The following is a 72089-nucleotide window of genomic DNA, read 5'->3' as shown; positions in this document are numbered from 1 at the left end:
CTTTATTTAATCATCAAATGTCAATTACATTTATCTATTATATGTTTCTAAAACTATCTAATCTGAACTAATATCATCCTTCAGCCCAATGCTCCTAGCATGTTGCAAATGCTTAAGCCAACTCAATCCCTTCGTAAGCGGATCTGCAGGGTTATCTTCTAATGATATCCTCTTAACCACGAGATGTCCTTCTTCTAGTCAATGTCTAATAAAATTATATTTTCTATCGATATGCCGAGATCTACAATGATCCCTTGGTTCCTTGGTCAAGACAACCACTCCTTCATTATCACAGAAAATTTCCATAGGCTCCTTTATGGCAGGCACAACTCCAAGGTCACCAATGAAGTTCTTCAACCATATAACCTCCATTGACGCTTCACTCAATGCAATATACTCTTATTCGCACGTTGAATCAGCTACAGTTTCCTGCTTGGAACTTTTCCATGTCACTGCTCCTCCATTTAGGGTAAAGACCCAACCCTACTGCGAACATTAGTTGTCTCTGTCCGTCTGGAAACCTGCACCACTATACGCTCGCACCATTAAGTCATCACTCCCTCCGAGGACTAGAAACCATTCCTTGGTTCTCCGAAGGTACCTAAGGATATTCTTAACCACAATCCTATGAGCTCTGCCAGGGTTCCCTAGTTATCTACTGACCTTGCTCAAAGAGAAGGCCACATCAGGGCGAGTACAACTCATAACGTACATGTTTGAGCCAATTGCGGAAGCGTAAGGTACTCGGCTATCTCAGCTTCAGTACTCGGACTTTGAGTATTACTCAACTTGGCATTACTTTGTATCGGTAGTTCTCCCTTATTCGAGTTTTTCATACTAAAACGTTTTAGTACTTTATCTAAGTAAGTATTCTGACTAAGTCATATTAGTCTTTTACTTCGTTCTCTCACTATCCTTATTCCCAAAATATAGGAAGCCTCGTCGAGGTCCTTCGTAGCGAAACACTTGCAGAGCCAGGACTTAACCTCCTACAGAGTCGGGATGTCGTTTCCCATGAGTAGTATGTCATCGACATAAAAAACAAGAAAGCTAACTATACTCCCACTGGCTTTGACATATACACACGATTCATCTTCGCTTCGTACAAATACAAAATCTTTGACTTTATAATCAAAGCAAAGATTCCATCTGCGAGATGCTTGCTTAAGTCCATAAATGGACTTCTCAAGCTAGCACACTCTATTGGGATGCTTCTTATCGGCAAAACCTTCTGGATGAGCCATGTAAATATCCTCAGTCAGCTTCCCATTAAGGAAAGTGGTCTTGACATCCATCTTCCATATCTCATAATCATGAAATGCAGTAATGGCTAACATCACCCTAATGGATTTTATCTTGGCAACTGGTGAGAAGGTCTCATCGTAGTCAACTTCGGCAGTTTGAGTAGAGCCCTTCGCCACCAGTCGTGCCTTATACGTGTGTACATTCCCATCCACGTCAGTCTTATTCTTGAAGATACATTTTCAACCAACCATCTTACGTCCGGGCACATTCTCAATCAAAATCCAAACTTGGTTGTCATACATGGACTGAATATCGCTGTCTATCGCCTCTTTCCATTTAGCAGACTCCGGGCCTACCATGGCTTCCTTGTAGCCGTTAGGTTCATATAGATTTACTAGTGTACTGTAACTAATATACGTGTCCCCTTCGGTAGTAATATGAAAACCATACAACTGGGGTTGAACACTAACTCTTTCGGAATGTCTAAGAGTTAAGGATTGGTTAATCGGTTTAACTGGAGTTTCCTCCTCGGGTTGAGCACCAGCGGTCGAGGGTCCTTCATCACTCGACTCTTGAATCTCATCAAGATCGATTTTCCTCCCACTGTCTCCTTGGCTTATGAGTTCTCGCTCTCGGAAAACCCCTCTTCTCACAACGAAGACGACATTGTCATTCGGTCTATAGAAGAGATATCCAAAGGAATTCTGCGGGTAGCCGATGAAAATACATCACTCACAACGAGGTTCGAGCTTGTCGTGAGTATCTCGTCTTACGAAAACTTCACAACCCCAAACCTTTATATGTGACAACGAGGGAGCTTTCCCTATCCACATCTTGTGAGGTGTTTTGGCAACCTTCTTTATCGGGACTCAGTTAAGGATATGGCCGGCAGTCTCTAAGGCATACCCCCAGAATGAGATAGATAGTGAAGCACGACTCATCATAGAACGGGCCATGTCTAACAAGGTTCGATTACGTCTTTCTGCTACACCCTTCAATTGTGGTGTCCTAGGTGGCGTCAATTGCGAAACTATTCTGCATTCCTTGAGATAGTCGTGGAATTCAAGACTTAGGTACTCTCCTGCTCTACCGGATCGAAGCATCTTGATTTTCCTGCCCAATTGATTCTCGACTTCATGCTTGAATTCTCGACTTTAACCTTGGTCCCACGAGAAGAGGAACCATCTTGGGACTTTCGCTTGCGGTGGTTTTGTGACGGAGCCTTCCTCTTCTTGCCCCTTCCCTGCCCAATAGCCAAAACAGGAGCAATGGGTGGATTGGGAGTTGGTGCAACAGACTTATCCTTGAGGTTGATCTCAGCAGTCATTAGGAGCCCTTGGAGTTTGCTTAGGGTGAACTCTTCCGTGTTCATGTGGTAGGTCATCCTAATTTGGTTGTAGCATGAGGGCTAGGAGTGAAGAATAATGTCGATAGCCGTAAAATCATGGGCCGTAAACCCGTGGCCGCAAACACTTGGGCCGTAAATCTTGTTGGGGCGCAAACCCATGACCATACATAATTGATTATGGTCACAAACTCCCCATTTTAAATCATATGTGATTCAAACACTTAGTTTCAAGTGTTTCCTAGCCCCTAAGGTGCTTTCCTTCTATAACAAATAATGGTATGTCCTCATCTAATACATATATGTGCTTTATATGTTAAATAGGATCCGTTTGTGTCCGAGGCATTGTCTGACACCCAACAAATCTTATTGATCTACACTCAAATCCTATGTTAAATAGTGAGTTCATACCCCTACGCTTTTACATTGTTAAAAAATGATGCAATTTCTAATGGTTTACACCAAACATTACGATACATTATCCCTTTTGTAATATGCGGAGCATAAGGGATGTTTTCTAAATAAAATTGCATAGTTTTCAAAACAGTACATGAACAGAACTTACCAGTCAAACTATAATAGGTATAGTTTGGGGAATTCATTACCAGTTTTACAGATTCTAACTTCGTACAAAGTCAAACACATAAACTATGACTGATTTAGTTTATCCATTACTACGTATAGAAAACTAGAGTTTCTTGCTAAATAATTAATTTGCATATAATTATTTATACTCTACACTGTCATAAACGATTTCGAACTCGAGAACAACCAAACCATACGTAAACAAGTTAATACATGATTGTAAGACCTATCTTCATTATGCCCCTCGGGGTACCAGTAAATCCTCACCTTTAGGATAACCAGAGTCTCCTAGAGGGAGAGCGTGAAATTTGTGAATAGATCTATTCAGGACCGATAATCCCACACCTGAACTGTTGGATACAGTTAGGCAGGCACGCCTGGGGTGACAAATTTTGTAATTGTACAATGCCTGAAGAAACATCAATGAGGTCACCGGTCATATTAGCATGGTTATGTGACTCACAATAAGTATAAACTAACCTTTGTTTATGGGATTTCTTTCTTCCATAGTTTTATTTTAATTAATAAAACTACCTATCTACTTACTGGAGGGTATTCCAGGTATACAACATTTGGTTTTATTTTAAGTAATAAAACTACTATACATACTGGTAATAGCTAGGGTTTTCGAACAGAACATCCGCTACATACTGGTGATGGCCAAGGTTTTCGAACAGAACGTACATTGCATATTGGTGATAGCCAGGGTTTTCCAACAGAACATGCACTACATACTGGTGGTAGCCATGGTTTTCAAACATAAAATAATTTTCATATAGTAATTAACAAACATGTTAGCAAAATATTGGATTTTCTGGGAAAGAATGCATACACATTTCAGAACTTGATTGCAATGGTTTTCGATTCAAATGACATTTTACTTATAATGAAAACAAAACATTTGTACAAAGTCAGTTACTAGTTTTCAATACAAAGCATGCTTATGAACTCACCAGCTTTATGCTGATATGTTTTCAAAACCGCTTGTATTCTCATGACCATGATAACACGTACCATTGTCAGCTTTTGGAGAAGACAGAGCATTTTTGAGTCTCGTCTTTATCCTTTGCTTATATCGATGTACACAAACTATGTTTTCAAACATATGTAAATATACATATTGTAATGTAATGGTTGAGTTTACTTTGATTGCTATGATACGATTGTTGTGATACTACGCATGACGTCGTCGCCCCCGGACGTTTCCGCCATTGTTTTCTGACGGTTCGGAAGTGTGACAGATTGGTATCAGAGCTATTGTTTATAATGAACTAAGTATACCGAACCTTACATGGTATACAACTATAAACACTAAGGGGCTGAAGTGCTCTGAACTAAAAGTATACTTTTAAAATAAAAGTATATTACAAAGAAGTACACAAGTACACCTACATACCAGAAAAAATATCATTAGTAGAACAAAAAAAAAGTATTTGGGACACTATGGTTAAACCTGGGCAATTATGTAATCATGTATAGGGTCAATATAGCCTGATAAACTATATTCATTCGAGACATGACCAATATGTGCATGGGAGTGACTGTGGTGCTGCAACAAGCCTAAAACTTACCAAGTATTCCTACCACAAGATATCGATAGAACAAAGCATTCAACATAAAATACTATAGGAGTATTTTATCCAGAGTCAATTACATTGTAGAGATTCACTTAAAGTGTAACTACTCATTCTTTCTTAGCAATAGATTGCTTGTGTTAGTAATCCTTCCTTGTTTATCGCTTAGTAGAACACTTTATCTATCAGATAGAGATATACCTTATTTCATATCTCTTGATTCTAAAGTGAAAGGAACTTATCATCTTCTTCTTCCTGATATAGAACAAGATGCCTCCAAAGAAAAAACCCAACAAAAAGAACAACAATTCCTCGTTGGATCCAACGCCACCACCACCTCCTCAGTTCAATCTCGCTATGTTCTAGGCAACTGTTACTGTCGTTGTGACTGCCGCTTTGTCACAAATAAATGCTACTGGTTCTGGTGGTTCTGGGAGTGGTATTCATTCCCAAAATCATGAAGGTAGTCAAGGGCACCAGAAGGAGTGCTCCTATAAGGATTTCATGAATGTAAAATCCACTTCTTTCGACGACACTGGAGGTATTATTGCCTTGACTCGATGGTTCGAGAAGATCAAGTGTATCTTCGAAATTTGCTTTTGTTCTGAAGCCAACAAGGTGAAATTCGCCGCTTGCACTTTCACCAACAGAGCTCTGACCTGGTGGAATAGTCGGGTCAAATCCCTAACCGTGTTGGTAGCAAATGCTATGGGTTTGGAGAGCTTAAAGGAGCTCATGCTCGCTGAGTACTGCCCACGGGGTGAGATGCAGAAACTGGAACATGAATGTTGGAACCTAAAGATGATGGGTTCCGAAATTGCTGCTTACATTTCTAGGTTTGAAGACCTAGCACTTCTTTGCCCGGGAATGGTCACCCCGGAAAGCAAGAAGATAGAGAGATACATTTCGGGGTTGACGCCCCCAACTCAAGGAAATGTTTTGGCTGCTAGGCCAATTACTTTTTACAGTGCCAAGTGCCTGGCGTAGACTCTCATAGATCATAGGGTTGATCTGGATAAGGTGATAGCCGCTCCCGAACCAGCGAAAGGGAGTGGCTAGAAAAGAAAGTTTTGGAAGCGGCGAAATGGTTAGTCTTCGCAGGAGCCCTTCAAGAAACAAAATACGGTGGAAGTCCATGCTGCCACTACACCTGCTACTACTCCAACAACTCAAGCACCTACCAGGGGATACACTAGTACCCTCCATTGGTGCAACAAGTGCAGTTATCATCACCGCATCCCGGGTCCAATTCGTGAGATGCTCTGCAGCAACTGTGGCAAGAAGGGTCACATAGCTCGTTTCTGCAGAACATGAGTCTAACCAACCAATCATGCATCTGGAGCAGGTGTCAGTTAAGCCTGTTATGGCTGTGGAGAGGGCAGAGACTACAAGAGAAACTGCCCCAAGGAAGAAACAACTGGAAATACAGGGAGAGTACTAGCGATGGGGCAAGAGGATGCAGTTTCTGACCCTACAGTTATTAAAGGTACGTTCCTCCTCAACAACTCTTATGTATGCATTCTTTTCGATTCTGGTGCGGAGAGAAGTTTTGTTAGTCATGCATTCAAGAGTCTTCTCAAACATAAACCTCAATATTTGACCGAAACATTTACCATTGAGATGGATAACGGTGAGAAAGAGAGCACTAACGACATATTCATCATTTGTACCCTTACCCTAAATGATCATTCCTTTCCCATCGACCTTATGCCAGTTTCTATCAAAAGCTTTGATGTTATCATCGGCATGGATTCGTTGAGCCCCAATCGTGCTGATATCCTTTGTTACGAAAAAGCTATTCGTCTTAATCTTCCCTTTGGAGAAACCCTCATGATTTATGGTGATAAACTCAATTCAAACCTTCGCATCATTTCATGTATCAAAGACTAAAAGCTTCTGCGAATGGAGTTTCATGCATTCGTAGTCCATGTTATTAATGAGAAAAAGGATGTTAAGGACCTCGAGAGCATCCCCGAAGTCTACAACTTTCCTGACGTCTTTCTTGAAGAGTTTCTGCGAATCCCTCCTGAGCGCCAAGTCAAGTTCCGCATCAACTTAATCCCTGGAGCTACCCCCATAGCTAAATTTACGTACCACCTAGCACCAGCCGAAATGCAGGAGTTATCCAGTCAGCTCAATGAGTTGATTGGCAAAGGATTCATTAGACCGAGTTCCTCACCCTGGGGAGCCCTGGTTTTATTTGTGAAAAAGAAGGATGGATCTTTTCGGATGTGCATTGACTACCGCGAACTGAACAAGTTCACTATAAAAACCCATTACCCTCTTCCTCGAATCGATGACCTTTTTGATCAACTTCAAGGAGCCAGCTACTTCTCGAAAATAGAACTAAGGTCAGGGTACCATCAGCTGCGAGTCCACGAGATGATGTTCGTAAAACAACATTTCGGACTCGATACGGTCACTACAAGTTCGTAGTAATGCCTTTCGACCTAACCAACGCACCAGCGGTATTCATGGACCTGATGAATCGGGTGTGCCACCCTTTCTTGGACAAGTATGTTATTGTGTTCATCAATGATATACTTGTTTATTCAATAAGCGAGGAAGATCACAAGCAGCACTTGAGATTAGTGCTGGAAACTCTAAAAACATAACAGATATACACGAAATTCTCCAAGTGCGAATTCTGGATTCGAAAACTAACTTTCCTAGGTCACATGGTAAGCGAGGAAGGCATACATGTGGACCCTTCTAAATCAAAGTGATAGAGAGTTGGTCAGCACCGAAGACGCCCACAGAAATCCATCAATTCTTGGGTCTCACTGGCTATTATTGTAGATTTATCTAGAATTTCTCCTGAATTGCCAAACCCTTAAGCACTCTGACTCAAAAAGGTGTACCCTTTTGTTGGAGTGGAAAACAAGACATTGTGTTCCAAACGTTAAGGCATGCCCTATGTAGCGCACCTATCCTGTCTCTGCCTGAAGGGACAGAGGACTTCGTTGTCTATTGTGATGCATCCAATCAGGGCTTAGGATGTGTGCTTATGTAGCGAGGAAAAGTTATTGCTTATGCCTCAAGGTAAATGAAGGCAAACGAAGTCAATTATACCACCCACGATCTAGAGTTGTGAGCAGTGGTGTTTGCATTGAATATACGGAGACATTACCTCTATGGAACTAAGTGCACCATGTTCACTGACCATAAAATCCTGCAACACATCTTCAACCAGAAGGAGTTGAACAAGAGACAACGGCAATGGGTAGAACTACTCAGCGATTACGAGTCGGAAATACGCTACCATCCCGGCTAGGCCAATGTGGTAGTAGATGCCCTCAGCCGGAAGGATTACTTAGGTTATAAAGTGAAGGCACTGACAATGACCATCCATTCCCACTTATCCTCACAAATCATAGAGGCTCAGTTGGAAGCCTTAAAACCAGAAAACGTGTTGGATGAAGCCTTGAGAGGAATGGAAAAGAACTTAGAGATCAAGGGAGACGGAGTCTACTATTTCATGAATCGGATCTGGACCCCAAATTTTGGTGGTTATAGAGAGGTTGTTATGAACGAAGCTCATAGGACTAGATACTTCGTTCACCCAGGTTCGGACAAGATGTACCTTGATCTCAAGAAACTATATTGGTGACCAAACTTGAAAACAAAGATCGCTACCTTCGTGGGCAACATTCTGACTTATGCGAAGGTGAAGGTCGAATATCAAAAGCCCTCAGGGTTGCTTCAGAATCTAGAGATACCTGATTGGAAGTGGGAAAGGATTACCATGAATTTCATTACCAAATTATCCAAATCTCCGAGTGGGTACGATGCCATCTGGGTAATAGTCGATCGACTGAGTAAATCCGCCCACTTCCTGCCGAAAAAAAGAAACTTTCAAAATAGAGAGACTCGCACAAATATACATCCAAGAAATAGTTCAACTACATGGTGTACATGCCTCTGTTATGTTCGATCGAGATAGCCGGTTCACCTCGAGATTTTGACGTTCCCTACAGAAAGCTCTTGGATCTCAGCTAGATATGAGTACAACTTAGCATCCTCAGACAAATGGGTAGAGTGAGAGGACCATCCATATCTTGGAAGACATGTTGCGAGCATGTGTCATCTACTTCGGTAAGTTGTAGGACACTCATTTGTCGTTGGTTGAATTCTCCTACAACAGTAGTTATCATACCAGTATCAAGGTTGCGCCTTTCGAAGCCCTCTATGGCCGTAAATACAAATCCCATTTGTGATGGGATGAGGTGGTCGACACACAGCTAGCCAAGGGGCAAGTCCCTGATAGCACTCTCACTGGACCAGAAATCATCCGCAAAACCACTGAAAAGATCACACAAATCAGGGAGCGACTAAAAGCTTCACGAGATCGACAAAAGAGCTACATCGATAAACGACGAAAACCCTTGGAGTTCCAGGTCGGAGACCGTGTTCTGCTAAAGGTCTCACCCTTGAAAGGCATGATACGATTTGGAAAGCGTGGAAAGCTAAATCCGAGGTACATAGGACCATTCGAAATCGTTGATAGGATTGGTCCCGTACCTACAAACTTCGTCTACCGCATGAACTTACTAACATTCACCCTGTATTCCACATTTCAAATCTTCAGAAGTGCTTATCTGACTAAACCCTTGTAATACCTCTCAATGAGATGGAAATCAATGAGAACCTCAACTTTGTGGAGGAACTGGTCAAAATCATGGATAGAGAAATCAAACGAACGAAACAAAGTCGCATCCCAATAGTGAAGGTTCGTTGGAATGACAAGCGGGGAGCCGAATTCACTTGGGAGCACGAAGATCAGATGCAACAGAAGCATCCACATCTCTTTCCAAATCCATGATTTGTATTCTATGTTCGAATTTTGGGATGAAATTCCCTCTAACGGGGGGATGATCTGACAACCCGAAATTTATCCAGTTATTAAAACCTGTTTCTATTCATAAATTTAAATTTTATTAAATTTTCCCGTTAACTTCTCGGGTCTAATTAGATATTCTAAACTCAATGCGATTGAGTTTTGGGTCTAAGAATGAACTTTTTTGAGTCAAAGCATAAAAATCCGGATCAAACTCCCCTTCGAAAGGAGTGTACAGCCGCAAACTGGAGTTTATGGCCGTACACCCCCACCGTACCCCTTGGCCGTAGACTCACCCTATATAAGGGATGAGTGTCCTTCATTTCATCCGTTACAGACTCTAAGAACTTGCTCTCTATACTCTCTTTCTACAATTTTCGAGTTTTGCTCAAGGACCCTCAAGAATGTAGGTGATTCATCACTTTGATAGTGTTTGTATCTCATTTCTAGTGCTGAATCAATGTTCATCCCATTGAATTTCATCTTTTTCTAGATTTTCTCTCTCTCCAAGAACACCAAGAACACACACTAGTGTTTGGTGGCTAAAAACCTCATTTCAAGCCTCTTATAGTAAGTAACTACCATCTATGCTTGATAACTGGTAGAAATCAGTGGTTTTTCACCTAGAAATCGACCCAAATCATAAACACGAAATGGGTTTACGCCCGTAAACCCATGTGTACGGCCGTACACCCATCAATGTCCGTAAACTCCATTTTTGGTCGATTATTGGCCTTTAAACCCTACTTTGAGCTATGCACAAGGCTTAGAAAAATTCTAAGAGGCTAAAAAGGACCTTGAAACACCAAAAATCATACCTTTTACCAAGTGTTTATGGTCGTAAACTCATGGTCTGTAAACCCATGGCCGCAAACACTTGGGTCGTAAACCTTGCTGGGCCGCAAACCCATGACCGTACACTATTGATTATGGCCGCAAACTCCCCATTTTCAATCATGTATGATTCAAGCACTTAGTTTCAAGTGATTCCTAGCCCTTATGGTGGTTTCCTTCTATAAAAAATAGTGTTATGTCCTCATGTAATACATATATGCTCTTTATATGTTAAATAGTATCCGTTTGTGTCCGAGGCATTGTCTGACACCCAACAACTCTTATTGATATACACTTGAATCCTACGTTAAACAGTGAGTTCATACCCTTATGGTTTTATAGTTTTAAACGTTTTTAGGGGGGGATACAAGCTAAACATGAAGGTTTTTCATACATTAAAAACTGATGCAATTTCAAACGCTTTACACCAAACATTAAGATACACTATCCCTTTTGTAATCTGCAGAGCATAATTGATGTTTTATAAATAAAATTGCATAGTTTCAGAATAGTACACAAACACATCTTACTAGTCAAACTATAATAGGTATAGTTTGGGGAATTCAATACCGGTTTTACAGATTCAAACTTCGTACAAAGTCAAACACATAAACTATGATTGATTTAGTTTATCCATTACTACGTACATAAAACTAGAGTATCTTGCTAAATAATTACTTTGCATATAATTATTTATATTCTACACCGTTACAAACGATTTCAAACTCGAGAACAGCCGGACCCTACCTAAACTAGTTAATACATAATAGTGAGACCTATCTTCGTTATGCCCATCGGGGTACCAATAATTCCTCACCTTAAATATACCCAGAGTCTCCTGGAAGGAGAGCATGAAATTCATGAATAGATCTATTCGGGACCGACAATCCCACACCTGAACTGTTAGCTATAGTTAGGTGGGTACGCCTGGGGTGACAAATTTTGTAATCGTACGACGCCTGAAGCAATATCAAGGAGGTCACTGGTCATATTAGCATGGTTATACGACTCACAATAATTATAAACTAACCTTTGTTTATGGGATTTCTTTCTTCCATAGTTATATTTTAATTAATAAAAATACCTATCTATTTACTGGAGGGTATTCCAGGGATACAACATTTGTTTATATTTTAAGTAATAAAACTACTCTACATACTGGTGATAGCTAGGGTTTTCGAACAGAACATACACTACATACTGGTGATAGCCAGGTTTTTCGAACAGAACATACACTACATCCTGGTGATAGCCAGGGTTTTCGAACAGAACATACACTATATACTGGTGGTAGCCAGGGTTTTCAAACGGAACATACTTTTCATACAGTAATCAAGAAACATGTTAGAAAATATTGGATTTTCTTGGAAAGCATGCATACATATTTCAAAACTTGATAGCAATGGTTTTCGATACAAATGACATTTTACTTATAATGAAAAGAAACCATTTGTACAAATTCATTGACTAGTATTCAATACAAAACATGCTTATGAACTCACCAGCTTTATGCTGATACGTTTTCAAAACTGCTTGTATTCTCAGGACAACGATAGACAGGTACCATTGCCAACTTTTAGAGAAGACGGAGCATTTTAGAGTCTCATCTTTATCTTTTTCTTATATCGATGTATACAAACTATGTTTTCAAACAGATGTAAATATTCATATTGTAATGTAATGGTTGTGTTTACTTTGATTGCTATGATACAATTGTTGTGATACTACGCATGACGTTGCCGCCCCCAGACGTTTCCGCCATTGTTTTCTGACGGTTCGGGGGTGTGACATCAAGATTTTTTTCTAAATAATATACTTTTTCGTTGATATATTTTACTCTTTCTACAAAACATAATTTATTATGATTTTTTTACTTAATTCTATCTAGTTTGATAAATCTTTCTTTGATATTATTAGTAGTACAACAATCAGTTTTCTTGAAATTTTTCTATCTTGAACCTTCTTAAATCTAAGTTTATGTATTTTATGATTACAAAAGTATATAATCACTTATGATAAAACAAACCATATGAAGTCGTATTACATAATCATTTATGATTATACAAATATATATAATTAAGTAATTTGTTACGTGTTATTCAATACATGTAATCATGTATTTTTACATATAAACTGTTATTCAATACATCTAATCATTTATGATTACAGATAAATAACATCTAAGTTCTACTATAAATCTCATTACATATTACCATATACAACAACATTATTCATAAAAAATATACAACAAAACTATTCATAAAAAAATATAAACATAACCATATTCATCCAGAAAAGCAACTTCTAATCACTTACATCATCAAACATGATAAAATCTTTAATAACAATTAATTTCACAAGCTTCAAATATCACGTTCCCCATTTTCCAATATTCTTGTTCTTCATATTCATAGCTAGATTTTTCATACAGATTGTAGCTGACTCCAAGAACACTTTCACAATTACTTAGATAGATTATCTCCATTAAACATACAACATCTTTTCTACATATCTTATGTACAGAAATGTTGTTCATTAAAAAGAAATTTTCTTTAAATGAACAACATTTCTCTACTTCAAAGACATCTAGTAAATATCTGATATGTTCAATGAAAATAAACTTTTTAAATAATGGTGGAAGTGGCGTTCTCGGAGTGAGCTACAATATCTATGAAAATCTAGCAACAAATAAAAAAATAAGAATCTTGAAAAAATGGGGAACATGTTATTAGATACAACAAAATTAGTTCTTTTGTACTTATAGTGTCCATAATTTACCTGATATGAAAAGGAAGTTGTTTACATCAGAAATAAGTAATGGTAATATATATAAAAAATAAATTAAAAATTGAAGAAATTAATATAAAAAACTAATCATCGTAGAAGTATAATCACTCATATCTAAGAGGTAGCATGAGGCCACCTCCTTGATATAAACAAATTCACAACTCAATGAAAAAACCTGATTTATTTTGATTTATAACGCCAAGATTCTTACTAAAAATACTACAAAACAAAAATAAAATCTAAAAAAGATAAGATTATGCACGATGATGTATTCAATGCAATCAAGATAAACTCAATTATCATGAAAAAATATAATAAATAATAATGTGCTATTCAACATATGTAATCATTTATGATTACAAAAATAGAGAAAAAATTGATTGATACAATCATTAATGATTACATATAAACAACATATAATTAGTACTAAAAACATAATTACATATAAAAATATAATATAATCACTTATGATTAACATTGAATAACATAATTCATAGAAACAAATTTACATAATAAAATCCGTCAAACTATATATAAATTTGTTTTCCATCAGCAAAAAAGAGACATTCTTCAAAATACCCATAACATAAAGACAACATAAACCAACATAAACAAACTTGTTTAAAACATTATCCATTTACTTCTAAAATCTTCAACCCAAAAAAAAAACTTAACAACCTTGTTTCTATATTCCATTGAGCATGATATGAATCCTTACAATGAATCATTAGATCAACTTTTTGATACTCATATGCAACTATCAACACATCATCACGCTTCGTATTAATCTCAGAAGTTAAAATTATTGCTGCATATTTCATTCTCAACTTCTCCGGATTTCTTGAGAAGGACCTTCTTTTGAAAGACCACATTTCCATTTAGAACATTTTTATCCAAAATAACTTTTCATATGTCTCATAGCAAAAACACGACAATCCACTTTGTTGTAAACTATCCTCCATGGCATTATCAATCTTACTGGTGTATGATTTTTATCATCCATTTCATTTGCTATAAGATGATTGATCTCTTTTAGATACTTCAAAAGAAACTTTTTCTAAAAATCATATATCATTTGAAATTGGAACAATATAAGTACAATAATTATAAAACATATCATATATGATTTGAAATCTAAAGATTAAATATGGTTTAAAACTTACAAGAGGTTTAAAACTGGACCACACTTATCATCGAAATCAGCATCCTCTCCACCATTATCAATAACCTCAAAAGTAGGTTTCCTTAGATTGATAACAATAAGATATATGTGTTTTTGCGTCAAAATAGGGAAAAATACGTAACATCAACATGTATAATATTAGAAAGAAAACATTAATATCTATATATATATATATATATATATATATATATATATATATATATATATATATATATGTGTGTGTGTGTGTGTGTGTGTGTGTGTGTGTGCAAAAACTAAATATACCATATCAACATCCTTCAAAACTTTAAAGTCTCTATAACTAGAGACACTGAGAGAGAAGTTGTCCTTGAAAACTTTATATTTTCTAGTTTCCTTAAAATAATTATATTCAAATGACAAAGTCTGTAATATAATTAAAATCAAAGATGTTTAAATAATAAAATGTAAATATTTAATAAAAAAAATATTAATGATTATCAAATTTTGAAAAGAAAAACAAAAAATAAAATCTTACAGTATCAATATTCATGAACCATCTAAGTGGAGAATTAACAACAAATCTAAATTTCTCTTCATGATTTAGTATACGAAACCATGAATCAAGAACACTTACATGTAAATTGGTTTTCTTATAAAGACTTTCATAATAAGCTCTAAAACCTATAATATCTTATTCCATAAGCAAGACCATATCCCTATAGATATTTATTTAAATGTTATTAAAAATAAAAAATTATAATTATAAAAATAAAAAATTACATTTAAAAAAATTACCCTAGATTTCCTTGAAGACTAAAAAGCCATTCACAAAAAAACATTTTCTACTTGTGTCAAACGTGGTTTAAATTCAATTAACCTTCCTTAAAAGTTGACTTATAAACATAAGAAAACTTCATTTCTCTCTTTCCTTTGACATCTACTTATGATGTTCCTTCTTCATTTATATCTTTAGGTTTGCCAGACTTTGATTGTAATACTCGATCCCTGGTATGCTTCCTTTCAAGTATTTGTTATGTTTTTCTCTGGGACTCGACAAGTTGGTGGCCCAACTCATCGAGTAGAGTCGTGATCCGCGGGGAGTTTAAATGACCTACTTGACGAGTTGGGAGACTAACACAACGAGTTGGTGTTGTTTGGGTGAAACCCCAATTTTGAGGGTTTGTGCCCTATTTAAACAACTTATCTCAACCTCGACGGTCCCTATTTATACCAGAAAGCATTATCTCGAAAGCCTAGCCTTGTGTGAGTTTCCTAAGGCTGTTTTGGTGCATTTTAGTGGATTGTGAAGCTTGAAAAGAGAAAGGAAGCTTAAGAGTTTGAGTTAGGGCTTGGAGATCTATAGATTTTGTTCCATTTCTAGCTCATTCAAGGTAAAATGCCCCTGTCTTGGTCTTCCATGTGTTTATTCATCGTTAGGGTTTGGATTTTGAGTATCTTTAGGGCTTTCTAAGCCATTTTCGGATTTGTGAAGGGTTAAATAGAGTTTTGACTTTAGATCTGGGTCATTAGAAGGGTCTCATGGCATAAAGGTGCCAACTCTATTGCCATAAGAGCCCCATGCACTTTGTAGAACATCTTTTATGGCTTTTAGCCAAAGACCCCTTGCATGTGCACCAAGCTTGGAACTTTACGTGTAAAATAGATATTATGAGGCCAGATCTATGGTTTTGATATGCTAAGACCCATTTAAATTGACTGTATAGTAATGATCAAGGATGGAATCAGCGAGTCGGGGTGTAATGACCACCAAATTCTTTCTGTCGATGGACCAGTTGATAGTGTGCAAGGTCCCATAGTTGTTTAAGCTCATAAGAGACCTAGGAATCATGCGACTCGATGAGTGTTTGAGAAAAATCGGCGAGTCCAAGGCAATCTCCCAATTTTTGAAGATGAACTCGATGAATTGTTTATACAGATTGGCGAGTCATAGATTGGATGCATTCATATGCTGAAGATGAACTCGAAGAGTTCAAGGATGAACTCGCTGAGTTAGTTGAAGATTGACTGAAGTGTTGTTGAAGGTGAACTCGTCGAGCTCTTGCTAGACTCGACAAGTAGGGATGGGTTTGTAGTATTATGTGACAAAGGGACTCGGCGAGTTGGCAGACTAACTCGGCGAGTCTGGTCAACCAAAGAGTTGACTTGACTAGGGTTTGACTTTGACTTGGATTCAAGTTAACCTTGTAGGGGTTGTGAGTACAAATTGATAACTTAGAAGGGCTTTCGTGTAGGGATTGAAGAGTCGAGGAGAGCCGACTATCACACCAAGGACAGTACAGACATTACACGACATTGAGGTAAGTTACCTTCTAGTAGGGGTAGGTCTAAGGCCACAATGCCGGCCCACCAACAAGAGTAACTGATAGATAATTGTCTTTGTGATAATTATATTGGTTGCTTATGTGATATGCTTATGATGCTTATGTGATATGCTTATGAGACATGCTTATGTGATATGTTTTATAAGTTAGTGGTAGTAATATGGAGTAGTTATTCCCTGACTCGGTCGTTAGGACCAAAGGGTAGCTCAGTACCCCATATATGCGTGACTGTATGATTATATTTGTTTTTGTATGACAGAGGTAGGGGTCAAATAGTCCACGTTGCCGGTTGAGACAGACTGGAGGGTAGTCAGCACCCTAGAACGGCCCGACATGGGTAGGTCAACACCCCATAATGGCTTGACATGGGTAGGTTAGCACCCCAGAATGGCTTGACATGGGTAGGTTGGGCACCCCATAATTGCCCGACAGTATGCATGCTATGTGATTGTATGGTATGTGGTATGATGGGGGAACTCACCAAGCTTCGTGCTTACAGTTTCAATTTTGGTTTTAGGTACCTCTTCGTCTAAAGGAAAAGAGTCGGTGGTGTAGCAGAGCATGACACACACATATAGTTTCCGCATGGAGTTTTTAGGGATTGTACTCTAATTTTCATTACTTTTGATGATATGGTTTTCAGACACGTTATGTTTTTTTATAAATTGTTATGACATTGGCAATGTTTGGTAAACTATGTTATGAATCTATTCATTAAAAAAATGAAATTTTTGGCCTCGAAATTTGGGATGTTACAAGTTGGTATCAGAAACTATGTTTGAGCGATTCGAACACACCATCGGAGGTGTCTGAACTCAAACCGAGGGCTTGACAGATTTTTACAAGGAAATAGTTTTTCTAAAATCTAAATTAAAGATTTTTTAGAAGGAACGAGGTGTGTGATGTATGCGACAAACCGAGCTCAAGTAAGTTTTCCCCAAGATACCTATACTTGTTATGTTATGATATATGATATGGTTATGAGAAGTGCATGCTAGATTAGGGCTAAGGATCTAGGAGGATGCCTTGTATGCCTGCTATGTGCTTATGAGAATTGCATGCTAGAGTATGTCTAAGGATCTAGGAAGGATGCCTTGTATGCCTACCATAGGAGCTTATTGAGCTGTATGTTAGAGCTGTTAGTCAGCAGTATGGTAGCCTGAGTAGGTTCTGCTTGATTTGGTTACTTGATGCATGAGTGTTGCTTGCTTTGTGCTATAGGGGTTCTGGCTAGCTTTAACTAACTAGTAAGTGAATATGTAATCGTATCTGCAAGCAATTTATGGAAAGGTGGTAGAGACTCCTAATGCAACTGATGGCAAAGAGTAGGTCGAAGGGTGCCCTAGGAAAGCCTAGGATGATATCATTTGGAAAGGGATCATGGTTAAGGTACTTGGTGAAGCTGAGGCAATCCTTGAGGAAAGTACGGATAAATGTGGAAGGTAGTATGGCCCATACTACTAAAAGTAGAGGATCCGTACTCGAGTCAAGGAGGGCTAAGATGGAACTAGTAAACTTGAGAAGTGTGTGAGACCTCTCAAAAGTATGTATGATCCTGATGTTTATGTGTTTTATTTTCAGTATGGTGGTCACATTGTTGGATAAGGTGTCTAAGTCCATAACTTATTTGGTATATACTTGACCCGACCCGGCATGGTCAATTTGGGTTTCATTTCATCCAAACTATTTATGGATAATTTTATGAGAGTTATACACATATGATTATTAATATATTATAAGTTATAATATATTAATATGAAGTCATGTTATTTAATTAGTCCTAGTCTTAAATTAATTATGAATTAATTTAGAGATTAAAAGGAAGACTAATTAGATTGTGGGCTATTGGTTTTATATGGAGTGGGCTAACACTCATTTGTTAATGGGCTAGGCTTGTATGGAAGTCCGTGGATGATCCATGGAGCTTTTAGCCCATGGATCCTTGGAAAAGGAAAGGTCATGGGTTATTAGGGTTTCACCCTAACCATGCACACTATATAAGCATGCTTATGTTGCATGAAATAGCCACTAGTGTGTGTGCTTGTGTGTGGCCAAAAATTGTAGTGTGTGTACACTCTTTCAAAGTTTTCCAAGAGTTTGTGGTGATTTGTGATTCCATTTGAGGCATTCACACTATTGGTGCTTGGCCCTCAAACTCCTTAAGAATCAAACTCATGAAAAAGGTACGTAATCTCTTCTAACTCTTTTATGTTTAAAAGTTCCCCATGCCATGTTAGATAGATTATAAACCTTGGAAAATTATTATTTTGCATGTATTTAGACAAACATAGATCCAAGGTTTATTAGGGTTGCATGCACACTTAGGAAGTGTTAGATTTCTCAAAACCCAACAGTGGTATCAGAGCCTAGGCTTGCTTGTTTGATACTTGATGCAAAATAGTGAAAAAAGTCGAAATTTTTGCTATCTGCATGATGGACTCGCCGAGTCCATGGGGGGACTCACCGAGTCCAAGGAAAATTCATCCTACTCGCCGAGTAGGTTCGTGCACTCGACAAGTAGAAGGTTTAGAATGCAGATTTTCGACTTTTGCTGCTAGAAATGGACTAGAAACTTTACCCTAAATTGTTTTGATGTTTTAAAACTTATTTTAGTTGGTGTAATGGTTGTTCTAATCCATTTACAATGGCTCATATCAAAATTTCATGTCTTATATGTGTTCATGTTTCTTGAAATTTTGACGTTCATGTTCTTATGAATTTAGAAGATGATAGGAATTATTTGCTGAATTGTTTAGGATTAATTCTTGATCATTTATGTGTTTTAATGGAGTCCATAATTTGTCCTCAAGTTATGGATATCCAAAGGTCACTTTTCTTTAACACACAATAAAAACATAGAAGTTACATAAAATGAAGAGTCTTCATTTTATGAACCTTTAATTCATAAGTTATGAAATGAAAAGTTTTGAAGAGTTACAAAACTTGCCCTCAAGTTTTGGAATTTGGAAAAGTTTCACACACTTTAATAAACTTTAATTCCAACACTTAGAATTTTAAAAGTTAAAATTCAACACTTATACTATTTATAACATTAATGGTTAATTATATATATATATATATATATATATATATATATATATATATATATATATGTATAAGAACAAGTCGTTTTACCGTTAGTAGGCCTCATTCACGAAGCCGGTCTATAAGGTGGGTATAAGGTTGTTGCCTATAAAATGGCGACTTAATGGGTGTCCACTCTCGCCCACCGCTTGCTTGATCGGTGGAGGGTCGTTAGCCGAACGGGTAAGACAATGACTTTAAATTCTCATTAAAAGTATAATGAATATTATAAAGTAACTAAATATTTTTTATTTAATTCCCAATCTTAGTTACTTTAGGAAAAATGTGAATTTGGTGCTAGCCCATGGAATTCACACTTTGTACCTTACCAAGTCGTTGGTGGAGCGTGTGTGGTTAACCGGCACACTAACATGGACTAGTAAGGACCACGAATGGTGACTAAATGTTTGTCATAGATCAATGGAGCGTGTGTGGTTAACCGGCACATTGATTATGTGATAATATTAACGGTACCAAGTGAATTGGTATAGTTATTCCCACCTTGTTTTGTGATCCTCGGCATCCCAGTCACAAAATTTGAGAGGGCACACTCGAGATTGAAACATGCCATTGAAAAGTTCAATGAATCTCAAAAGATCTAGGAATTTCAAATCCAATTAAAACCTAATAAATTATTTCGTTTTTCATGGTGGAAATTGGTGAATCGTCATTCACCTACCTTCAAATATTTTATAGCTTGGATTACGGCATCCCTCTTCCAAATTATAAAATATTGTGTTGGGTCCTAGCCTTAATATTTCATATTGGGTGTTATATTAAGGATTTTGAATCAACTAACTTGATTTTCTCCTATTATAGATGTCTGGTTCAAACAACTATGATCTTCCCGAATCTCTTGAAGATGGTGTCCCTCAACATCATGCTTCACTTCCTCCACCTCCTCCAATTATTCTCCCTCATCCACAAGTACTTGAAAAGTTTAAAGTCACTCAATCCCTATTGGCAAGCATAGTCTATGTGTGCTCACATCTTGGAGATAAAGTCACATATTGACAAGCCGGGAGAGTTGGGTGTCAAAGTCTCGTGAAGGTTCGATGTTCAATCACTTTCTTAGTAACATAGTGAGTCTCTTTGGGACTACTATGAGACAGACTATGACATGACCCTTAATGATGTTATCTATTTGCTTGGTGTTGTGGAATCAGCAATGATTTGGAACACCAGTAAAGCAAATTTGATTAAAAGAACAACTTCCCAAGTCTTAATGGACATTGACAATGGTAGCATTAGATATCTACAAAAAGATTTCTCTTCCCAATGGAAAGGGATCGGCTATAGTCAACTCGGTTGACCAAATGGTAAAGAGAAAGGCTAAGTTTGAGATAGTCTCATGTGCCATTACCAAAGGGTCCATGTGCTTTGTTGCCAAAGGAAGGGGCATTGGTTACAAAGCTGCCCTATTCACCTGAAAAGTCATAAGGTTGATCAAGTCAAGAGGTTTGACTATACATGAAGTTAAAGTCCACTGACTAACTCTATTAAGTTTCTATTTGGAGATTCTTATTACATAATGTGAATGGGTCACATGCTGATGTTTTAAGAATCAACGAAAAGATAGGAAGCTTAAAGTAAGTATATGTTGATTCTAATTGCGAAGGTGGGTTTCGATCGCATGGTTCGGTAATCAGAATTTTGAGCTGTTGCTTAAGAGTTATAATATATTGCTTATGAATAGATAACAACAAGGTTTTCATGTGGATTTTAAGGATACGTTTTTCCGCAAAGTTTTAAAAAAAAGAAAAAACTTGTTTTAATTTTTATTTATTTTAAAAATATCCTTACAATGGCATCTGTGGAAAATTGTTGCTTATATGTTTCCAGTAATAGCAATATTGGAAAGTGGATTTGATTCTTTCATTTGTGGTAGTGTCTGAATTTACCAAATGAAGAAAGTTTTTCATCACCCAAGTTTCAATTGGACAAAAACTTGGAATCATACAAGTTGTATTGTATGATGAATGAGAATTTTTTTCATCTTTGAAAATTAAGACTAATTCTTTGATCACATGTATATGTGAGTTAATTGAAGGACTAAGGAATTAGGTACACTTGGTGTGTGCTGGTCAAGGTCCACCACAAAGATTGATTTGTCATGATTTACTAAAGATTAGTAAATATGATTATACTTATAAGGTTAAGTATAATTCTGTAACATTGGAAAGGATACAATGTATGACAAAACAAATGAGAAGAATCAAATTAGGCAGAAAGATAAAAGTTTCTCAAATCTAAAAGGATGGGAGAGTACTTTAGTATCATATTTCATGATCATCTTTATGATTATGAAACCATATCACAAATTGATACTCTAAGGATGTATTAGTGCATTGTTATGGCTAAGAAGAGAGGTCATGAATTGTTGGATTGGTTAAAATCAAGAATATGAGTCATACTTCGTTCCAAAACAATTCTTAGAGTCATACTCCAAGATTGTAACCTTGAGTGACATAAAGGAAGATTTATTAACACTAGCCAAATGTAAGAGTAAAATGTTTTCTACCCTTGTACATTTGAGATTGGTAAGTTGTGATGTCTTGGATGAGACAAAGACCAACTAAGACCAATTTTGTGAAGTGTTAGTCTTGATAAGAATCCGCACTATCCCTTGAATATTTGTTTTGTCAAGGAATGGTTCTTGACTGGGGAAACTTATATGTCAAGGGGACAGTGGGAGCCTTAAAGATCCTGAAAGAGTTTCAAGATTTAATCAAGAGTAAAACCTATAATTTATCACTAGCACACAACTTAAGGTTTGCAACCTATCGTGTTGACATAATTCTTATTTCTGTATCTACTTCAAATAGTTGAATTTGCATGTGAGTTATCAGAGTTCAACTTGGAAGCATTGGTTGGCCTTGTGCTACCAAGGTGACAAGAAACTAAGATTGGACAAGTTTAATCCATGTAAGGCTGAATTTGTCACTAACCTTATCTTGTGATTATGGTTTTGACAAATTCACATGGATAGGAACTCATACACTATAAAATCTAAGTGTCATAAGGTTTCTCTCCGATTCATGAAAATGATGGTGAGGAAACGCTTTCACTAAATAGATTTTACGTAGATATCAATTGTGTTATTTGCATTTTCAAAAGTCGTTAGTGGAGAGTGTGTGGTTAACCGACACACTAACATGGACTTGTGAGAAATTGAAAAGGTCTAAGAAATTGAGACTATGATTACGGTATCCCTTTTCATAGTTCTGAAAATTGTTTAGACACACATGTGAGCTATCTAAGAAAGGGTGTATGAATCTAAATTTTAGAAGTCCAACCGATTTCTGAATACATGTCAAAGCTAGTGGGAGCATAAGTGTTATGCTAATAATCATCATGTTAGTGGGAGAATGATAATTATGATTAGTATTGCAAGCTAGCAATGTTAATTATAGAAAAACAATAGTTTCAATTTGTGAAGTTGCAGGGGTTTTGCTATAATTAAGGGAGAGAAAATTATACTTCATTTCAATTCTAGAAGCTTGGATTGAGATTTTAATCATCTTTAGTCAAGGACATATATATGAATTTTATGTCTGAATGGTTCGACTTAAGGAAATTCTATATATATTGCGTTCTCAAAATTCAATTATGACTACGGCATCCTTCTTCATAGTTAAATGTTGAAAACATGGCAAATAAAAAAAATATTGTAGCAAAAGACTGGTCTAGTATCATGTCTTTATGTGAGACATCATGAATCGTGTGCCATATGCTTCGGATATAGGATCGATTGCATGTGATATAATATTCATCTTTTCTAAATTTTCCAAATGCTTAAGGAATTGAGAAGGGAAAAGTCTAGAACTGGATATGACTAAAGTGATTAAGCAATTATCGAGGACAATCTGAGGTTCGCCAAAGATTGGTTGCTCAGGGAAAGTTGGAAGTATGATGTAAGTTGTCGGAAAGGACCGTATTGACATGTTCTGAAAAGAAGTAACTCTTGTTCGGAAGTGATAGTCAAAATGGGACTATGGAAATGTCTCCATAGGTGGAAGTTATTCAATCTATGTAAGATTAGAAAACCTTAATGCAAGAAGGATGTTCAAAGCAATGTACTTTGAATATGAGACATCCGTTCTATAGAAGTTGACCTTCTTTGGAATACTCTGTAATGACCGGTGACAAGGTTTGACTTTGTGAATAATCATTACAAGAGGAACATTGCATAAAAGTTTAAAATCTAACAGATTTTTTGGTAAATGACAGGAATCGGGGATTCTCACATTTACAATAAGGATTTGGAATTGTGAAATGAGTATCATTGGAATCATGTTCAATTGATCTACATCACATTGTAAGGATCATAAACAAACATAGTGTGCATACTTGGAGTATGGCATAACTATTATTTAGAAAAACAAAGTGTACATGCTAGGAGCATGGGACGACTGTTGTTTTTATTCAAGTCTTAAGTTGATTGTTTGAAACATTATACAATGAATAATTTGTAATCAACATGGTGATAAATAAAAGGTGGTTCTATTTATATTCAAAAGGTTCTGAGACCATATTGGATTCGATTATTATTGTGTTTCACTTTGCATGTTTTGACTTCCAAAATAGCTAGGTTATTCTTTCCGAATGACTAAGTTATTTGAACACTCCACAGTCGTTCATATGTTGGAAGTAGGTATGAATCAAGACTGTCATGAATCAAGTTTGTAGATGGCTAAATGGGTTTAGTCATAGCAATGGTTGCTACAACATTCATGAGTGCTCATAAGTTATGAGTATTGGAATAAACCCATGCTCACTTGTATCGCTTCATGGAATTTATCTCGAGTGATCGTGAGACGGTAATATCATATAAATCTTCAAACCTAGAGATATGAGTTGTTACCTATGAGTTGGTTGTGCATTGATTGCACGTAAACGAATCAGTAACTTGATGTTATAAAACGTGCCTTTGTGTACAATTCAACAAGTAGTAGAACAAGTATATGATTTGAAGTTTATCTGTTCCTTCTAGAAATAGAAGCGATATCTGGGCCCCTGGATGATTTTGTTGTGACCTATGTACCGGCCGGTCAGAACTAAATTGATGTGTTCGATTAAGTTCTTTGTCAAACAAATCGAAAATCAGGAAACAAACTGCTGGACAATAAGTACGACGTTATTCCATGTATTTGTCTGGCTGATATCATGAGAACAGAGGATTATATGATCACTTATTTAAAATGGCGCTTCTTAGTTCAACAGAGTTTTCGAGAGCTACGATTGATGGTTCGTTCCTGAAGTAACATACGCAAATATAGTTATTAGACTTATCCAAGTAGGGGTCTGTTGGATAAGGTGTCTAAGTCCATAACTTATTTGGTATATACTTGACCCGACCCGGCATGGTCCATTTGGGTTTCATTTCATCCAAACTATTTATGGATAATTTTATGAGAGTTATACACATATGATTATTAATATATTATAAGTTATAATATATTAATATGAAGTCATGTTATTTAATTAGTCCTAGTCTTAAATTAATTATGAATTAATTTAGAGATTAAAAGGAAGACTAATTAGATTGTGGGCTATTGGTTTTATATGGAGTGGGCTAACACTCATTTGTTAATGGGCTAGGCTTGTATGGAAGTCCGTGGATGATCCATGGAGCTTTTAGCCCATGGATCCTTGGAAAAGGAAAGGTCATGGGTTATTAGGGTTTCACCCTAACCATGCACACTATATAAGCATGCTTATGTTGCATGAAATAGCCACTAGTGTGTGTGCTTGTGTGTGGCCAAAAATTGTAGTGTGTGTACACTCTCTCAAAGTTTTCCAAGAGTTTGTGGTGATTTGTGATTCCATTTGAGGCATTCACACTATTGGTGCTTGGCCCTCAAACTCCTTAAGAATCAAACTCATGAAAAAGGTACGTAATCTCTTCTAACTGTTTTATGTTTAAAAGTTCCCCATGCCATGTTAGATAGATTATAAACCTTGGAAAATTATTATTTTGCATGTATTTAGACAAACATAGATCCAAGGTTTATTAGGGTTGCATGCACACTTAGGAAGTGTTAGATTGCTCAAAACCCAGCACACATGACATGGAGTAGGAGGTTCAGGATATGGATCAGGATCAGGATCATGATCGGGTGCAGGGTCCGAGCACATCAATGATGGGTTACGTGACTTCATCGTGTCTGAGATCACAGAGGTATCCTTGAGGTGACCCCGGTTATTTTTGGTTCGATCAAGGAAGGGATTGTTGAGCTGATGGACGATCGCCTCTGAGCATTCAGGAGTGACGTGGCGTCTAGTCAGTCGGGTACGTGCACACTCTCCTTTAAGGACTTTCGAGGGAGTGGTCTGTCTGACTTTCATGGGGCAAAGGACCCCATTGCAGTAAGGAGATAGATCATGAACATCGAGTCTACACAGTTGACGAGCTTCTACCCGGAGGGGTTAAAGGTCCGCTTTGTTGCAGGTTGTTTGAGGGACAAAGTTAGGGATTGGTGGGAGTCAGTTGGTGACTAGTTGGGAGCCCTAGCCATGGAGGCTATGCCTTGGTCAGACTTTGTGACCAGGTTCAGGGCGGAGTTTGCACCAGCTGTGGAGCTTCAACAGCTGGCCTGGGAGTTTCTAGATATGAGACAAACTATGGAGTTAGTGGCGGATATCACCGCCAAGTGCAGGGAGAGGGACCTTTGGTACCTCAGTATGCTGGGGATGAGGAGATGAGAAAGACCCACTACCATGACATGTTGAGGGTTGACATTCAGGAGCATGCCAGTTATTCAGCCTGCCCAACCTTTGAGTCAATGATTGCTAGGGCGCGGGAGAGGGAGATTGATTTGGAGCACCTCAGGAAGAGGAAGGCAGAGACTGAACAGGATGCAGGGGTTTCAGGGAAGAAATCCAAGGGATTCGACATTAGGTCGAATGGCCAGCCGGGTCAGAGTCGTTGCAGGAAATACGGCAGGCCGCATGAGGGAGCTTGTAGGACAGGATCATCGGGTTGCTACAAGTGTGGCAAGAGGAAGCACTTTGGCAGGGGTTGTGCTACCCCAGCCCCCACACCTCAGATATCAGACCTGATTTTCTTCCATTGCAATCAGAGGGGCCATAAGAAGGCCAACTGCCCTAGATTGTCAATAGTAGCAGTAGCAGTGCCAGTGGTGGCGTCGACTCCAGTGACTGCACAAGTTGTGGATGGCCAGAAGGTCAAGGCGGAGGCTCCTGTGGTGTAGAGCTGAGCGTTTCAGTTGACAGCCGAGGAGGCACGCGCCGCACCTGATGTGGTGACGGGTATGATTTCGTCTCTTTTACCTTTTATGTTATGTCACTATGATTTTGATATGTTATATATGTGCTCTGTTTAGGATCGTTCCATGTGAAAGGTATCCCAGTTTAGGTGGTTTTCGACTCGGGTGATACCCAATCGTTTGTCTCTCTTGCGCTTAGTAAGAAGTTTCTTGAGTCCTCGAGCATGTTGGATTTCCTTCTAGAGGTCGAGATTGCGGACAACCGGTCAGTGTGAGAATCAGAGGTTTTCAGGGATTGTGTTTTGAGATTATTCGAGGAACGTTACCTGGTAGACTTGGTTTCCATACCGTTGCGGGGGAACAAGGCTATTATAGGTATGTATTGGTTAAGCGCCAATGGGGCAGTGATCGACTGCGCGTAGCAGTTGGTGTGGATCAGAACCCCATGTGGGGGAGAGCTGGTAATTCAGGGTGGGAGGCCACAGCAAGTACCAACTTTATGTTCAACAGCGAGGTCTAGGAGCTACCTTCAACATGGTTGCGTGGGATATGTCGCCTATGTTGTGGACACCCAGGAGACGGGTAAAGCAACAGTGGGCAATGTGCTAGTAGTACGAGAGTTCACGGATGTATTCCCTGAGGAGTTTCATGGACTACCTCCGGAGAGGCAGGTGGAGTTCAGGATCGACCTAGTCCCAGGTACAACTTCGATTGCCAAGGCACCGTATCGGTTGGCTCCTCCTGAGATGCAGGATTTGTCTATACAGCTGCAGGAGCTGTTAAGCAAAGCGGTCATTAGACCGAGCAGTTCATCCTGGGGAACCCCAATTTTATTTGTGAAAAAAGAGGATGGGTCGCACCAAATGTGTATAGATTACCGGGAGCTGAATAAGTTAACGGTGAAGAATCGTTACCCGCTCCCGAGGATTGATGATCTCTATGACCAGCTACAGGGAGCATCTTGGTTCTCTAAGATTGACTTGCGTTCAGGATATCATCAGATGAGGTTCAGAGAGGAGGATGTGCAGAAGACTGCTTTTCGGATGCGTTATGGTCACTATGAGTTTGTGGTGATGCCTTTCAGGCTCACCAACGCTCCTGCCGCATTCATAGATCTCATGAACTGCGTGTGCAAGCCGATGTTGGATCGGTCTGTGATAGTTTTCATTTACGAGAACTTGGTTTATTCCAAGCCGCGAGAGCAACATGAGGAGCACTTGCGGGAGGCTCTGGATACTTTAAGGAGGGAGAGCTTGTATGATATGTGCTCCAAGTGTGAGTTATAGTTGTTCGAGGTGCAATTTCATGGGCACCTTGTCAACCAGAATGGGATTTGAGTTCACCCGGCCAAGGTGGAGGCCGTGATGAGATGGGAGGTTCTGAGGTTTCCATCCGAGATTCGGAGGTTCCTGGGACTGGCAGGCTATTAATCGGAGATTCATTCAGGACTTCTCCAAGATAGTCATGCCCCTGACTAGGTTGATGAGGAAAGTCGTGGTTTATCACTGGGGGCCTGAGCAGCGATGCGTCCATCTCAAGTTTGGGCACGGTACTGATGTAGAGAGGGCATGTTAGCACTTACGCCTCGAGGAAGTTGAAGCCTCACGAGGCGAATTATCTGACGCATGATTTGGAGATGGGGTCTGTTGTTTTCACCCTCAAGATTTGGCGGCATTACCTCTATGGGGTTCGTTGTATTATTTACATGGACCACAAGAGCATGAGGTATCTAATGGACCAGCCAAATCTGAATATGAGGTTGCGTTGCTGGCTTATTGTTGTAAAGGATTATGATTGTGAGATCCTCTACCACCCCGGGAAGGCCAATGTCGTGGCTGACGTGCTTTTCCGCAAGGCAGCGTCAATCACAGACGTCTGTATGAGGATGAAAGTTGTACTCCGGTGATTGGAGTAGATTCGGGAGGCCAGGAAGGAGGAACATTAGAAGAGCGAGTGAATTGTGGGTCAGGTTTCCTCCTTCGATTGTGATAGTTGGGGATTGTTAACTCTTCACCATAGGGTGTAGGTCCCATATCATAGGGATGTGCACCAGGTATTGATGGAGGAGGTGCACAGATCCAAGTTTTCTATCCATCCCGGGGCGACGAAGATATACGGGGATCTTTGTCTTGATTATTGGTACCCCTGTATGAAGAGGGATGTAGCTTGGTTTGTGGAGAGGTGCCTGATCTGCAGGAAGGTCAAGGCTAAGCACCAGAGACCTCACGGCAAGGTCCAACCATTGGATATCCTACTGTGGAAATGGAAGGATATTACTATGGATTTCATCACAAAACTTCCCAGGACCACGCAACGAGTGGATTCGATTTGGGTCATCGTTGATCAATTGACCAAGAGCACCCATTTTATTCCGATTCAAGAGAGCATTTCGGCCGAAAAGTTGGCCGACATCTATATCAGGGAGGTAGTGGCACGAAACGGGGTGCCGGTTTCATTGATTTCCAACAGGGATGTGTGGTTCACTTCCAGGTTTTGGAAGAAGTTTCATGACGAGCTGGGTACTCGTCTGCATTTTAGCACCGTCTTTCACCCGCAGACAGATGGTCAGAGCGAGCGGACCATCCAGACTCTGGAGGATATGCTACAAGCATGTGTTTTAGACTTTGGAGTTAGTTGGGATACTTACCTTCCTCTTGTAGAGTTCTCCTACAATAATATCTATCACGTGAGTATCGACCGTCCTCCTTTCAAGATGTTGTATGGGAGGAATTGTAGGACCCTGAAATGTTGGGGTGAGGTTGGTCAGAGGGTTATGGGAAGTACCGAAGTGGTACTTAAGACTACGAAGAGGATCCAGCAGGTGCGGAGTAGGCTTCAAACTGCTTAGAGTTGGCAGAAATGTTATGCCGACAAGCATCGATCGGATTTGTAGTTCCGAGTTGGGGATATGGTGCTCCTGAACGTGTCAGCTTGGAAAGGCATCATACGATTCAGGAGGCGAGGAAAGTTGGGCCCCAGGTATATTGGACCCTTTAGGGTTATAGCCTGGGCGGGCAAGGTGGCATATAGGCTGGATCTGCCAGCGGAACTCAGTCAGATTCATATCACCTTTCACGTCTCCCAGTTGCGGAAGTGTCTAGTGGACGAATTGGAAGTGATTCCTTTAGATGATATTCAGTTTGATGACATCTTGAGTTACATCAAGTAGCTAGTGTAAATTATTGATAGGAAGTCAATGGATCTGAGGAACAAGAGAGTGGAGCTGGTAAAGGTGCAATGGAAGCACCGCAAGGGCTTGGAATGGACCTGGGAGCCGGAGGACGATGATTACCCCGAGCTTTTTTAGGACCGAGAAGCAGAATTCGAGGACGAAGTCTAAAATGAGTGGGGGATATTTTGAAACGACCAAAAATACGACCCAAAAATTTTTGTTTTTAATATAATCAAAACTATAATCAGAGGATCATATGAATAAACCATGCGTGATATGTCCCAAAATATAATAAAGTACTGTGCGGAAACTGTATCATACTACATCGAATCAACAACTAAATCAAATCCAGACTAAAGCTGAGGTGGTGGTGTGTGCGATGCCGTCACCCCGAGCTCTTCCCTTTGCTTGCGGAAGTACCTGAAACCAAAACTGAAACTGTAAGCACGAAGCTTAGTGAGCTCCCCCAAATTACCATATACCATACAAAAACATATAAACACATATTGGGCCTTGCCCACTGCATCGGGCCGGGGCCCGGAAACTGCATCGGACCGAAGTCCGGATCTAACTGCATCGGACCGGAGTCCGGAACTGACTGCATCGGACAGAAGTCCGGAACCAACTGCATCGGACCAGAGTCCGGAACTGACTGCATCGGACCGAAGTCCGGGACTATCTGCATCGGACCGGAGTCCGGAACTGACTGCATCGGACCGAAGTCCGGAACTGACTGGGACCGTGTCCCCTGCATCGGACCGAGGTCCGGAACTGACTGAGCATAGCATAGCATATCATAACAATTATACTGCATACTGCATCGGGCCGTAGCCCGGAACATAAACACATACACATAGCGCATAAATCATGTCTGAACCACGAAGGCATCAAACATACTAACTACTACATCGGACCGAAGTCCGGAACTACTACTAACTGAACGGGCCGGCATTGTGGCCTTAGACCCGTCCCTACTGGAAGGAAACTCACCTCGTAAGCTAGTGGATGAGTGTGTGGCTCGGAAAGCTAACGTCTGCTGCTCCTGAATCTCCTCGGCTACAAATCCATAAACACACTTGATCAATCACTAACACTACACTCAGGGTAAAATGACTCTTTTTACCCTTGGTCAAAGTCAACTTACTCAGGGCTAACTCGCCGAGTCGGGATACCCAACTCGTCGAGTCCTAGACTCTCCTCTTAACTCTTACACGCTGATACTCGTCGAGTGTGGCATCGACTCGACGAGTACCCTCTGGATCCAAGAACTCAGATGATCTTCATCCGACTCGCCGAGTCGGATGAACAGACTCGACGAGTTGTTCTTGATCCCCAAGAAGATTGCCTTGGACTCGCCGAGTTGTATGAACAAACTCGCCGAGTCCCTCCATCACTGAGTCTACTCTCAACTCGCTGAGTCCACTCCCTAACACACTTCGTCCACTCGACACTGAAGAAACTGAAGAACTCGGGACTCGCGACCTGACTCGTCGAGTCGTTCTTCCGACTCGCCGAGTCGCCGCCATGCAACAGATTTTTACTCGATTTCTCTTGAATCCAACACATGCAAATGATAAATCTAGGTCCAATAAGCTGTATTATCACGTAAAGTTTCCAACTTTACGTGCACAACCACATGAATAAGGGAATTAAGACTAAAAGATGCACAACAAGAGTAGATCCATGGCTAATATGCAATGTAACTCCAAAAAGACAGTAGATCTGGGCTCTACAACACCCCAACACTCAGATCCAAAGGTATTTCGACTTATTAACACATTCATTCAAACATAAAGCTTGGAACAAACATCAAATAGCCCATAAAAGAGCTTCTAATGGAAGTTTAAGCATATAACCAGAAGGGGAACTCCGAAAATACCTCAATAAGCTCAGATTTGACCTTGGATCTTTGCACTACAACTTGTTTCCTTGCTTCCTTCTTCTTCTCCTTCTTCACACCTTCACAAAATGGAACTAAATCACTTCTAAGCTCACAAATGGAAGGATTAGGGTTTCTCACAGAGCTCTCAGGGTGATAGTGGCGAGAATGAGGCTATAATGGGGTTTAAATAGTGGGCAAACTCGGGGATTTAGGGTTTCATCCAGACGGACGGACTCGCCGAGTCCAGGATATGGACTCGCCGAGTCGCCGGCTCCCGCGTGCACAAAATGCGCGACCCAACTCGGCGAGTCAGGCTAGAACTCGCCGAGTCCCTCTTGAAAACTTAGACAATTGACAATTTATTAACATACCGAGAACGGGTCGTTACAAGTCTCCCCCACTTGATTCAGACTTCGTCCTCGAAGTCTGCAACGGCTGGATCTGCGAATAACTCCGGGTAGTGCGTTCTCATTTCTTCTTCAGTTTCCCATGTCCATTCAGACCCCTTCCGGTGCTGCCACTGCACCTTTACCAGCTGAATTACCTTGTTCCTCAAGGTCTTGGTCTTCCGTTCCAGAATTGCGATCGGCTTCTCGATATAATTCAGGCTGCTATCAACCTGGATGTCCTCTAAGGGAACGACTGCTGTCTCGTCCACTAAACACTTCCTCAACTGCGATACGTGGAAGGTGTTGTGTATCAAACTGAGCTCCTCAGGAAGATCTAACCGGTAAGCAACCCGACCCACTCGGGCCAAAACCCTGAAAGGACCAATAAATCTGGGGCCCAATTTGCCCCTCTTCCGGAACCTGATGACACCTTTCCAAGGTGAGACTTTCAGAAGAACCATGTCTCCCACCTGGAACTCCAAGTCTGAACGCCTCCTGTCGGCGTAGCTCTTCTGCCGACTCTGCGCAGTCTGCAGTCTACTACGGACCTGCTGGATCAATTCCGTCGTCTTGAGCACCACTTCGGTGCTCCCCATGACCCGCTGACCGACCTCGCCCCAACAAGTCGGGGTCCTGCACTTCCTGCCATATAACATCTCAAAAGGAGGTCGATTAATGCTCGCATGATAGCTGTTGTTATACGAGAATTCCGCTAAGGGAAGATACGTATCCCAACTGCCCCCAAAATCTAAAACACATGCCCTAAGCATGTCCTCGAGAGTCTGAATCGTCCTCTCGCTCTGCCCGTCAGTCTGAGGATGAAAAGCGGTGCTGAAATGGAGACGAGTACCCATCTCGTCGTGGAATCGCTTCCAGAATCTGGACGTGAAGCGAACATCCCGGTCCGACACCACCGATACCGGCACTCCATGACGTGCCACAATCTCTCGCACATAGATATCGGCTAACTTTTCCGCCGATATACTCTCCTGGATCGGAATAAAATGGGCACTCTTCGTCAACCGATCCACCACTACCCATATCGAATCCACTCCACGTGCGGTCCTGGGAAGTTTGGTGATAAAATCCATGGTGATATCCTCCCATTTCCACACGGGAATATCCAACGGCTGCATCTTTCCGTGAGGTCTCTGGTGCTCCGCCTTGACCTTCCGGCAGGTCAAGCATCTCTCAACGTACCAAGCGACGTCCCGCTTCATGCAGGGCCACCAATAATCAGGTCGAAGATCTCGATACATCTTCGTCGCCCCTGGATGGATAGAAAATCGAGACTTATGAGCCTCGTCCATCAATACCTGCCGTACCCCACCCCAGTACGGTACCCACACCCTACCATGAAGCGTCATCAAACCCCGACTGTCGTACTCAAACGAAGCTACTCGGCCCACTATCCTCTCGCACTTCTGCCTCTCCTCCTTGAGACCCTCCATCTGAGCCTCCTTGATCCGCTCCAACAAAGGAGTGATCACCGTCATCCTCATACACAAATCCCTGATAGGGGCCGCCGAAACCTTACGGCTCAGGGCATCGGCCACCACGTTGGCCTTCCCGGGATGATACAGGATCTCACAGTCATAGTCCTTCAGCACGTCTAACCATCTCCTCTGTCTCATGTTCAAACTCGGCTGATCCATAAGGTATCGTAAACTCTTGTGGTCCGTGTAGATAGTACAGCGGACCCCATAAAGGTAATGTCTCCAAATCTTGAGGGAAAATACAACTGCCCCCAGCTCCAAGTCGTGGGTAGGATAATTAGCCTCGTGAGGCTTCAACTGTCTCGAGGCATAAGCCACCACATGGCCTCGCTGCATCAACACTGCTCCCATACCCGTGATCGAAGCATCACAATAGACCACGAAATCCTCAACACCCTCTGGCAAGGTAAGAATCGGAGCCTCGCACAATCTCTGCCTGAGAGTCTCGAACGCCGCCTGCTGCTCAGGCCCCCAACGAAAAACCACCGACTTCTTGGTTAGTCGGGTGAGCGGTACTGCTATCTTGGAGAAGTCCTGAATAAATATCCGATAATACCCTGCCAATCCTAGGAAGCTCCGAATCTCAGATGGAGACCTCGGGACCTCCCACTGCATCACGGCCTCAATCTTGGCCGGGTCAACCAAAATACCCTTCTGGTTAACGAGATGCCCAAGAAACTGCACCTCGCGCAACCAGAACTCACACTTGGAGAACTTAGCGAAAAGTCTCTCCCTCCTCAAAGTCTCCAACACCTCCCGCAGGTGCTCCTCGTGTTGCCCCTGTGTCTTGGAATATACCAAGATGTCATCTATGAACACGATCACTGACCGATCCAGCATCTGTCTGCACACGCGGTTCATGAGATCCATGAACGCGGCTGGGGCATTGGTGAGACCAAATGGCATCACCACAAACTCATAATGACCATACCGGGTCCTGAAAGCAGTCTTCTGTACATCCTCATCCCTGACCCTCATCTGGTGGTAACCGGAGCGTAGGTCGATCTTGGAGAACCAAGACGCTCCCTGGAGCTGATCAAACAAGTCGTCTATCCTCGGAAGTGGGTAACGGTTCTTCACCGTTACCTTGTTCAGCTCCCGGTAATCAATACACATCCGATGCGACCCGTCTTTCTTCCTCACAAATAAGATCGGCGCTCCCCAAGGCGAACTGCTCGGCCGAATGAAACCCTTGTCTAACAGCTCCTGAAGCTGTGTAGACAACTCCTGCATCTCAGGGGGAGCAAGTCGATATGGTGCTTTGGCTATCGGAGCCGCACCAGGAACCAGGTCGATCCTGAACTCAACCTGCCTCTCAGGAGGTATCCCCGGCAAATCCTCGGGAAACACGTCCGGGTAATCTCGAACAATGGGAACATCATCGATCGTCGTCTTGCCCTTATCCCGGGCATCCAAGATGTAGGCTACATAACCGGCGCAGCCCTGCTGAACGTAGCGCCTCGCCCTAGCGGCAGAGCAGAAGGTCAATCCTCGCTGGGGCCTCTCGCCCTGAATCACTACCTCTCCCCCACTGGGAGTGCGAACCCTTACTAGCTGAAGCTCACAATCGATCACCGCCCCATTGGGGCTTAGCCAATCCATGCCCACAATAACTTTATTCCCGCGCAGGGAAATCGGGACCAAATCCACTAAAAACTGCTCCTCAAATATCCGAAGGGAACACCCTCTATATACTCTGTCGACCCTCACGGTCCTATCATCTGCTATCTCAACCTCTAATGGACCATCCAGCTCCCCCGGAGCTCTGCTAAATCTCTTGCTAAGTGCAAGCGATAAAAATGATCGGGTGGCCCCCGAATCGAACATTACCAAAGCAGGGATGCCGTTCACCGAGAACGACCCTAAATAAAACGTACCATCAAATAATATCCAAACGATATATTAATAATTAAAAGATGAAAGAATTATACATACCCGTCACCACATCAGGAGTCGCTCGCGCCTCCTCTGCCGTCATCTGAAATGCCCTGCTCTTCGCCACCGGCACATCAGCTCGGCCCTGCCGGCCATCCGTGATCCTCAAGGTGGCAGGGGCAGGTGCAAGCATCTTCCCTGCTGCAGCTAAACTGGGACACTGGGACCTTTTGTGTCCCCTCTGATTGCACTGAAAGCAAATCAGATCCGATGCTGTAACCGTAGTGGCAGGGGCCGTACAATCCCTACTCATATGCCCGGTCCGACCGCACTTGTAGCAGCCGGAACTCCCTGCCTTGCACGCCCCCTCGTGCAACCTCCCACACTTGCCACACCGACCGTGGCTCTGCTGACCCCTAGACCTGTGATCTGAAACCTTGGGCTTTTTGCCCACGCTGCCTGTACCAGAAACCGCCTCCGGTTTCCTCTTCTTCTCCATCTCGAGATCAATCTCCCTCTCTCTGGCTCTAGCAATCATGTCGTCCAGTGTTTTGCAACTGGACCGGCTCACAAACATATGAATGTCACTCCGCAACATCTCGTGATAACGGGCCTTCTTCATCTCCTCATCGGCTGCATACTGTGGAACAAGAAGGGCCCTCTCCCTGAACTTGGCAGTGATCTCCGCCACTGTCTCGGTAGTCTGGGTAAGATCCTGGAACTCCCTGGCTAACTGTTGCACCTCAATGACCGGTGCAAACTCCGCTCTGAACCTGGTAGAGAAATCAGCCCAGGTCATGGCATCCAATGCCGCATCATCCCCGATGGCATGTCCTACCTCCTCCCACCAGTCACGTGCGCTATCCTTCAGGAGACAGGACGCCAATCTGACTTTGTCCCCCTCGGGACATCTGCTAGTGCGGAATGCGTTGGCCACATCCGCCAACCACCTGGTACTCGCTATGGGGTCCCGTGCCCCGTGATAGTCAGGAGCCCCGCATGCCCTGAACTCCCTGAAAGTGAGTGTGCGCGACCCCATCACGGCCGCCATCTCAGTACGGAAAGTACTCAGTCTCTCATCCATCATCTCCAAAATGCCCTCCTTGATTGAACCGAAGATCACAGGAGTCTGCTCAAGTATGATGCGAGTAACCTCAGAAGAAAGGAACTCTCTAGTCTGCTCATCCATCTGTCCGACCTCCGGGTCTGACCCCGATCCTGATCCCCCTTCGGCATCTGAACTGCCGGCTGCTGGCCTCGGACGCAAAACTACCATTCTGAAACATATCACAACAACATCAGAACACTGAAATATTTCAAGGGATCATGATACGACTACTAGCTTCCTGGTCTTATCTTGGCCTTCCTTGATTCGAGTACGGATCCTCTGCTTCCAGTAGTATGGGCCCCTACTACCTTCCACATCTATCCGTACTTTCCTCAAGAACTGCCTCGATTTCCCCAAGTTACTTCTACCGCTGCTATTCTCTGCTACTCTCATCCTAGGCCTGCCCTAGAGAAAACTTGAACTCAATACGACTGGTCCTCAGCTACTGTAGGTCCCCTCGCACTGCCAGTTAGCCATCACCTGAACACCATCACATGTGATGAGGTTTGGATAATCCTTTAAGTAAAAGATCTGTCCCTACAACGGTTGGACTCAAACAAGAGCTGCGCAGTAGGGCCAGTTCCAGCACTCTGGGATTATTCAAACCTGATTACATGTAGTGTAACGTGTCCACCTAATGGCTAACTCCCATTACTCAGAACCCCACCAAGCACAAAGCAAGCAGCATTCGGATAAGGGAAACAGACTCAAGAAAACTATTCTTATAACAAGAAACTGTACTAGCATAGAATGCTAAGCTCATACTATCAGGCATAACCTAAACAGGCTATCCTACTGCTGTCTACTCAATTCTAGCATGCAATATTCATAAAGCTGTAGCACACAAGCAGGCACATAAGGCATTCTCCTAAATCCTTAGTCCTATACTAGCATGCTGTTCTACTAAAACTGAATTTGAACAAACAACTTGTATGAGTAATTTGGGAGTACTTACTTGAGCTCGGTTGACCGCATGCACACACCTTTATCTTGTAAAAAAAATCTTTCTTTCTAAGTACTTTCAAAACTCTTTTTATAAATCGTTTTTATTTTATTAAAATCTTTTATTTCCCCTTAGTTTGAGTTCAGATACACCCGAAAGTGTATCCGAATCCCTCAAACCAGGGCTCTGATACCAACTTGAAACGACCAAAAATACGACCCAAAAATTTTTGTTTTTAATATAATCAAAACTATAATCAGAGGATCATATGAATAAACCATGCGTGATATGTCCCAAAATATAATAAAGTACTGTGCGGAAACTGTATCATACTACATCGAATCAACAACTAAATCAAATCCAGACTAAAGCTGAGGTGGTGGTGTGTGCGATGCCGTCACCCCGAGCTCTTCCCTTTGCTTGCGGAAGTACCTGAAACCAAAACTGAAACTGTAAGCACGAAGCTTAGTGAGCTCCCCCAAATTACCACATACCATACAAAAACATATAAACACATATTGGGCCTTGCCCACTGCATCGGGCCGGGGCCCGGAAACTGCATCGGACCGAAGTCCGGATCTAACTGCATCGGACCGGAGTCCGGAACTGACTGCATCGGACAGAAGTCCGGAACTAACTGCATCGGACCAGAGTCCGGAACTGACTGCATCGGACCGAAGTCCGGGACTATCTGCATCGGACCGGAGTCCGGAACTGACTGCATCGGACCGAAGTCCGGAACTGACTGGGACCGTGTCCCCTGCATCGGACCGAGGTCCGGAACTGACTGAGCATAGCATAGCATATCATAACAATTATACTGCATACTGCATCGGGCCGTAGCCCGGAACATAAACACATACACATAGCGCATAAATCATGTCTGAACCACGAAGGCATCAAACATACTAACTACTACATCGGACCGAAGTCCGGAACTACTACTAACTGAACGGGCCGGCATTGTGGCCTTAGACCCGTCCCTACTGGAAGGAAACTCACCTCGTAAGCTAGTGGATGAGTGTGTGGCTCGGAAAGCTAACGTCTGCTGCTCCTGAATCTCCTCGGCTACAAATCCATAAACACACTTGATCAATCACTAACACTACACTCAGGGTAAAATGACTCTTTTTACCCTTGGTCAAAGTCAACTTACTCAGGGCTAACTCGCCGAGTCGGGATACCCAACTCGTCGAGTCCTAGACTCTCCTCTTAACTCTTACACGCTGATACTCGTCGAGTGTGGCATCGACTCGACGAGTACCCTCTGGATCCAAGAACTCAGATGATCTTCATCCGACTCGCCGAGTCGGATGAACAGACTCGACGAGTTGTTCTTGATCCCCAAGAAGATTGCCTTGGACTCGCCGAGTTGTATGAACAAACTCGCCGAGTCCCTCCATCACTGAGTCTACTCTCAACTCGCTGAGTCCACTCCCTAACACACTTCGTCCACTCGACACTGAAGAAACTGAAGAACTCGGGACTCGCGACCTGACTCGTCGAGTCGTTCTTCCGACTCGCCGAGTCGCCGCCATGCAACAGATTTTTACTCGATTTCTCTTGAATCCAACACATGCAAATGATAAATCTAGGTCCAATAAGCTGTATTATCACGTAAAGTTTCCAACTTTACGTGCACAACCACATGAATAAGGGAATTAAGACTAAAAGATGCACAACAAGAGTAGATCCATGGCTAATATGCAATGTAACTCCAAAAAGACAGTAGATCTGGGCTCTACAACACCCCAACACTCAGATCCAAAGGTATTTCGACTTATTAACACATTCATTCAAACATAAAGCTTGGAACAAACATCAAATAGCCCATAAAAGAGCTTCTAATGGAAGTTTAAGCATATAACCAGAAGGGGAACTCCGAAAATACCTCAATAAGCTCAGATTTGACCTTGGATCTTTGCACTACAACTTGTTTCCTTGCTTCCTTCTTCTTCTCCTTCTTCACACCTTCACAAAATGGAACTAAATCACTTCTAAGCTCACAAATGGAAGGATTAGGGTTTCTCACAGAGCTCTCAGGGTGATAGTGGCGAGAATGAGGCTATAATGGGGTTTAAATAGTGGGCAAACTCGGGGATTTAGGGTTTCATCCAGACGGACGGACTCGCCGAGTCCAGGATATGGACTCGCCGAGTCGCCGGCTCCCGCGTGCACAAAATGCGCGACCCAACTCGGCGAGTCAGGCTAGAACTCGCCGAGTCCCTCTTGAAAACTTAGACAATTGACAATTTATTAACATACCGAGAACGGGTCGTTACAAGTCTCCCCCACTTGATTCAGACTTCGTCCTCGAAGTCTGCAACGGCTGGATCTGCGAATAACTCCGGGTAGTGCGTTCTCATTTCTTCTTCAGTTTCCCATGTCCATTCAGACCCCTTCCGGTGCTGCCACTGCACCTTTACCAGCTGAATTACCTTGTTCCTCAAGGTCTTGGTCTTCCGTTCCAGAATTGCGATCGGCTTCTCGATATAATTCAGGCTGCTATCAACCTGGATGTCCTCTAAGGGAACGACTGCTGTCTCGTCCACTAAACACTTCCTCAACTGCGATACGTGGAAGGTGTTGTGTATCAAACTGAGCTCCTCAGGAAGATCTAACCGGTAAGCAACCCGACCCACTCGGGCCAAAACCCTGAAAGGACCAATAAATCTGGGGCCCAATTTGCCCCTCTTCCGGAACCTGATGACACCTTTCCAAGGTGAGACTTTCAGAAGAACCATGTCTCCCACCTGGAACTCCAAGTCTGAACGCCTCCTGTCGGCGTAGCTCTTCTGCCGACTCTGCGCAGTCTGCAGTCTACTACGGACCTACTGGATCAATTCCGTCGTCTTGAGCACCACTTCGGTGCTCCCCATGACCCGCTGACCGACCTCGCCCCAACAAGTCGGGGTCCTGCACTTCCTGCCATATAACATCTCAAAAGGAGGTCGATTAATGCTCGCATGATAGCTGTTGTTATACGAGAATTCCGCTAAGGGAAGATACGTATCCCAACTGCCCCCAAAATCTAAAACACATGCCCTAAGCATGTCCTCGAGAGTCTGAATCGTCCTCTCGCTCTGCCCGTCAGTCTGAGGATGAAAAGCGGTGCTGAAATGGAGACGAGTACCCATCTCGTCGTGGAATCGCTTCCAGAATCTGGACGTGAAGCGAACATCCCGGTCCGACACCACCGATACCGGCACTCCATGACGTGCCACAATCTCTCGCACATAGATATCGGCTAACTTTTCCGCCGATATACTCTCCTGGATCGGAATAAAATGGGCACTCTTCGTCAACCGATCCACCACTACCCATATCGAATCCACTCCACGTGCGGTCCTGGGAAGTTTGGTGATAAAATCCATGGTGATATCCTCCCATTTCCACACGGGAATATCCAACGGCTGCATCTTGCCGTGAGGTCTCTGGTGCTCCGCCTTGACCTTCCGGCAGGTCAAGCATCTCTCAACGTACCAAGCGACGTCCCGCTTCATGCAGGGCCACCAATAATCAGGTCGAAGATCTCGATACATCTTCGTCGCCCCTGGATGGATAGAAAATCGAGACTTATGAGCCTCGTCCATCAATACCTGCCGTACCCCACCCCAGTACGGTACCCACACCCTACCATGAAGCGTCATCAAACCCCGACTGTCGTACTCAAACGAAGCTACTCGGCCCACTATCCTCTCGCACTTCTGCCTCTCCTCCTTGAGACCCTCCATCTGAGCCTCCTTGATCCGCTCCAACAAAGGAGTGATCACCGTCATCCTCATACACAAATCCCTGATAGGGGCCGCCGAAACCTTACGGCTCAGGGCATCGGCCACCACGTTGGCCTTCCCGGGATGATACAGGATCTCACAGTCATAGTCCTTCAGCACGTCTAACCATCTCCTCTGTCTCATGTTCAAACTCGGCTGATCCATAAGGTATCGTAAACTCTTGTGGTCCGTGTAGATAGTACAGCGGACCCCATAAAGGTAATGTCTCCAAATCTTGAGGGCAAATACAACTGCCCCCAGCTCCAAGTCGTGGGTAGGATAATTAGCCTCGTGAGGCTTCAACTGTCTCGAGGCATAAGCCACCACATGGCCTCGCTGCATCAACACTGCTCCCATACCCGTGATCGAAGCATCACAATAGACCACGAAATCCTCAACACCCTCTGGCAAGGTAAGAATCGGAGCCTCGCACAATCTCTGTCTGAGAGTCTCGAGCGCCGCCTGCTGCTCAGGCCCCCAACGAAAAACCACCGACTTCTTGGTTAGTCGGGTGAGCGGTACTGCTATCTTGGAGAAGTCCTGAATAAATATCCGATAATACCCTGCCAATCCTAGGAAGCTCCGAATCTCATATGGAGACCTCGGGACCTCCCACTGCATCACAGCCTCAATCTTGGCCGGGTCAACCAAAATACCCTTCTGGTTAACGAGATGCCCAAGAAACTGCACCTCGCGCAACCAGAACTCACACTTGGAGAACTTAGCGAAAAGTCTCTCCCTCCTCAAAGTCTCCAACACCTCCCGCAGGTGCTCCTCGTGTTGCCCCTGTGTCTTGGAATATACCAAGATGTCATCTATGAACACGATCACTGACCGATCCAGCATCTATCTGCACACGCGGTTCATGAGATCCATGAATGCGGCTGGGGCATTGGTGAGACCAAATGGCATCACCACAAACTCATAATGACCATACCGGGTCCTGAAAGCAGTCTTCTGTACATCCTCATCCCTGACCCTCATCTGGTGGTAACCGGAGCGTAGGTCGATCTTGGAGAACCAAGACGCTCCCTGGAGCTGATCAAACAAGTCGTCTATCCTCGGAAGTGGGTAACGGTTCTTCACCGTTACCTTGTTCAGCTCCCGGTAATCAATACACATCCGATGCGACCCGTCTTTCTTCCTCACAAATAAGATCGGCGCTCCCCAAGGCGAACTGCTCAGCCGAATGAAACCCTTGTCTAACAGCTCCTGAAGCTGTGTAGACAACTCCTGCATCTCAGGGGGAGCAAGTCGATATGGTGCTTTGGCTATCGGAGCCGCACCAGGAACCAGGTCGATCCTGAACTCAACCTGCCTCTCAGGAGGTATCCCCGGCAAATCCTCGGGAAACACGTCCGGGTAATCTCGAACAATGGGAACATCATCGATCGTCGTCTTGCCCTTATCCCGGGCATCCAAGACGTAGGCTACATAACCGGCGCAGCCCTGCTGAACGTAGCGCCTTGCCCTAGCGGCAGAGCAGAAGGTCAATCCTCGCTGGGGCCTCTCGCCCTGAATCACTACCTCTCCCCCACTGGGAGTGCGAACCCTTACTAGCTGAAGCTCACAATCGATCACCGCCCCATTGGGGCTTAGCCAATCCATGCCCACAATGACTTTATTACCGCGCAGGGGAATCGGGACCAAATCCACTGAAAACTGCTCCTCAAATATCCGAAGGGAACACCCTCTATATACTCTGTCGACCCTCACGGTCCTATCATATGCTATCTCAACCTCTAATGGACCATCCAGCTCCCCCGGAGCTCTGCTAAATCTCTTGCTAAGTGCAAGCGATACAAATGATCGGGTGGCCCCCGAATCGAACAGTACCAAAGCAGGGATGCCGTTCACCGAGAACGACCCTAAATAAAACGTACCATCAAATAATATCCAAACGATATATTAATAATTAAAAGATGAAAGAATTATACATACCCGTCACCACATCAGGAGTCGCTCGCGCCTCCTCTGCCGTCATCTGAAATGCCCTGCTCTTCGCCACCGGCGCATCAGCTCGGCCCTGCCGGCCATCCGTGATCCTCAAGGTGGCAGGGGCAGGTGCAAGCACCTTCCCTGCTGCAGCTAAACTGGGACACTGGGACCTTTTGTGTCCCCTCTGATTGCACTGAAAGCAAATCAGATCCGATGCTGTAACCGTAGTGGCAGGGGCCGTACAATCCCTACTCATATGCCCGGTCCGACCGCACTTGTAGCAGCCGGAACTCCCTGCCTTGCACGCCCCCTCGTGCAACCTCCCACACTTGCCACACCGACCGTGGCTCTGCTGACCCCTAGACCTGTGATCTGAAACCTTGGGCTTTTTGCCCACGCTGCCTGTACCCGAAACCGCCTCCGGTTTCCTCTTCCTCTCCATCTCGAGATCAATCTCCCTCTCTCTGGCTCTAGCAATCATGTCGTCCAGTGTTTTGCAACTGGACCGGCTCACAAACATACGAATGTCACTCCGCAACATCTCGTGATAACGGGCCTTCTTCATCTCCTCATCGGCTGCATACTGTGGAACAAGAAGGGCCCTCTCCCTGAACTTGGCAGTGATCTCCGCCACTGTCTCGGTAGTCTGGGTAAGATCCTGGAACTCCCTGGCTAACTGTTGCACCTCAATGACCGGTGCAAACTCCGCTCTGAACCTGGTAGAGAAATCAGCCCAGGTCATGGCATCCAATGCCGCATCATCCCCGATGGAATGTCCTACCTCCTCCCACCAGTCACGTGCCCTGTCCTTCAGGAGACAGGACGTAAATCTGACTTTGTCCCCCTCGGGACATCTGCTAGTGCGGAATGCGTTGGCCACATCCGCCAACCACCTGGTACTCGCTATGGGGTCCCGTGCCCCGTGATAGTCAGGAGCCCCGCATGCCCTGAACTCCCTGAAAGTGAGTGTGCGCGACCCCATCACGGCCGCCATCTCAGTACGGAAAGTACTCAGTCTCTCATCCATCATCTCCAAAATGCCCTCCTTGATTGAACCGAAGATCACAGGAGTCTGCTCAAGTATGATGCGAGTAACCTCAGAAGAAAGGAACTCTCTAGTCTGCTCATCCATCTGTCCGACCTCCGGGTCTGACCCCGATCCTGATCCCCCTCCGGCATCTGAACTGCCGGCTGCTGGCCTCGGACGCAAAACTACCATTCTGAAACATATCACAACAACATCAGAACACTGAAATATTTCAAGGGATCATGATACGACTACTAGCTTCCTGGTCTTATCTTGGCCTTCCTTGATTCGAGTACGGATCCTCTGCTTCCAGTAGTATGAGCCCCTACTACCTTCCACATCTATCCGTACTTTCCTCAAGAACTGCCTCGATTTCCCCAAGTTACTTCTACCGCTGCTATTCTCTGCTACTCTCATCCTAGGCCTGCCCTAGAGAAAACTCGAACTCAATACGACCGGTCCTCAGCTGCTGTAGGTCCCCTCGCACTGCCAGTTAGCCATCACCTGAACACCATCACATGTGATGAGGTTTGGATAATCCTTTAAGTAAAAGATCCGTCCCTACAACGGTTGGACTCAAACAAGAGCTGCGCAGTAGGGCCAGTTCCAGCACTCTGGGATTATTCAAACCTGATTACATGTAGTGTAACGTGTCCACCTAATGGCTAACTCCCATTACTCGGAACCCCACCAAGCACAAAGCAAGCAGCATTCGGATAAGGGAAACAGACTCAAGCAAACTATTCTTATAACAAGAAACTGTACTAGCATAGAATGCTAAGCTCATACTATCAGGCATAACCTAAACAGGCTATCCTACTGCTGTCTACTCAATTCTAGCATGCAATATTCATAAAGTTGTAGCACACAAGCAGGCACATAAGGCATTCTCCTAAATCCTTAGTCCTATACTAGCATGCTGTTCTACTAAAACTGAATTTGAACAAACAACTTGTATGAGTAACTTGGGAGTACTTACTTGAGCTCGGTTGACCGCATGCACACAACTTTATCTTGTAAAAAAAATCTTTCTTTCTAAGTACTTTCAAAACTCTTTTTATAAACCGTTTTTATTTTATTAAAATCTTTTATTTCCCCTTAGTTTGAGTTCAGATACACCCGAAAGTGTATCCGAATCCCTCAAACCAGGGCTCTGATACCAACTTGAAACGACCAAAAATACGACCCAAAAATTTTTGTTTTTAATATAATCAAAACTATAATCAGAGGATCATATGAATAAACCATGCGTGATATGTCCCAAAATATAATAAAGTACTGTGCGGAAACTGTATCATACTACATCGAATCAACAACTAAATCAAATCCAGACTAAAGCTGAGGTGGTGGTGTGTGCGATGCCGTCACCCCGAGCTCTTCCCTTTGCTTGCGGAAGTACCTGAAACCAAAACTGAAACTGTAAGCACGAAGCTTAGTGAGCTCCCCCAAATTACCACATACCATACAAAAACATATAAACACATATTGGGCCTTGCCCACTGCATCGGGCCGGGGCCCGGAAACTGCATCGGACCTAAGTCCGGATCTAACTGCATCGGACCGGAGTCCGGAACTGACTGCATCGGACAGAAGTCCGGAACTAACTGCATCGGACCAGAGTCCGGAACTGACTGCATCGGACCGAAGTCCGGGACTATCTGCATCGGACCGGAGTCCGGAACTGACTGCATCGGACCGAAGTCCGGAACTGACTGGGACCGTGTCCCCTGCATCGGACCGAGGTCCGGAACTGACTGAGCATAGCATAGCATATCATAACAATTATATTGCATACTGCATCGGGCCGTAGCCCGGAACATAAAGACATACACATAGCGCATAAATCATGTCTGAACCACGAAGGCATCAAACATACTAACTACTACATCGGACCGAAGTCCGGAACTACTACTAACTGAACGGGCCGGCATTGTGGCCTTAGACCCGTCCCTACTGGAAGGAAACCCACCTAGTAAGCTAGCGGATGAGTGTGTGGCTCGGAAAGCTAACGGCTACTGCTCCTGAATCTCCTCGGCTACAAATCCATAAACACACTCGATCAATCACTAACACTACACTCAGGGTAAAATGACTCTTTTTACCCTTGGTCAAAGTCAACTTACTCAGGGCTAACTCGCCGAGTCGGGATACCCAACTCGTCGAGTCCTAGACTCTCCTCTCAACTCTTACACGCAGATACTCGTCAAGTGTGGCATCGACTCGACGAGTACCCTCTGGATCCAAGAACTCAGATGATCTTCATCCGACTCGCCGAGTCGGATGAACAGACTCGACGAGTTGTTCTTGATCCCCAAGAAGATTGCCTTGGACTCGCCGAGTTGTATGAACAAACTCGCCGAGTCCCTCCATCACTGAGTCTACTCTCAACTCGCTGAGTCCACTCCCTAACACACTTCGTCCACTCGACACTGAAGAAACTGAAGAACTCGGGACTCGCGACCTGACTCGTCGAGTCGTTCTTCCGACTCGCCGAGTCGCCGCCATGCAACAGATTTTTACTCGATTTCTCTTGAATCCAACACATGCAAATGATAGATCTAGGTCCAATAAGCTGTATTATCACGTAAAGTTTCCAACTTTACGTGCACAACCACATGAATAAGGGAATTAAGACTTAAAGATGCACAACAAGAGTAGATCCATGGCTAATATGCAATGTAACTCCAAAAAGACAGTAGATCTGGGCTCTACAACACCCCAACAATCAGATCCAAAGGTATTTCAACTTATTAACACATTCATGCAAACATAAAGCTTGGAACAAACATCAAATAGCCCATAAAAGAGCTTCTAATGGAAGTTTAAGCATATAACCAGAAGGGGAACTCCGAAAATACCTCAATAAGCTCAAATTTGACCTTGGATCTTTGCACTACAACTTGTTTCCTTGCTTCCTTCTTCTTCTCCTTCTTCACACCTTCACAAAATGGAACTAAATCACTTCTAAGCTCACAAATGGAAGGATTAGGGTTTCTCACAGAGCTCTCAGGGTGATAGTGGCGAGAATGAGGCTATAATGGGGTTTAAATAGTGGGCAAACTCGGGGATTTAGGGTTTCATCCAGACGGACGGACTCGCCGAGTCCAGGATATGGACTCGCCGAGTCGCCGGCTCCCGCGTGCACAAAATGCGTGACCCAACTCGGCGAGTCAGGCTAGAACTCGCCGAGTCCCTCTTGAAAACTTAGACAATTGACAATTTATTAACATACCGAGAACGGGTCGTTACATATTTGTAACACCCGATCCCTAGTATGCTTCCTTTCAAGTATTTCTTCTGTTTTTCTCTAGGACTCGAAGAGTTGGTGGCCCAACTCGTCGAGTAGAGTCATGATCCGCGGGGAGTTTAAATGACCTACTCGATGAGTTCGGAGACTGACTTGGCAAGTAGGTGTTGTTTGGTTGAAAGCCAAACTTTGAGGGTTTGTTCCGTATTTAAACAACTTATCTCAGCCTCCACAGTCCCTATTACTCCCAAAAAGCATTATCTCGAAACCCTAGCCTTGTGTGAGTGTCGTAAGGTCATTTTGGTGCATTTTAATGGATTGTTAATGTGTGTGAAATGCACTAGTTTTAATCCTACTAACTTAGACACAAAATAAATACACGAAAGATAGTGTACCTATCGATTAGTTATATAGTTGAAGCAAGTAGGGTATCGAACACATGGAACAGTAAACAATTAAAATAAACGCTAATATTATCTAAATAAAACAAGTAATAAAAGAAAGGGTTTTCTCTAGTTTTGTAAGACTAGAAACTTAAATACTTAACTAATACTCAACTAAGCAACTAACAGCTAAGCAAAAACTAACTAAATTTAATAACGGAAAAGACTTCTATTTAGCTTTTGACTCATTTATTCCTATGGTTGATTTTATGACAAGTGTAATGGATTATTTAGCATTGGCTACGTGATTATGCTCACATTTTCTACTACTAATCCTTGAAAAATAAATCAATTTAAGCATTGATCAAGTGATTAAACTAATAAATTTCCTAGTTTATTTATTCGGGTTAAAGAAGACTTGTATTAGCTGATCAAATTGCTAATTCAATTAACCTCTTGTTGATGGTTCGTCACACAACCTCACACTTTAACATACATATTTTCTAGTTAACCCTAGTTTCACGTTTTTTATTCCTAGGCATATAACAATGTTATCACATAAATCATATGAGATTAGCAACTAAGAGGTGTTCATGCAACTTAATTACTGGTTAATTAATAGAAAATAGTTGTAATTAACACATCAGGTTCTTTAATAAGCTTAAAAAAAAAATCACCAAATTAAATTAATCCAATCATAATATCAAACCATATACATAAAATCATCTATCCTAAAAAGAAGTTATGAGCTCTTAGCTCATATCTATAGCAAATAAAAAACTATAAACATAATCTAATGATTGAAACATGGTTCATGAAACAGATTAAGATAAAAGTAATGTGTTATTGCCTTTGATCTTCTTCCAAATTGATATCTAAGTTGAAATCTCGAAAACCACAGCTTCTAAGAACCCTCATGGCCTCGAAAAATTGTCCTAAACATCCTCCATTCGTTAGGGTACGAATGAGAAGCGTTTCTATATATAAATTCTGAAAACAGGGGAGCCTCAGCGAGTCCAGTGACCAACTCGGCAAGTCCATCACTTAAAATTCTCGTGTACACCAAGTCAGCGTTGAGAGTCGCAAACTTTCTAATCAATTCTTCGAGTTGAGGCCCAACTCTTCGAGTCCTTTTGGAATCAAAATTTCCTCAAAAGACAAAAGTCATCCAAAATTATGTCTACTTTTTAGAATATTTTGAATCTCGTCAATCGGAGTTACGGTTCATGAGATATGACCAAAACACTGACGAGGGGTCAAGGTGTCCAACAACAACCTTCTTTCTTCAAAATCCAGGGTCCAAGCTTCCAATTGCTAAATCCGCTTCCTTTTCCAGCCGAGCACTTTATTGTTGTTGAAAAATGAAATTATAAACTAATTAAGCACTTTTTGTTCATTAAATGAAATTAAATCAAAGTAAAGTATTAAGATAATGCATCAATTTTATAACTAAATATGCCCATATCAAAATACCCCACACTTGACTTTCGCTTGCCCCCAAGCAAAACTAAATTTTAGCACACCAATATCACATACAACAACGACAATTCCATCAAAACCCATCCATTATGTGAACACCGCAACGCATGCATTTGTGTCTAAAATTTTTCTTAAGGGAACCCCCACCTTAATCCTAAATACTTACAATCCTCATAAACACTCGCCAACTTCTTTTAAACAACGCTCACTTTATGCATCCCTCTTAATCCATCCAGAGAAAACTTCCTAACCTCAAGGTATTTTTGGTCAAGCAACCCAAGCATACATAATCTAGAAAATATTACAAGTTTTTCGATACCACTATGGGGCTATTGGAATTCTTCACTTCTTTGAAAATTTGATCTAGATTTCTTTGAATTCACCACCTTTTTGGTTTTTGGTATCTTCAAATTTTGACCTTCTTTAGAATTTTGATCTTTTGATTCTCTCTCTCTTTTTTACATGTGTCTCACTTTTTTTTCTTGTAATTCTCTCTCTCTTTTTTACATGTGTCTCACTTTTTTTTCACTCAAATCCTACATGTTTAAGCAAGGGCACTCAACTTCAACCTTTATTGGTTAAAGTATTAGTTTTCTTGGATACATTTCAAGTACACGATGCTAAACATATTGCATCCCTCAAACTAAGTGAGTTCGTGTTCTTGTCCCATGATTTCACTAGAATAAGGAAGGCCACAAATGCATTATAATGTATATTAGCTCGACTAAACATTTGGGTCTTCATGCAATCATCAGACATAATACTAGCATGGAATCCGATGTAACATAAAAAAAATGTTTAAGCCAAATTTAAAACTTTTTCAACCATGAAACCAAATAGTGTTTTACAAAATGTTTTCAAAATACTATTCATCAGATTGTCCCAGAAATATAGTGATATAGATGAGGAGTGGTACGGTCAAGCCTTCACCTTGCCATGATCTTCGGAAATACCTGAAACAATAAACTGAAACTGTAAGCTCGAGGGCTTAGTGAGCTACCCCAAAATACCATATCAGTAATAGATGATCAACAACATGCATACTGGGCCTTCGGCCTGACTAGACCGCCCTGTAGGGCCTACAGTCTATCTAGATCTATCTCGAGCCTTCAGTATGACTGGACCGCCATACAGGCCTACAGTCTATCCGGACCGCTCATAGGGTATCTTGGACTTCAGCACAAAGTAGGACCGCCTCAACCCAAACATCAAGCAAATAACCATGTGCACATAACTAACATATACTGGCAAAATAGATATCAGATATAACTATATCACAGATCATCGATCATAGCAATCTCTTATAACCAGAACACCGACCTAAGCAGGTCACTAACATACCAATCTTAACGGATCATAAGACCATAACAACATATTGTCTATCCTGATACCGATCTGACTGATCATAACCACATGTAGCATACTATAACCAAAATAACAACTAAAAGGGACGGTCCTGGTGCCTTAAACCCTATTGATATAGTGAGGATAACTCACCTTGCTAGTAGCTCGGAATGATACTGCCTACACCTCCAGATATAGCTCCAACCACCTCGCCTGTACCCATAAGTGGTCCACTCAATAATCACTAAAATTATAAAAATGCCCTAGGGAGGTACAAGACATCCCACAATCAAATCAAGTCACTGGTAATTGGTCAAGATTCCATGTTAAACTATTTGTTGAATATAACTCTCTCTGCCTCTAGTTCCTCTTGATTCTAGAATTTCTCTACTCGACTCACCGAGTCTCTATCAGACTCACGGAGTCGATACGCAACCCAGTGCTTGGAAATCCAATCTGACCCACCGAGTCATCTCCCAGAGCTCGCTGAGTCCATGCAGGACTAATTTGGACAAAACCCTACCTGACTCGCCGAGTCATCTCCAGACTCGCCGAGTCCATACATATACTCTCATGATCCAGCGATTCTGAACTATCCCTTTGTTCCAATTAGTAGATCTAGGTCCCTAGAGTGCATTAGCAATGTAAAGTTGCTACCTTTACATATTTGCATGACTAAAATTCCACATTTAAGCTTGAAGTGGAACTTTACTCATAAACAAGGGTTCCTCATGACCCTATTAAGAATTTTATGAACTTAGGGATCAAAAGAGGTTTAGATCTGGTGTTTCAACTTCAGATCAAGCTCCCATACCATAATCCCATCATGAATAGCTAAAGAAATCCATAATCTTCACATATGAGAGTTTCTAGAAGAAAAAAGGGTCAAGATAACAACGTGTTACTGTTGGATAAGGTGTCTAAGTCCATAACTATTTCTGGTATGTACTTGACCCGACCCGGCATGGTCCATTTGGGTTGCATGGCACCATGCAATTGGATAGACTAAATGAGAGAAATAACACTTGGAGATTATTAATATATTATAAGTTGTAATATATTAATAATATTATTTGATTAGTTTGATCAAGAATAAATTTAGAATTAATTAAGTGATCAAAAGATAACTAATTAAATATATGGGTTGATTATGTAAATCATCCACATCTTGTATAGTGGGCTAAAAGGCTCCATGGACTATCAAGTTGGGTTCCACCCATAGGATGCTCCATGGATGCTCCATGGGAGTTACAAACCTATGGGTCATGGAAATGAAGAGTCATGACACATTAGGGTTTAACCCTAGATGTGTCAACACTATATAAGTAACATGTTCTCCACCTAAAATCGGCTACACTAAAAAATAAGAGGGCTTGGCCGATTTTGAAGAGTGTGTGTTCTCTCATAAGTTCTTCCAAGAGCATTTGGTGTTGTGTGAAGCATTTGAGGCATCACACTTGGGGTGCTAGGCTCACAAGGTTTCAAGGAACACAAACAACAACAAGGTAAGTTATTCTATCTATACTTTAAGTTAAAATTGTTCCCCATGTATGCTAGATAGGAATATAACCTTGGAATTCAACTTTGCATGACAATTAGACAAACATAGATCCAAGGTTATTAGGGTTGCATGTACACTTAGGAAGTGTTAGAATGCTCAAAACCCATCAGTGGTATCAGAGCCTAGGCTTGTTTGTTCTTATTTGTGCTTAAAAGTTGAAAACAGAATCGGAAATCTTGCTGTCTGCGAATGGACTTGTCGAGTCTATAGGGGGGACTCGTCGAGTTCATGAGTATCTTCAACCAACTCGGCGAGCCAGTTCATGCACTCGGCGAGTAGGGTCGACTGAGTGCAGAATTTCGATTCAGTTGCTGGAAATGAATTAGAAACATTACCCTAAACTGTTTTGGTAATTGAAAACTTGTTTTTGGTGGTGTAATGTCTTTGCTAATTCATTTACAACAACTAATTATCAAAATTACAAAGTTTTAAATGTAATTTTTGATTGTGTTCATATTCATGTTCTTGTTCTTATGATGTTTTAGATGATCATAGGAATTATTTGTAACCTATTTGGTAGATTAATTCTTGATCATAATGTGTTTTAATGGAGTCCATAACTTATCCTTAAGTTATGGAAAACCAAGAGTCACACTTGAGTTAAAACCATTAAAAGAACACAAGAGTTAGAAAAATGAAGAGTCTTCATTTTATTACTCTATTAAACTCATAAGTTACAAGAAATGAAAAGTTTTGAAAGTTACAAAACTTGCCCTCAAGTTTTGGAACAAGTAAAGTTAAGTTAAAACTTTAAGTTCCAACCCCTAGAATTTTAAAAGTTAAAATTCAACCCTTATACTTATATTATGATGATTTAATAATTATATATATATATATATATATATGTATAAGAATAAAGTCATCTTACCGCTAGTACGCCTCATTCACGAAGCCGGTCTATAAGGTGGGTATAAGGTTGTTGCCTATAAAATGGTGACTTAATGGGTGTATATTCTCACCCACCGCTTGCTTGACTGGTGGAGGGTCGTTAGCCGAACGGGTAAGACAAGGACTTATAAATTCTCATTGAAAGTATGATGAATATAATAAAGTAACTAAATGTTTATTAAATTCCCAGTCTTAGTTACTTTAGGAAAATGTGAATAAGGTGCTAATCCATGAAATTACACTTTACACTTTGTCTAAGTCGTTGGTGGAGCGTGTGTGGTTAACCGGCACACTAACTTGGACTTAACAAGGTAGGTAAAGGGTGACTTAAGGTTTATTATAGTATCGGTGGAGCGTGTGTGGTTTACCGGCACATCGATTGAGTGATAAACTTTAAGGGTACCAAGTGATTTGCATGGTTACTTCACACCTCGTTTTGTGATCCTCGGCATCCCAGTCACAAAACATGGAGGGCACTCTCGAGATTGAAACATGCCTTTGAAAAGTTCATTGGATCTCAAAGAATCTAGGAATTTCTAAAACCAATGAAAACTAAATATCTAATATTTCGGTTTTCGTGGTGGAAATTGGTGAATCGTCATTCACCTACCTTTCAAATATGGTATAGCTTAGATTACGGCATACCTCTTCTAAGTTATATTATATTGTGATTGGATCCTAGCCTTAATATTACATTTGGGTGTTTTATTAAGGACTCTCTTAAATCTATACTAAACTTGTCCTTTCTTTCAGATGTCTTCAAATAATGCTTCTGGCTCGAATCCTAATGGCTCCTTTACTCTTATGAGTTTGTGTGGGAAAGTCACCTTTGATGGATCCAACTTCAATAAATGGATCAGAAACATCAGGATGATTACCCGCTACGAGGACAAAGAATATGTCCTTGACAAGGAGCTTAAGGAAATTGATGAGTCCACTGCAACTCCCCAGAAGATCGCTGACTTTCATACTCATGAAAGAGATGCAACCAAGGTGGCTTGCATCATGTTGGCCACCATGACAGCTGAACTCCAAAAGTCTTATGAAGATTTCTACCCTTATGAAATGCACCAAGATTTGATGGAAAGATACCATCAAAGTGCACGACAAGAGAGGTACGAAGTCATCTGCTCCATGATAACAACCATGATGAAGGACGGAGAGTCCGTCACGAGCCACATGCAGAAAATGCAAAGGTATGTGGATCGTTTGCTGAAGCTCAATGTGAACTTCCCTGAGGAGCTTGCAATAGATATCATTTTGCACTCCTTACCATCGTGCTATGATCAATTCCGCATGACATATCACATGAACAAGGAAGAGGTCACCCTCAGCAAACTTCAGGGACTTCTCAAGACCGCAGAAACAGGTCTTAAGGGGAAGTCGGTTGCTATCACTCCTACTCCAGACTCAACTCCGGTCTTGGCAATCGGGCAAAGTCGAGGGAGGAAGAGAAAGAGATCTTCGAAGGGTACCAAGGCTCGGACCCTTGATGGCTCTTCTTCAAGTGGAACCAAGAAAGGTTTCATTACTCCTTCTTCTGACCCAAAAGAGGCTGAATACTTCTATTGCCATGAAAAAACTCATTGGAAGTGAAACTGCCCAAAGTACCAGCAGGATGTGAAGGATGGGAAAGTCAAACCCAACCATGCAGGTATTTACACTATCATTTCTAATAACTCACCCCATTCGAAATCTTGGGTCCTTGATACCGGTTGTGGTATTCATATTTGTTGTGACTTGCAGGGACTAGGAAGAAGTGAGAATGTAGAGCAAGGAAGAATAAACTTAATCATGGGGAATAGGAAAGTTACACCTGTCACCAAGATTGGAGTTTATACTTTATCGCTAAGTAGTGGGTTAAATTTAGATTTGAATAAATGTTGTTATTCTCCAGAAATGGCAAGAAATATTATTTCCATTCATGCATTGTACAAACAAGATTTCACCTTTTCGTTTGATAATGAAGTTGGTTCGATTAATGCTTTCTTTAATAATGTACTTTATTTTAAAGCATTACCTTGTGATGGTGTGTATGAAGCTGTATCTGTTGTAGATAACTTAGGAAATAATGTTTTGTGTATTGATTCTACTAATAATAATAACTTGGATAAAGCATCATTATGACATTGTCGTCTTTGACATATAAGCAAGAAACGCATAGGCCAACTCCAAAAGGATGGAGTCTTGGAGTCGTTTGACCTAAAGTCAAATGATAGTTGCGAATCATGCTTACTTGGAAAAATGACAAAGTCACCCTTCACAAGCTCGTGTGAAAGGGGTGAAGGTTTGTTGGACCTTATACACACGGATGTGTGTGGACCATTCAAACATGCCACAAGGGATGCTAATCGTTATTATTTGACTTTTACTGATGATTACAGTAGATATGGATATGTCTACTTAATCAAGCATAAGTCAGAGACTTTCGAGATGTTTAAGGAATTTAAACAGGAAGTCGAGAATCAATTGGGCAGGAACATTAAGATGCTTCGATCCGATCGGGGTGGTGAGTATCTTAGTTCAGAGTTCCTCGACTATCTAAAGGAATGTGGGATTGTCTCACAATTGACACCTCCCAGGACACCGCAGTTGAATGGTGTGGCTGAGAGGCGTAATCGAACCTTGTTGGACATGGTTCGTTCCATGATGAGTCGAGCTTCGCTACCAATCTCATTCTGGGGGTATGCCTTAGAGACTACCGCCCATATCCTTAATCTAGTCCCTACAAAGAAAGTTTCCAAAACTCCTCACGAGATGTGGACTGGTAAAGTACCTAAACTAGACCACATCAAGATTTGGGGTTGCGAGGCTTTCGTGAGATGCGAGACTCATGATAAGCTCGAACCCCGAAGCGAGAGGTGTATTTTCATCGGCTACCCACAGCAATCCTTTGGTTACCTCTTCTACAGACCTAGTGACAATGTGGTCTTTGTAGCAAGAAGAGGAGTCTTTCGAGAAAAAGAGTTTATAAGCCAAGGAGACAGTGGGAGGCAAGTTGATCTTGAAGAAATTCAAGAGTCAAGTGGTGAAGGAACTTCAAACTCTAGCCCTCAACTTGAGGAGGAAACTCCTGTTGAGCCAATTGACGAATCTGTACCTCTGAGGCGTTCCACGAGAGTTAGGAGTGCACCTGAGCATTACTATGGATTCCATATTACTGCAGAAGGTGAGACACTTATTAGTGATGAGACACTAGTAACTCAAGATGACCCTAACAGCTACGAGGAAGCCATGGCAGGCCCCGAGTCTGCTAAATGGAAGGAGGCTATGGATAGCGAGATACAATCCATGTATGACAATCAAGTTTGGAACTTGGTTGAGAATGTACCAGGTCGAAAGACTGTAGGGTGCAAATGGGTCTTCAAGAAGAAGACCGACATGGATGGTAAAGTACACACTTATAAGGCTAGATTGGTTGCAAAGGGCTTCTCTCAAATTCCTGGAGTGGATTATGATGAGACCTTTTCTCCGGTAGCCAAGATTAAGTCTATTCGGGTTCTGTTAGCCATAGCCGCATTTCATGACTATGAAATTTGGCAAATGGATGTCAAAACCGCTTTCCTTAATGGGAAGTTGGCTGAAGATGTTTACATGAGTCAGCCAGAGGGTTTTGTCAGCAACAAGTACCCTAATAGAGTGTGTAAGCTTGAGAAATCCATTTATGGATTAAAGCAAGCACCTCGCAGATGGAATCTTTTCTTTGATGAAAAGGTCAAGGAATTTGGCTTTTCTAGGAGTGAAGATGAATCTTGTGTATATGTCAAGGCTAGTGGGAGTATAGTTAGCTTTTTGGTATTGTATGTGGATGACATACTACTCATAGGAAACGACATTCCAACCCTGCAGGAAGTAAAGTCCTGGCTTGGAAAGTGTTTCGCTATGAAGGACCTTGGTGAAGCTGCCTATATTTTAGGGATAAGGATCTTGAGAGATCGGAGTAAAAGACTAATTGGACTTAGTCAAAGTACCTACTTGGAGAAGGTTCTGAAGAGATTCAGAATGCAAGACTCCAAGAAAGGAGAGTTGCCCATCCAGAGTAACGCCAAACTGAGTAAGACACAAAGCCCTAACACTGAGGCTGAGATAGGAGAAATGAGTCGAGTACCTTATGCTTCGGCTGTAGGTTCGATCATGTATGCTATGACGTGTACTCGACCTGATGTAGCCTTTGCCTTGAGCATGGTTAGCAGGTTTCAGGGGAACCCTGGCAAGGCACACTGGACTGCAGTAAAGAATATTCTCAAGTACCTACGAAGGACTAAGGACTGGGTTCTTACCCTCGGTGGGAGTGATGACTTGAGAGTTGTAGGGTATAGTGATGCTAGCTTCCAGACTGATAGGGATAATTTCTGCTCTCAGTCGGGCTGGGTCTTTACCCTAAATGGAGGAGCAATTTCTTGGAAGATTTCCAAGCAAGAGACAGTGGCAGATTCTACTTGTGAATCAGAGTATATTGCAGCTAGCGAAGCGACAAAGGAGGCGTTATGGCTGAGGAACTTCATTGGAGACCTTGGAGTTGTACCAGCTATTAAAGAGCCAATGGAAATTTTCTGTGATAGTGAAAGTGTTGTTGCCTTAGCCAAGGAACCAAGGGATCACGGGAGATCCAGACACATCGACAGAAAATACCATTTCATCAGACATCGGATCGAAGAAGGACTCCTCGTGGCAAAGAGGGTATAATCAGATGAGAATCCGGCAGATCCCCTCACGAAGGGACTGACTCGGGTTAAGCATCTCCAGCATGCTCGGAGCATAGGGCTGAAGGATGATATTATATTTAGTAGTTAGATAACCTCGAAATTTGTAAAGTGTAATTGACATTTGATGATGAATAAAAGTGTTTTATTTATGAGTAAAGTGTTACTATCTCTTGTCGATCGTTTACTATATTTCTTTTGCATGTTTTGACTTCCAGAATAATTTTGTTTGGTATAACATATTATTCAAACCTCCACAGTCGGTCATATGTCGGAAGTAGGTATGAATCAAGACTGTCATGTTTGGTTGTAGAGGTCTGGGACAAGGCTACAACAATCATGAGTGCTCATAAGTTCTGAGCGTTGGACTCAACCCACACTCACTGGAATCACTTCATGAATTCTATCTCGAGTGATCGTGAGACGGTAATATCATATAAGTCTTTAAACCTAGAGATATGATTTGTTACTTACAAGTTGGTTATGCATTGATTGTACGAAAAACGCATTGGTAACTCAATGTTATAAAATCGCGCTCTTGTGTGTAATTCAATGAGTAGTAGAACAAACATATGAGTCGAAGTTTATCTGTTCCTTTTTGGATTAGAAGCTGATATCTAGGCCCCTCAATGATTTTGTTTTGACCTATGTACCGGGCCCGGTCAGAACTAAATTGATGTGTTCAATGAAGTTCTTTGTCAAACAAATCGGAAATCGGGAAACAAATTGTTGGACAATAAGTAAGACATTGTTCCATGTATTTATCCGACTGATATCTAGAACAGAGGATTATATGATCACTTATCTTAAATGGCGTACCATCATCTTCTCAGTTTCGAGAAACCTTGAAAAGAGCTACGATTGCCGATCGGTTCCTGAAGTCATACTTGCAGTAATAGTTATTAGACTCATCCAAGTGGGAGACTGTTGGATAAGGTGTCTAAGTCCATAACTATTTCTGGTATGTACTTGACCCGACCCGGCATGGTCCATTTGGGTTGCATGGCACCATGCAATTGGATAGACTAAATGAGAGAAATAACACTTGGAGATAATTAATATATTATAAGTTCTAATATATTAATAATATTATTTGATTAGTTTGATCAAGAATTAATTTAGAATTAAGTAAGTGATCAAAAGATAACTAATTAAATATATGGGTTGATTATGTAAATCATCCACATCTTGTATAGTGGGCTAAAAGGCTCCATGGACTATCAAGTTGGGTTCCACCCATAGGATGCTCCATGGATGCTCCATGGGAGTTACAAACCCATGGGTCATGGAAATGAAGAGTCATGACACATTAGGGTTTAACCCTAGATGTGTCAACACTATATAAGTAACATGTTCTCCACCTAAAATCGGCTACACTAAGAAATAAGAGGGCTTGGCCGATTTTGAAGAGTCTGTGTTCTCTCATAAGTTCTTCCAAGAGCATTTGGTGTTGTGTGAAGCATTTGAGGCATCACACTTGGGGTGCTAGGCTCACAAGGTTTCAAGGAACACAAACAACAACAAGGTAAGTTATTCTATCTATACTTTAAGTTAAAATTGTTCCCCATGTATGCTAGATAGGAATATAACCTTGGAATTCAACTTTGCATGACAATTAGACAAACATAGATCCAAGGTTATTAGGGTTGCATGTACACTTAGGAAGTGTTAGAATGCTCAAAACCCATCAGTTACCTCCAAAACTTGCCCAAGCAGAATTAGACTCTGGATCCACACGAAAACCTTGATGCTAGCCTCTTGATCTACATGTTTCCTTCACAAAATCACTTCCCAATGCTCCAAAACACTCTCTAAGCTCACACAGACAAAAATTAGGGTTTCTGGCTCTCAAGGGGTGATAGAGGACAGTGGGAGGCGCTAATGGTCCAATATATGGGGTGTAAAAACCCTGAAATTTAGGGTTTCCTCTGCTAGCTCCTACACGTCGAGTCCCCTATGCCAACTCATCGAGTCACTCATTAAATGATGTGTCCTGACCCGCTGCTACTCGACGAGTCATAGCGTCAACTGGTCGAGTAGGCCTTAAAACATGAAATCTAATGGAATAATAATAATATATGACGGTTGGGATGTTACAATCTAATTGCTTTTACCAAAATTTTCTAATTTAGCCCTATCAATTTTAATGCAAAATTTTCAAAATTTTCAAAATTTAGCTAAAGTTCTAACTAATGTAAAAATCCCCCTACCCCACACTTAATTTATGGAATGTCCGCATTGCATATTATGCATGATAAAGAACAATAAAATAAAGAGGGAATTGGAACAAACTCCCTTGGGATAGTAGTTGCGAGGTTGAGCTTCTTCATTTAAAACTCCATCTTTAACTGAATTTAGACATGGGAACAACTCATCCATGCCTTGGGTGTCATTAGTCTTGTGTGGCAGACAGCTCCAAAATATCAAGGAAAAAGCTTCTTGGAAATGCTTGGAAATGATCTTCAAAAATATAGACAATGCCTATGTCGAATGGAATCAAATCGCCAATCTTGAAAGTAAGAGAAAGAGTAACTCGTAGAGTTAATAGTAAAATCGCCGAGTTAAGTCGATACAAGTGGTAACAGTCGGGTTTTTTCGCATGGACTCGTCGAGTATCTGAATGGAACTCGACGAGTTTTCTACATTGTGTAAATAAAATTAGCTCCTGCTTCAGGTTTGTTTCTGGGGTTTGAGGAGATTATAATAGCAATATTCCCCCTCATTTTTCTTCAGTAAAAGCACATCCCTTCAGCTGTTTAACTACCAGACTCGTAACTAGACTCTATTCTTCCATTCTTCTCATTGTAGACTCGATCCCACGTTTTATTCCTCACGCTTTATTCATTCATTCTATCTCTCACCCTATATTCTGAAAAGATAAAAAACAAATACCAAGTAATAAAAAAATCAAAATAAAAATCCTAAATTATCCCTAAATACTAGAAGTTTAGAAAGAAAAACAAAAGCAAACTCTAATGACGGGTTGCCTACCGCAAGCACTTCTTTTTGTGCGAGTCTTTAGTTGGACTCCCAACTTAATAAACATCCAATAAACTCAATGTCAATCCATCCATTGCGTTGAATATTTTCTTTGGACCAAATTGTAAAATTTGGCTATTTGCTTCAAAAATTGGCCAAACGAGCTTTAATTCATAAAACCCAAGATTCTTGACAAGGGTTGGAACCGGTTGGATACTAATCAGAAATTGATCGCGCTTCAGAACTTTCTCCAAATTTGGAATCATCACCCCATTCTTCGAAACACAAACTGAAAATAGATGCGGCCATGTGGTGGAAATGGTCAAACCACAACTTAGCTCCTGCAATTCAGCTTGTTCTTGTTCTTCGTCTGACCTTTCTGCCAGTAACCTTTCCAGCTCCTCCAAATCTCTTTCTGGATTAAATTCTTCATCTTTTAACTCTAGCTCTTGTAACTCAGTTTGCTCTTGTTCATTAGGCAAGATTTTATCTAACCATCTTCCAAATTTCTTCAAATCATCATCTGAGTCATACTCCTCATCTTCTTGCTCCATTTCCTGTACTACTTCTTCTGTTGGATAAGGTGTCTAAGTCCATAACTATTTCTAGTATGTACTTGACCCAACCTAGCATGGTCCATTTGGTTGCATGGCACCATGCAATTAGATAGACTAAATGAGAGAAATAACACTTGTGATTTTTTAATATATTATAAGTTCTAACATATTAATAATATTATTTAATTAGTTTGATCAAGAATTAATTTAGAATTAATTAAGTGATCAAAAGATAACTAATTAAATATATAGGTTGATTATGTAAATCATCCATATCTTGTATAGTGGGCTAAGAGGCTCCATGGATAATCAAGTTGGGTTAAACCCATTGGATGGTCCATGGAGGCTCCATGGGAGTTACAAACCCATGGGTCATGGAAATGAAGGGTCTTGACACATTAGGGTTTACATGGTGTAACCCTAGATGTGGCAACACTGTATAAGAGTCTCATACTCTCCAAAAATCGGTTAGACAAAAGAAACCAGAGGGCTAGAACTGATTTTAGAGTGTTACACTTTCTCTCTAAGTTTACTCCATAGCCTTTGGTGTTGTGTGAAGCATTTGAGGCATCACACTTGGGGTGCTAGGCTCACAAGGTTTCAAGGATCAAAATCAACAACAAGGTATGTAGTTCTATCTATTATTCAAACTGAAATTGTTCCCCATGTATGCTAGATAGGATCATAGCCTTGGAAATCAACTTTGCATGATAATTAGACAAACATAGATCCAAGGTTATTAGGGTTGCATGTACACTTAGGAAGTGTTAGAATGCTCAAAACCCATCTTCCTCAAGAAAAGAATAAATAAAAATAAAAATTAAACTATCAAAAAAAAATAATCAACAAATAAAATAAAAAATGATAACAATTAACAAGTAAAATTAACTATTTAGAATCGTTCCCCGGCAACAACGTCAAAAACTTGATGTGTGTGAAATGCACTAGTTTTAATCGTACTAACTTAGATTCAAAATAAACACACGAAAGACAGTGTACCTATCGATTAGTAATATAGTTCAAGCAAGTAGGGTATCGAACACAGGGAAACGTAAACAATTAAAATAAATGCTAATATTATCTAACTAAAACTTGTAGTAAAAGAAAGGGTTTTCTCTAGTTTTGCAAGACTAGAAACTTTTGTACTTAACTAATACTTAACTAAGCAACTAACAGCTAAGCAAAAATCAACTAAATTCAATAATATAAAAGAATTTCGTTTAGGTTTTGAATTATTTATTCCTATTGTTGATTTTATGACAAGTGCAATAGATTATTTAGCATTGGCCACCTATTAATGTGATTAGGTTCACATTCGGTATTACTAATCCTTAGAAAACAAATTAATTTAAGCAGTGATCAGTTGATTAAACCAATGAGTTTCCTAGTTTATTGACTCGGGTTAAATAAGACTTGTAATTAGTTAATCAAATTACTAATTCAATTAACCTCTTGTTGATGGTTCTTCACACAAGCTCACACATTAATTTACCCACTTTCTAGTTAATCCTAGTTTCACGTTCATGCAGCTTAATTACTTGATAGTTAACAGAAAACAGTTACGGTTATTGCCTAAGGTTCTTTAACAAGCTTAATAAAACAAAGTTTGCCAAATTAAATAAATCCAAACACAAAATCAAACCATAATCACAAAATCATCTATCCTAAACAGAAGGTATGAGTTTTAGCTCATGATTATAGCAGTAACAAGATCAAAAATGAAATAAATTGGTAAAAACATAGTTCAAAAAAGAGATTAGGTAAAGAGTAAACTTGATTTTTCCTTGATTCTCCTTAAAATTGAATGTAGGGTTGATTCCTTAGCTTCCCACGCTCCAGCAGCACCTATAGTCGACAATTGGCCTCCATGGGTTCATTTATCTGCCAGGGTATCGGGCAGGAATGCCCTTTATATAGATTTTCACAAAACATAGGTGAATCGTAGAGTCCGGTGACCGACTCGGTGAGTCTGTCACTTAAAACCCATGTATGGCAACTCAGCGTCGAGAGTCGCGAACTTTCTGATCAACTCGTCCAGTTGAGGCCCAACTCGTCGAGTCCTTTTGGAATCAACATTTTCTCAAAACACGAAAGTTGTCCGAGATTGTGTCTATTTTCAGAACATTTTGAATCTTGTCAATCGGTCTTACGGTTCATGAGATATGGACAAAAAAATTGAAGAGGGGTCAAGCTGTCTAGCAACATCCTTCTTTCTTCAAAATCCAAGATCAAAGCTTACAATTGCTAAATCCGCTAGCATTTCCATCCGACATTTCATTGTTGCTGAAAAATGAAATTATAACCTAATTAAGCAGCTTATGTTCATTAAATGAGACAAAATCAACATAAAGTATTAAGATAATGCATCAATTTTATAACTAAATATGACTATATCAATTGTGAAGCTTTATAAGAGGAAGGAAGCTTGAGAGTTCGGGGCTTGGAGATCCAGAGATTTTGTTCGATTTCCAGCTCATTCAAGGTAAAATGCCCCTATCTTGGTCTTCCATGTGTTTATTCATCCTTAGGGCTTGGATTTTGAGTATCTTTAGGGCTTTCTAAGCTATTTTCGGATTTGTGAAGGGTTATATGGAGTTTTGACTTCAGATCTGGGTCATTGGAGGGGTCTCATGGCACCAAGGTGCCAACGTTTTGGCCATGAGATCCCCATGCACTTTGTAGAACATCTTTTATGGCTTCGTGGGCCAAAGACCCCTTGCATGTACACAAATCTTGGAACTTTACATGTAAAATGGACATTAGGATGCCAGATCTATGGTTTTGATGTGTTAAGACCCATTTAAATCGACTATATAGTAATGATCAAGGATAGACTCAGCGAGTTAATAGTAAACTCGTCGAGTTAAGTCGATATGAGTGGTAATAGTCGGGTTTTTTTCGCATGGAGTCGTCGAGTATTTGAATGGAACTCGATGAGTTTTCTGCACTGAATAAATAAAAATAGCTCCTGCTCCAGGTTTGTTTATGGGGTTTGAGGAGATTATTATAGCAATATTCCCCCTAATTTTTGTTCAGTAAGAGCACATCCCTTTAGCTGTTTAATTATCGGACTTGTAATTAGACTCAATTCTCCCATTCTTCTCATTTTAGACTCGATCCCACGTTTTATTCCTCACGCTTTATTCGTTCATTCTATCTCTCACCCTATATTCTGAAAAGATCAAAAACAAATACCAAGTAATAAAAAAATCAAAATAAAAATCCTAAATTACCCCTAAATACTAGAAGTTTAGAAAGAAAAAGAAAAAGCAAACTCTAATGACGGGTTGCCTCCCGCAAGCGCTTCTTTTTGTGCGAGTCTTTAGTTGGACTCCTAACTTAATAAACATCCAATAAACTCAATGCCAATCCATCTGTTGCATTGAATATTTTCTTTGGACCATATTGTAAAATTTGGCTATTTTCTTCAAAAATTGGCCAAACGAGCTTTAATTCATAAAACCCAAGAATCTTGACAAGGGTTGGAATTAGTTGGTTACTAATCAGAAATGGATCGCGCTTCAGAACTTTCACCAAATTTGGAATCATCACCCCATTCTTCTAAACACAAACCGAAAATACAGGGGGCCATGCCGTGGAAATGGTCAAACCACAACTTGGTTCTTGCAATTCAGCTTGTTTTTGTTCTTCGTCTGACCCTTCTGCCAGTAAACTTTCCAGCTCCTCCAAATCTATTTCTAGATTAAATTCTTCATCTTTTAACTCTAGCTCTTGTAACTCAGATTTCACTTGTTCATTATGCAAGATGATATCTAACCATCTTCCAAATTTCTTCAAATCATCATCTGAGTCATACTCCTCATCTTCTTACTCCATTTCCTGTACTACTTCCTCAAGAAACGCATCAAAAGCATTTAGATTTGGAAAATACATAATAAATAATAATAAAAATTAAACTATCAAAAAAACAATCAAAAAATAAAATATAAATTGATAACAATTAGCAAATAAAATTAACTATTTATCATCATTCCCCGGGAACGGCGTCAAAAACTTGATGTGTGTGAAATGCACTAGTTTTAATCCTACTAAATTAGACACAAAATAAACACACGAAAGGCAATGTACCTATCAATTAGTAATATAGTTCAAGCAAGTAGGGTATCGAACACAGGGAACGGTAAACAATTAAAATAAATGCTAATATTATCTAAATAAAACAAGTAGTAAAAGAAAGGGTTTTCTCTAGTTTTGGAAGACTAGAAACTTAAATACTTAACTAATACTCAACTAAGCAACTAACAGCTAAGCAAAAATCAAGTAAATTCAATAATGGAAAAGACTTTCGTTTATGTTTTGAATCAGTTATTCCTATGGTTGATTTTATGACAAGTGCAATAGATTATTTAGCATTGGCTACCGATTAATGTGATTAGGTTCACATTCTCTATTAGTAATCCTTAGAAAACAAATTAATTCAAGCAATGATCAGTTGATTAAACCAATGAATTTCCTAGTTTAATTATTCATGTTAAATAAGACTTGCAATTGGTTAATCAAATTACTAATTCAATTAACCTCTTGTTGATGGTTCTTCACACAAGCTCAGACATTAATATACCCACTTTCTAGTTAATCCTAATTTCACGTTCGCTAATGCAAGGCACATAACTATCTTTTCACATAAATCACATGAGGTAAGCAATTAAGAGATGTTCATGCAGCTTAATTACTTGATAATTAACAGAAAACAGTTATGGTTATTGCCTAAGGTTCTTTAACAAGCTTAATAAAACAAAGTTTCCCAAATTAAATTAATCCAACCACAAAATCAAACCATAATCACAAAATCATCTATCCTAAACAGAAGGTATGAGTTTTAGCTCATGATTACAGCAGTATCAAGCTCAAAAATGAAATAAATTGGTAAAAACATAGTTCAAAAAAGAGATTAGGTAAAGAGTAAACTTGATTTTTCCTTGATTCTCCTTAAATTGAATGTAGGATTGATTCCTTAGCTTCCCACACTCCAGCAGCACCTTTAGTCGACTATTGGCCTCCATGGGTTCATCTATCTACCAGGGTATTGGGCAGTAATGTCCTTTATATAGATTTTCACAAAACATAGGTGACTCGTAGAGTCCAGTGACCGACTTGGTGAGTCTTTCACTTAAACCCCATGTATGGCAAGTCAGCTTCGAGAGTCGCAAACTTTTTGCTCAACTCGTCCAGCCCAACTCGTCGAGTCCTTTTGGAATCAACATTTTCTAAAAACACAAAAGTTGTCCAAATTTGTGTCTATTTTCAAAACATTTTGAATCTCATCAATCGGTGTTACGGTTCATGAGATATGACCAAAAACTGATGAGGGGTAAAGCTTTCCAGCAACATCCTTCTTTCTTCAAAATCCAAGATCCAAGCTTCCAATTGCTAAATCCGCTTCCTTTTCCATCCGAACATTTCATTGTTGCTGAAAAATGATATTATAAACTAAATAAGCACCTTTTGCTCATTAAATGAGATAAAATCAACATAAATTGTTTAGATAATGCATGAATTTGTAACTAAATATGCCTATATCAATTGTGAAGCTTGAAAAGAGGATGGAAGCTTAAGAGTTCGAGTTGCGGCTTGGAGATCTAGAGATTATGTTCCATTTCCAGCTCATTCAAGGTAAAATACCCATGTATTAGTCTTCCATGTGTTATGGAGTTTTGATTTCAGATCTGGGTCATTGGACAGGTCCCATGGCATAAAGGTGTCAACTCTATGGCCAGGAGATCCCCATGCACATTGTAGAACATCTTTTATGGCTTTTTGAGCCAAAGACCCCTTGCATGTGCCCCAATCTTGGAACTTTACGTGTAAAATGGACATTAGGAGGCCAGATCTATGGTGTTGATGTGTTATGACCCATTTAAATTGACTGTATAATAATTATCAAAAATGGACTTGGAGATTTGTTCTTGGGACTTGGCGATTCGAGGTGTAATGACCACCAAATTCTTTCTGTCGATGAACTACTTGATAGTGTGGAAGGTCCCTCAGTTGTTTAGGCTCATAACGGACCTGGGAATCATGGGACTTGACGAGTGTTCGAGGAAACTCGACAAGTCCAAGGCAATCTCCCAATCTTTGAAGATGAACTCAATGAGTTTTTCATACAACTCGGCGAGTCATAGACTGGATGCATTCATATTCTGAAGATGAACTCGGCGAGTTCAAGGAAGAACTCTCCGAGTCGGTTGAAGATTAATTGAAGTGTTGTTGAAGATGAACTCATCGAGCTCTTGCTAGACTTGACGAGTGGGGATGGTTTTGTAGTATGATATGGACAAAGGGACTCGTCGAGTTGGCGGACCAACTCGGCCAGTCTGGTCAGTCAAAGAGTTGACTTGTCCAGGGATTAACTTTGATTTTGACTTGGATTCAAGTTGAGCCTTGTAGGGGTTGTGAGTACTAATTGATAACTTAGCAGGATTGTCATGTAGGGATTGAGGAGTCGGTGAGAGCCGATTTTCACACTGAGGATAGTACAGACATTACACAACATCGAGGTGGGTTACCTTCTAGTATGGGTGGGTCTAAGGCCACAATGTTGTCCCACCAACAAGAGTACTTGATAGATAATTTTCTTTGTGATAATTATCTTGGTTTGCTAATGTGATACGCTTATGAGATATCCTTATGTGATATGCTTATGTGATGTGCTATATGAGTTAGTGGTAGTAAAAGGGAGTAGTTTTTCCCTGACTTAGTTGTTAGGACCGAAAGGTAGGCTAATACCCTAGATATACCTGACCGTATGATTATATTTGTTTTTGTACGATAGAGGTAGGGGTGAAAAAATCCCCGTTGCCAGTTGAGACACACTGGAGGGTAGTCGACACCCTAGAACGACCCGATATGGGTAGGTCAACATCTCAGAATAGCTTGACATGGGTAGGTCAGCACCCCGGAATGGATTGACATGGGTAGGTCGGGCACCTTACAATTGCCCGGTAGTATGCATGTTATGTGATTGTGTGGTATGTGGTATGATGGGGGAACTCAATAAGTTTCGTGCTTACACTTTCATCTTTTGTTTTAGATACCTCTTTGTCTAAAGGGAAAGAGTCGGCGGTGTAGCAGCACATCACACACACATATGTTTTCCGCATGGAGTTTTTGTGGGATTGTACTCTGATTTTCATTACTTTTGATGAGATGGTTTTCAGACATGTTGTTATGTTTTTTTATAAATTTTTATGACATTGACAATGTTTGGTAAACTATGTTATGAATCTCATAATTCAAAAATGAAATTTTTGGCCTCAAAATTTGGGATGTTACATTGATTTTGATGGAATTTTTTCATTTATCACTCTGGCATGGTTAGATATTTGTTTTGATGGTCCTTCTAATGTACCCAAAGGTGGTGCAAAAGAAACTGGACTAGTATCAATAACATTAACATTTGAAACAACACACTCTGGCGCACCAAATGGTTTTCCCAAATAAACTCTATCCTTAATCTTTTTCTTAGTCACCCATTTAGGAGAACTTTGACTTTGAGATGCCTTCTTGGAACCTTGAGAATCTTGACTAAATCCAACACTAAAGCTTGGACAAGAAAAGTTCTCAACTTTCCCTTATGCATTGTCCTTTTTCATTGATTGAGTCTCGTTTGAATCCTTCCATTGTATAATTTGTAAACCTTCTTTAGAAGTTTCTACCAAAAAAAAGTTATAAAAATCATGTATGAATAAACAACAATTATAAACTCAATCATATATGAACAAACAATAATTATAAACTAATTCCCTCCTTATTTATTTTTATTGGAACAATCTTCTATTGCTTTCCCTAAATCTGAATGAACTTCAATACCTTTACCTTTTACAACACCTTCTCCATCCTTCTTTGCTTTATAAATGTCAACTAACACTTTAGAAAAACCTTTCAATAAACTTGGATGAATTAATTTATTGTCTTTCTTCATTTATACAATAACTTTATCAATAGTATGATATGAAATTACTCCTTTCTTATGAGCATCCTCACCCAAATTTACAGTCCCTAAATTATTAAAATCATAAGTGAATCAACTATATAACATATTCATATATATTTTATGTATCAAAAATACATAAATAAATACTTACCATCATCAAATTCATTTTTCTCAAAACCAGTCAAATTATCATTGACATCCTCTTCAACTCGTTTATGATTTATACAACCATCAACCAAAGTTACAATACCTATAAAATTCAAATATAAAAAATTAAAATCATATATAATAAACTATATATAATAAACACATACGCTTAACTTGATCCAAAGTTTTAAGAAAACTTTCAACAACTGGATCGCACATAAATTGGCTAAAAGATACACCTTCTTGGCTATCAATTAGACCAACACTCTTACTAACATTTTCGACAACAGAATTTAAAGTCAGGGCCACTTATTCATTGAATCCACTTCCATTTCCTTGTTCATCGTCTTCATCATCTTTTTCATTCAAAAAATCATTATTTTTACCAATATCGTCCTCATATGTGTGATCATTAACATCACCTTTACCTTTAACATCATTTTTACCAATATTGCCCTCATGTGGACAACTCCCATCCCCCTGAGCACCATAAAATTTCCATTGATCATTATCTTCAACATTTTCATGATCATTTAGAAAATCATTCCCATAATCTTCATCATGATTTAGTTCTGTGATTTTTTCATCATCATTAATTTGGACAAAAGCAGGTGTCAATATTGGTTTCGTTACTTTGTTGTGAAACATAATGGAAATCAAAACTTTATGTGCTTAAATCTTCAACAGGATATAATTATTTCTAATTTTTCAAAATTTAATTTTGAGGAAACTTCAACATTCCCTCATTTATCTTTAAAACAATATCCTTTTTCAAATCCTCCAGAAATTCATAAATGAATACACAAATAAAAACATACATAAAAATAAAATACTCAATTATAAAACATCATAAATGAATGCACTATTAAAATAATAAATGAATAAAACTATAAAATTACCTCCACAACACTAACTTTATTAACATTAAAATCTTCTTCATCCTCATCACATAAATCCTCATCACCATCAAATTCATCCTCATCGCCTCCATATTCCTCCTCATTATACTAGATTCTTGATATTCTTCTTCAACATACGGTTCAGTAACATCTCTACATCCGAATCCTCCATTCTCTTGTAAAATATCCTCAAGAAACATTATCTTCTCTGAAGTCCAATAAAAGTAATTGGACGTTTACGTGTGACTTGAAAATGATCAAACTTGAAATTACCCACATACAACAACTACAAAAAACATATATAACAAATAAGTTAACTTTCCATAAATATTTACTTATATAGTTTAATATATCATTAATCATAATATATATGAATAATCATATATGATTATAATGTGTAATATATAATTAAACAAAAATTATACTATATAACCATATATGATTATACAATCATATATGATTTATACAAATCAAATATATGATTAATCATAATATATATGAATAATCATATATGATTATGTTGTGTGATATATTATTAATCATAATATATATATATATATATATATATATATATATATATATATATATATATATATATATATATATATATATATGAATAATCATATATGATTATGATGTGTAATATATAATTAAACAAAAATTAGACTATATAATCATATATGATTTATACAAATCAAGTATATCATTAGTCATAATATATATGAATAATCTTATATGATTATGTTGTGTGATATATAATTAATCATATATGATTGTACAATCATATACGCTTAAAAATAAAAACAAACATATTTTTACAACTAAAAAGAAGATTTACTATTAAAAATTAGCACACGTGTCATAAGGTATGTTGCTGGTCCATAAAAGAAAGAAGATTCTTTCTCTTTGTTTTAAACCTTCTTTGTTATTAGCAAACAATCAACAATAAAATCACACCAGTCAATGCTACTTCAACCTGTATCTTTTTTTGATTAAATACAATGTATTCAAATAACATTTACCCATGCTTGTAAACTCACATGATTTGTTAATAAATACAACCAAAAAATTGATTCTAAAGTTATCATCCGTCGCACTAGTTTGAACAAGTTCATTCTTTAGTTGTTTCAATCTCAATATTTCCATACTATTTCGTCCAAAAAACAATCTTTAACGTTACGTCAATCATCTTCATCCTTAACAAACTCCCATATCCCATAGCCTTAACACAATCTTTCTGTTCTATACTTAAACCATGAATAACACCCTACAATGACCCGGGTGAACATATGTTCTTTAATGAAGGAAATTCTATTATAACATCAACTTTTTTTATCTT

The sequence above is a fragment of the Lactuca saligna genome, chromosome 8 (assembly GCF_052625555.1).
Source record: "Lactuca saligna cultivar CGN05327 chromosome 8, ASM5262555v1, whole genome shotgun sequence".
NCBI lineage: Eukaryota > Viridiplantae > Streptophyta > Magnoliopsida > Asterales > Asteraceae > Lactuca > Lactuca saligna.
The sequence above is the reverse complement of the archived record's forward strand: the minus strand, read 5'-3'. Positions refer to the sequence as shown.